Source organism: Hemitrygon akajei, chromosome 16 (assembly GCF_048418815.1).
Source record: "Hemitrygon akajei chromosome 16, sHemAka1.3, whole genome shotgun sequence".
In the NCBI taxonomy this organism is placed as follows: Eukaryota; Metazoa; Chordata; class Chondrichthyes; order Myliobatiformes; family Dasyatidae; genus Hemitrygon; species Hemitrygon akajei.
Window position 1 is genome coordinate 28,472,090 of NC_133139.1, and position 72,089 is coordinate 28,544,178.

The window sequence follows — 72,089 nt, forward strand, 5'->3', positions numbered from 1 at the left end:
TGGAAACAAGCCTCTGAGAGTCAAATAAAATAGCAAATGCCGGAAACGGGTCGGGCGAAGAGTCTTCCGTTAACCCCGTTTCTTTTTCCATACATTCAGCTCGGCCTGTTGTACGTTAGCATTTCCTAATCTTGCAACTATATCCCTTGTTTGAGATTCTCCCATAAGTGTAACCATTCTACTTCCAGTATCTGCAGTTTCTTTTTAAATTTCAGTCACTGGCAGTTAACGTGGTACGGGCAACGACTGAGGTGCTATGACTTTTATTTGATTCCAGGAGTGATGATTCTTACTGAGCCTACACGGGGTTAGGAAGGATATACCGGCAGAAGGAAGTGCTGCGCACGGTTTACTGGGATGGGGGAAGGACTGAGTCTGTACCAGGAAATGCCGAATAGCAATCTCATTGGAACAAATAAAATTCTCATGGACCTTGACCTATTAATGCGAGGATGTTTGGGATATCTAGAACCAGGCGTCGCAGTCTCAGAACAGGTGGACATCCAGACGAAATCTTCACGGTCTCAGGGGGAACATGCAAACTCCACACAGACAGCAGTGGAGGTCAGGAATGTATTGGCGATTCTGGTGCCCTACCAGTCGCCCATGTTCCTGACGCAAGTGGTGTAGCGTTGTTGTGTTCAGTCATTTTTGATTGATGTTGAAGGGCAGCGGATAGATGACAATAATTAAGGAGGCAAGCACCAACCACTGGCAGATACTCAAGTGGTGCAGATAGCTCAGGAAGATTTTGATGATAATCGCATATCACAATCATGGGGAATGTCGGTTACTTTGCTGAGAACTGCTGAGGTTCAGTGGCTGGGGTGGAAGTTAATGTCAGCAATTCAAACAAGGGATTTGGAAAGGATTAAAGATTACTTTGGTTTGTCACATTTACATTGAAACATACGGTGAAATGCATCATTTTTGTGTTCACAACCAGCACAGTCTGAGGATCCTGCTGGGGAAAGCATGCAAGTGTCACCACGCTTCCAGCACCAACATAGCGTGTCTCTAATCTGAACCATACGTCTTTGTAATGTGGGAGGAAACCTACGTGGTCACGGGAAGAGCGTTCAAATTCCTGACAGCAGTGGGAATTGATCACTGGTGCGGTAAAAGAATTGTGCTAACCGCAAAGCTATCGTGTCAATAGACTGATTAGGGAGGCTACATACATTCATGGGCCACTTTGTAGTTCTGTTAGGGTACTGTTGCAGGAGGAGCAGTGGGGTCAGACTCTGAATATCCAGAGTCTTAGGCATAAAAGAAGGTCAGAGGTCCACAGCGTGAGTGCAGAGGAGTTTTTATTTATTTATTTATTCATTTACGGGTTTTGGGCATTGCCAGCTAAGAACAAATTGCCATTTGTTGCCCATCCCTAGTTGCCCTCGAGAAGGTGGTGAAGAGCCGCCTTCTTAAACCGCAGCAGTCTCTGAGGTGTAAGTATACCCATAGTGCTGTTAGGGAGGGGATTCCATGATTTTGACCCAGCGACAATGAAGGAACGGTGATATGTTTCCAAGTCAGGATGGTGAGTGACTTGGAGGGGGATTTCCAAGTGGTGGTGTTCCCAGGTATCTGCTGTTCTTGTCCTTCTAGAAGATAGTGGTCGTGGGTCAGGAAGGTGCATTCCTCATTGTTCATGGAATAGGTATAGGTGAACCACCTTCCCAAACCTCCAGAGACCATGTGCCAAACAAGAGGAAAATTTGCTGATGCTGGAAATCTAAGCAATGCACACAGAATGCTGGAGAAACTCAGCAGGCCAGGCAGCATCCATGGAAAAGAGTACAATCGACGTTTCATGCTGAGATGCTTCATCAGGATTGGAAAAAGAACTGGAGTTCATGTGATGTAGGTGCCCCACTCTTCCAGTATTTTTGAGGGAGGTGTTCCAGGATTTTGAGCTGGTGAAATCCCAGTGCAAACTGGTAACTGGGATGAAGGATGAAGTCAGGGGTATCTGCAGATGATAGAAATCCAGAGCAATACACGAAAATCGCTCAAGGAACTTAGCAGGTCAGACATCATTCTTGGAAATGAATAAATAGTTGATGTTTCAGGCCGAGACCCTTCTTCAGAGCTGGAAAGCAAGGGGGAAAACACCAGGATAAAAAGGTGGGGTGAGGAGGATTAACTAAAGGTGACTGGTGGAGCTAGGTGGGTGGGAAAGGTGAAGGGCTGGAGAAGAAGGAATCTGTTAGGAGAGGAGAGTGGTTGAAGGATGAAGAAGTTGGAGACATGGCTGACTCTTGGTGAATAGTTCCTGTCAGCCACTCCCTTATCCTCCTGAACAAAATATTGGCTTGTGATTGTGGGTTAGGCAGCCCATTGTTTTGCCTGCGGTGAAAGACATCCCTTGCTCCTAGCTGTAGCTCGAGAAGGGAAGCGTGGTTGGGAGCTGTGTCTGACCCCCCCCCCCCCCACAAAGTCTCTCAGACCAGCTGACTGAGGGCTGTGAAATCCATGGGAAGTGAGCAGCTCCTTGTGTCCTCACTGGGCGCCTCTGGAATCCACCTGGATTGGTTCATTCCCAAAGTAGGATTAACACATTCACCTCTGGCCAACTACGAGGCTCAGCTTGGATCTGACCACTGGTGTGCATCTTTGGAACCCATACCGTGATGTCTCTAGCTGTCTGCTCCAGATGTTCATGGGCCCATGACCTCTCCAAGGTCCTCTCATTCCACAGATTGCTCACATCATTGAAGTGCATCAAAGCACTGGACGGAGATGTTTCCAGCATGGTCTCTGCTGGTGATATCTCTCAAATTACCAGCAAGGTAAATGAACCAGTATCACCGTCCTCCCCAACACCAAAATCCTCAGCACGAAGGCTCAATTTAATACTCAGCCTGCTTGGATTGGCATGTTATGTTGCTCACAGACTCCCTAAAGTACTCTACTCCAGGCTCTGTTATGGAAAGAAATTAACAGGCAGGCAGAAGGAAACAAATCCACGATCTTCTCAAAACCTCCTTGAACAAATGAAACATGGAACTCAAAAATAGGAGCTGGGGTAGGCCACCCAGCCCTTTAAGCCTACCCATCATTAAATATGATCATGGCTGACTTGGCCCAGGTCTCATCTGTCTTTCCCCCCATTGCTCTCAATTCCCCGATCTTTCAAAAAAAAAATTGCCTTTTTCCTCTTCAAATACATCCAAAGATGCAGCCACCTGCACTGTGGAAGCTGTTCGCTACCTCACAGCCCGCACCATCTGCAGAAAATTTGTATGAGGCCTATACTGACCATGTAGGACGGAGAACCGGACTGGAAGCCAAAGGGAGCTTTGACAGGAGGGGAGTTATCCATCTTTGGGAGAGTTGGGTTGATGCTGTCATTCTCTCACTGCCACTGTGGTTTAACAGGACAGAGTTTTGATAACCAGGTAAGCTTAGAGTGGATTACATGCCTCAGGACACATTCATCCTTTGACCCCATGTATAGAATCTCCACAGGAGACAAACACTCCCGGGGCTGAACATTAACAGAGGGCCGTCAATTTACTTCATTTTACACTGAATCCCCTCCCTCTCCCCCCAATACCCTCAAGTTAAATCTGGGCTTGTAATACTGTGGTTTCCAGGGGACAGGTTACTACTGAAAGGAAATGCCTGCTCACACAGGAGAGATGCATCAGCAGAAGAGGGGTGGGTGGAGTCCACATTTAATGTTAGTGCGTAATGTCCTTGCCTTTTATAAAAACTGTATTTGTTTATTTGTTTGTGCTGGCCTGCGTTCACGGTGTATGATTCAAACTAAATTCACTCTTTATTCTGGTCTGTATTGTAGCGTCATTCCTGAAGGGGCAGTATGTCTTGCATCAAGGTCTGATTTTCAATATTTATAACAATGCTGTATTATATGTAATATATGCACATATCACTCTATATAAAGTTTTCAATATTTCCAATGTACTCATGTTGTTTCTCTATTTTCACTTTTTCTGAAGTTCTAACACTGCACTTATTCCCACGTTTTACAATGCTTAAAAGTTTTCTCATCCTTGTTTTCCAATCTCTCCACATCTCTAGCCTCCCGTCCTCTGCAATTTTTCCCTGGCCCCATAAACATTTAAGATTGCTTTGATCCTCCATTTCTGACCTCCTGCACATCTCCTGATATTGGCCACCTTGGGAACATTTTGCAAGGTGCTGGAGACTGGAATCTCTAGTTCTCTCTCCCCTGTACGATATTCCTTAAAATCTATCTCTTTTAAGTATTTCTTGGTCATATAGCATCTTAAATAACCTTCTAAAGGAAATATGGAGGTATTGAAATACATTTGCAACAGATACCAATGAATGTGTTCAGGTTAGAAGGTGGTGAACATCGAAAACATTAGATGTCTGGGAATAAGCTATTGGCTAGAACGCAGTCCAGTCACTGGAGTCAATGTGACAGAATCAGCAGTGAAAAATAACAGAAATTTTAAAAAGTGAGGTAGTGTTGATGGGTTTAATGTCCATTTAAGAATCAGATGGCAGAGGGGAAGAAGCTGTTCTTAAATCGCTGAGTGTGTGTCTTCAGGCTTCAGTACCTCCTACCTGATGGTAACAGTGTGAAGAGGGGATGTTCTGGGTGGTGGGGATCCTGAATACTGCCTTCCCAAGGTCCTTGAGGATGCCTTGGATACTACGGAGGCTGGTACCTATGATGGAGCCGACTAATGTTATGAGTTTCAGCAATTTACTTCCATCTTGTGCAGTAGCCCCCCACCAACCCTCCCCATGTACCAGACGATGATGCAGCCAATCAGAATGCTCTCCATGATACATTTGTAGAAGTTTTGAGTGTTTTTGTTGACAAACCAAATCTCCTCAAACTCCAGATGAAATATAGCTGCTGTCTTGCCTTCTTCATAGCTGCGTCAATATGTTGTGTCCAGGTTAGGTCCTCAGAGATAATGACAAACAGGAACTTGAAACTGCTCACTCTCTCCACTTCCGATCTCTTTATGAGGATTGGTTTGTGTTCCCTTGCTTTGACCTTCCTGAAGTCCACAATCGGCTCCTTGGTTTTGCTGACATTGAGTGCCAGGTTGTTGCTGTGACACCACTCAATTAACTCATACATCTCGCTCCTGTACACCCTTTCATTACCATCTGAAATTCTACCAACAATGGCTGTATCATCAGCAAATTTATAGATGCCATTTGAGCTATGCCTAGCCACACTGTCCTGGGTGTAGAGGGAGTAGAGCAGTGGGCTAAGCACCAGCATCGATCATCAGCGAGGAAGAGATGTTGTTTGCAATCCGCACAAACTGAGGTCTTCCGGTTAGGAAGTTGTGGATCCAGTTGCAGAGGGAGGTACAGAGGCCCACATTCTGTAGCTTTTCGATCAGGACTGTAGGAATGATGGTGTTAAATGCTAGGCCATCATCAATAAACAGCATCCTGACATAGGTATTTACATTGTCCAGGTGACCCAAGGCTGCGTGGAGAGCCAATGAGATCGCATCTGCTGTAGGCCTATTGTGGTGATAGGCAAGTTGCAGTGGGTCCAGGTCCTTCCTAAGGCCATGATCCTAGCCATGACCAAACTCTCAAAGCATTTCATTACCATAGATGTGAGTGCTACTGGACAATAGTCATTAAGGCAGCTCACACTGCTCATCTTGGACACTGGTATAATTGTCCTTTCGAAGCAGGTGGGAACTTCCGACTGTAGCAATGAGATATTGGGGTGGCAAGGTAGTGTATTGCTTTACTACACCAATATTTTACTGTACCAGCAACCCGACCGCTGCCTGTTAGGAGTTAGCACATTCTCCCCATGACCACGTGAGTTTCCTTTGGGTGCTCCTGTTTCCTCCCACAGTCCAAAGATGTACTGATTGGTAGGTTAATTGGTCATTGTAAAAGTTGTCCAGTGATTAGCGGCTCGCAGGGCCTATTCTGCGCTGTATCTCAATAGATAATTTGAATACTCCCTTTGGTTGGCACGGGGGGGTCAGAGCCTTTCCAGGTACTCCAGACAGACAGACATACTTTATTGATCCCGAGGGAAATTGGGTTTCGTTACAGTCGCACCAACCAAGAATGGTGTAGAAATATAGCAATATGAAACCATAAATAATTAAATAATAATAGGTAAATTATGCCAAGTGGAAATAAGTCCAGGACCAGCCTTTTGGCTGAGGATGTCTGACACTCCGAGGGAGGACTTGTAAAGTTTGATGGCCACAGGTCTTCAATCCATCGTGATCATCCAGGTGATGATTCCAGCGGGTCATGTTGACTACGAATCACAATCCGAATCTATAGTGAAGAATTCCACGGCTCCATTTTCCGAGCGCCGCATCTCTGTATCTCGGATGTACTGGGCTCCCGATTACCATACGCGGAATTGAACCACGTCCTCGTGTGGAGACCGTGTCATCTCCCAACTCTAGGTGGCACTACCTCCGGAGAAATCGACCGAACGTAACTGGCGATAAATTATACATAAACATCATTTACGTCATTAATTATGCAGAACGGTGCAGAAAGTCTGCTCTCTTTCCATTGCATTCTATAGCATAACTCATTCTTGTGAATCCAGGAAGCCAGCTTTGACTCTAAATTCTGCTGAAAATAGAGAAGATTTGCACGTGAGCACGTTAGAACCGAACACGTAATAAATAATTAATATATAGATAATTCATTATTCATAAGGTTCAATTTACTTCTAAATAAATTTCATGTTTTAGCTCAGTGTCTAATTAAGTCTATATTCATGGCTACGCGTTTTAACTTTTTGAATATATAAATAACAAAACAAAAATCTTAACTGATCAGGTATGGGTTGTAGACTCAAATTATTGTGAATTATTCATGCTTTTGAATAAACTAAAATTTTCCCAATTGTGCCAAGGAGTTCAATCATTAAATTTTATTTAATTATTTGAATGTTGCTCGATGTAAGTAAAACTAATAAATGGGTAATAAAACACATATTGGACAAGTGATTGTAGATGTTCTAGCGTTTTATTGGTTCCTTGCGATGTCAATCACCATCCAGGGCACCTTGCCCTTCCCTCTCAGCTGTATCCTGGGTGTGACGTCAGTCGGCGCTGTCAATCAGCCGCGGTGCTGCTGCAGGACTTGCAGTGTTTGTGGAGACGGAGACTGAGGCAAACGCTTTAAAGGTAAGGGTTAAGTCGGGCTGGAGCTGAAATCCACTGAGCATTAGATTGCATGGGGCGTGTTGTTATATTTAATTTAATTATTCATTTTAACAATTGCAACATTTTTTGCAGAAGAAAAATTATAACCTTCATTTGACATAGGATGTCATGGAGTTGGGGCAGATGAAGGGGGCGGGGTGGGGCGGAACGAGCACTCTGAAATATTAAAGCTTACATCCATTCAGTGATTCCGCTACAATGTCCGAGGTCTTTTTTTTTTCACTAATGGCGGTGACAACAGCTCCAGGAACTGGTGCTGATCTTTGGTTCATTCATTCTTGAGCTGTTGACATTCCTGCAGTTATGCCTGTCATCGCGGCCGCTGTAAACGAAGGCTTGACCAACCTGACAGCAAATATCTCCCCGTGTCCATACGCATCGAAAAGCTGCACCTATTGGTGCTGAGGCTATAACTGATCCTGACTATCCTTCTGTGCCTCTTCGCTGCAGTAAGGCTAGGTGGGTTGATGGAGGAAACCGAGTCATTTCTCGTTAACATATTCATCGATAAATTCCTGTAAATGTTAATAGTAAAATACCGTACAAGTTGTCTAATGGGCGGCATATGATTTGTATCCCGAACGCTATATATATATATAAAATACAGCAATATGTATATAAAACATTGCGTGTAGTAAATACAGCGTACCTTCACTAGAATCAAACCACGAGTATGGTTAGAAAATGGTTACGAGTTTGCATTTTTTCTTTCCGTTAGAGGGCAAGCGCCCTCCAGTTGGAGTGCAGCGCTGTCTGCTGGAGGAGCTGGTTTCTCGGTTTATTTATAAACTGCCCAATAGAGGGCACAAGGCTGGCAGGTAGTGTGGAGGGGCTTGTGTTCTGCGGATCCACTGGGACAAGTCATTGGCCGTTAGGGGGCACCCAGCTGTCAAAAACAAAACTGAGGCAAATACTCAATGCCATTTTGTACACATAAGAGATCGTGGATGATTCGCTGTTCCTAATGCATTAATTGTCATGGCTGTATTAGATCATTGTACTTGTGAGAAACCATACCGTCAAGTCTTCACCATGGTGTATTATAGCTTTGGACTTTGTCCCCATCACCATACACCAATGCCCGGGGATGGAGGAGCCTACAGACGGTGTTGGGTACAGCCCATCCCATCACAGGCAAAGCCCACCCTACCACCCTACCGCTGAGCACGTTTACAAGGTCTGCTGTTGCAGGAGAGTGGCATCCCTCAAGACCCCCACCCTCAGCCCATGCTCTCTTCTTGCCGCTACCATTGGGCAGGAGGTACAAGAGCCTTGGGTCCCACACTACCAGGTTCAGGAACAGTTATTACCCTACAGCCATCAGGCTCCTGAACCAGCGTGGGTAACTTCACTCATCTCAACTCTGAAGTGGTTCCACAACCAACAGACAAACTTTCAACGACTTACCACTTATGTTCTCAGTATTATTTTATTTGCACAATTTGTCTTCTTTTACACTTTGGTTGCTTGTCACTTTGTTTTAATAGATCCTGTAGAATTTATTTATTTTCCTGTAAGTGCCCACAAGAAAATGGATCTAAGATAGCCTATGGTGATACTTACACACTTTGATAATAAATTTACTTTGACTATACAGTGATAAACCTTCCGGTATTGTATCCTAGTGTCTTAATAGCAACACATCTGTACTAAACCAGTGTTGTTCAATACCCCAGCCAGCACTACGCTCCAATTTTGTATGGTGACAAATCCACTCAGCTCCGGGAGTACTTCTCCATCTTGGCCTTGGGCAAGCACAGAGACATTGGTTCAGTTATCCTGCCAGATTTGGAGGATTTTGTTAAGGCAGCATCAGTGGTACCTCATTGATGCATCGAGGGACCCACTCGATCTCTGAGGCTGCCGAGCCTGGCTCACGTGTTTGAAGTTTTGTTTGGTCAAAGGGTGCATTGATGTACTGGGGGGGGGGGGGCGGTGAATTTTATCAGTGACACCTGCCTTTGCTGAGGGATGCCCCCTCAAGTATGGAAAGTATTTCCAAGGGCCTCATCATGGAATTCTTTTGTCAGTGGGTGATGATGTGCAGCAGGGACAAGATGGTAGAGGCCCTTGACTTTGAGGATACTTGGGTCAGGGTCTGTTTTCTTGCATGCTGTTGCAAATGGAAGTCAAGGTGGAAAAACCTGGCAGGGTAACTGAACCCGATGTCACTGTGCTCTCCTAGGGCAACATGCTAGGGTCAAGATGGAAGAGGGCCCCCCACCCCCACCCCAGCTGAGTGGATTTGTCACCATGCAAAATTGGAGCACAGGGCTTGCTGGTGTAGGTTGGTCACTGTACAACTGGTTTGGTATAGATGTGACACTGAAATACAATACTGTAAAGTTTGTCACTGTATCTTCAAAGTCAAAGCAAATTTATTATCAAAGTATGTACCACAGCTACAGCTGATGGTAAGCAGGCTCACTGACTCTCTCCAGTTTGCTTATAGGCTGAAAAGAGGCATGAATGATGCAGTTACTGCACCAAACCTATACACAGCTGGAGAGGCCCAGATCATTTGTTAGGATGTTGTTTGTGGACTTCTCTAGTGCACTTAATACCGTGCAACACCATCTCATGGGACACAAACTCCAGCAAATGAATGCAAACCTCCACCTCATACTCCTCATCCCCTCCTTTCTCACAGAGAGACATCAAAAAGAAAGTGGTTATATGTAAAAATCTAGCGGTTATATGAGCACAAGGCAAGCATCAAGTGGAGCACCACGGGGCTCGGTTATCTCACCAGTCTTGTTCACACTGTACACAGACGACTGCAGAAGATCACACCCAGGCATGCAGTACACCAAGTACTCAGATGACACATTGCTGCTACCATTTCTGACCGCGTCACTGTTGGAAATCAATCACTTGGATGGTGCACAAACAACTATCGGGACCTGAACCCCAGTAAAACTAAGGAAATGTTTAGAAAACAAGTCCCAAGCCGAGAAATAAGTGACCAGTCGATAGAGCGTGTTAGAGAATACAAATACCTTGGTACAACTATAGCTAACAAAATCACCTTTAAGATCAATGGTGAGTCGATACTCTCCAAGTTCCAACAATGACTATTTTTCCTTAGCAAGATACGGAAACTTCAGGTCCAGTCATCGATTCTTCAGACATTTTATAAATGCTTCATTGAGTCAATATGAACCTACAACATCACGGCACGGTTCAGAACAATGAGCACCGTCAACCTCAGCCCACTCGACAGAGTAGTCAGAATCAGTAGTAAAATCATTGGCCAGGAACAAGAATCACTCTGCAGCATCCATAAGAGATGGACAATAAAGGTGGCCCAGCAAAGAGTAGAGGGCATTACACACACACTACACTCTCTTGCCATCTGGACACCGCTACAGGTCCCTGTCCACCAGCAGCAGACACCCTCATCCAGTTTGTGCCTTCCTCCATTTGCCTCCTCAACACCCAAATTTGAATCTATAGTCTGTATAGCACCTTTGACAGTAAAAAGAGTCAGTTTTATTGTGTGTATTTGTATTTTAAATCACGTGCATTAATTTTAGTATTTATTATCTATTGTGAGTGTTTTCTAATGCGTTTTACTATATGTTGTGTGGTTTTGCATACCTAAGTTCTGTGACATTGTTCTTGCCACTGCACGAATGAAGTTGCTCACAGGAAATAAAGTGAGTTGAGATTGAAATGAGTAAACTATGACTTTGAGCTTGACCTCAGAAACGCTGGTGTCACCTGCTTGCAGCAGTTTATCGAGGCTGTTCTGGAGTGAAGCTGACACAATTTGAATAGTTTCTCTTTATCCCGCAGATCAGCCACAGGCTTGTTGGAGGTGAGATGCAATTATTCAGTGAGGAAAATTTGAGAAAAGTGTTAAGAGTGCTGACGCAGCCTTGCCTGACAGCTGATGTAGGGCCTGCCCTATGTGGACTTGTGGCAGGCATGTAATCATGTGGAGGGTGTGGAGCGGAGATGAACAATCTCAGTCCCTCTCTGATGCCAGAGGCGTACTTCAAAAAAGTCAAGGAGCAGGGTGGAGATGTTCCATTCATTTTTTCCTGGTGTTGTCCAGCAGTGAGGATCTTATCCATTCTGTCTCCCCCATACTCGATTCAGGGAACAGCTGTATGGTCTTTCAAGGGAGATGGTTGGAGAGAACCCTCACAATGACTTCCCCCGTGGCAAACAACAGAAAGCTGTCTCTGTAATTAACGTAATTGGATTTGTCTCCTAACTTGAAGATGTCCATGACTACAGATCTGAGAAGCCTGACCTACTGTCCGTCGTCCACATGTGAGCTGATGAGGGTGTGGATTTGCAACTGCAGTTCCTCTCTGCCAAGTTTTACAACTTCAGCGTCCACCATCGGCTCTTGAGATCTTGTCGTGCAGCTAGCATATAGCCTTTCCAATTTCGCTTTGACCAAGTGTGATATCTAAAATGCACCAGATAGTTGGCAGTGTATGGAGTAAAGGACAGAGTGTCAGAATGCTTCTTTTAGTTAGCACTGACAATGGTGTTCTTGGTCTGCTCTCCCTCCTTGGCCATCAGTGGGGTGTGTCTGCAGATACTTGTCATAGATAAAGCAAAAACAAGCTCTGCAGGAAAAACCCAACAGCTCAGGGAAGAAAAATAATCAATATTTTGGGTCTGTGACCCTTTGTCAGAACTGATACAGATAGCTTGGGTAGGGTCAAAGAATCTGTCAAGGCCTTCAAGCAGAGCCTATTAAGATGTGGTAGTGTTTCCAATCCACCAACATGCATTTGCAGTTAACTAAAATCTGTATTGTCTGATTATTCTTATCAAACTGGTGTCAGTGAAGCCAAAAGTCATTTCACAGGGCAGTCCAAGCAGAGTTCTGTACATAAGAACAGGAAGAGACCATATAGCGTATCAAACCTGCTTGATATTTAGACTACCAATTCTGTGTTGTTCCTCGTCTGACCTTGTATATCCTTTAAAATCGTTACCTAATAAAACTGAATTTGATCCTGGGTTTGACCATTTTAATTCTCATCCGCTTTTGGGAGAGGTCTTTGCGGATTTTTTTCTGCAAGTTTTTGTGAAGACATTCCACTTCCAACCAGATTTTGCAGAGACGAGCCACTCCAGAAACAACTCCAGGGCACTGTGCCATCTGAGGTGTTGGCCTGACCAAAGTGTCCATCTGCTCCCTTGGTGGGGAGTGGGGCAGGTGCGGACAATGTGGTACCACTCTATTGTGGAGAAGACCGGGAGAGTTCTTCCTGGTGTACTGGAACATATTTAAAATTCCTCATCCAAAACTGCATTAAAAAATCAAATTATCTGGAAATTATCACAGTACTATTTTTGGGATCTTGTGCATAAGTTATCTGTCCATTTGCCCACTTGGAGTACTGTGTCCAGTTCTGGTCCCCTCACTATAGGAAGGATGTGGAAGCATTGGAAAGGGTACAGAGGAGATTTACCAGGATGCTGCCTGGTTTAGAGAGTATGGATTATGATCAGAGATTAAGGGAACTAGGGCTTTACTCTTTGGAGAGAAGGAGGATGAGAGGAGACATGATAGAGGTATACAAGATATTAAGAGGAGTAGATAGAGTGGACAGCCAGCACCTCTTCCCCAGGGCACCATTGCTCAGTACAAGAGGATATGGCTTTAAGGTAAGGGGTGGGAAGTTCAAGGGGGATATTAGAGGAAGGTTTTTCACTCAGAGAGTGGTTGGTGCGTGGAATGCACTGCCTGAGTCAGTGGTGGAGGCAGACACACTAGTGAAGTTTAAGAGACTACTAGACAGGTATATGGAGGAATTTAAGGTGGGGGGATATATGGGAGGCAGGGTTTAAGGCCATTCTCCTTTCCTTATGCCTCATATAATATCTCAAGTGGCTTGATGGGGCTTTTGATACCAATCATGGGGGGGGGGGGGGGCTGGTAACAATGGTAGGGGTCAACCTCAAATGGGCCTCCCAATCCTTGTGAAAGATGTCCGACCCTTCCTGGTGCTACAGTAAGCTCCTTGATCTGGCATCCATCTTCATCCCACATGAATTCTGCCTTTCCATTCCAGTTTTCTTGTGTGCCCCCCCCCCCCCCACCTTACATCACTTGCACTAAGCAGCGTTCTTCGCCTGCGAACCTAATTCACTTTGAGGGAAATTTCCTGCCCCAGTGTTGTGCTCCATGTTGTCAGTGTGTCTCCCGCTGTGATCACAGGGTCATGGGCAGCCAGTGGGACTTCTGGTTGTCTGCCTGCTTCTTCATCTATTAACATCTGGTCAGATTCACCACAGGCTGGGTTGTCTTGCCCGGAGCTCATTTAGACCCATCAGGTCAGTTTTCTCTTGCCTGGTTAAATCAGCACTGATGCAGACATCGAAGAGCAGAATCCTCACTCTCTCCTTGCTCACTCCTGTTGTATACAATCCTAGTGATTGTGGTGAAAGATATTGATGATAGCCAGCCATGGGTACCCATGGTAACCTCGTATGACACAACCCAACAGAACATGCTGATTTGTGCTGTAGCATATCCATGAACTGCACTGGCTCCTTTGGTTCTGATAGGCTGTCCCGGTATCCATGGTGAAATTTCATTCTCATGCTTAGCTGTGAAGTCAATTGGCTGCCTGGATCCTGCTGTCAAACCACCCATGGTGCTGCTGTTAATTCAGTGTAGATTTGACTCGTGGTTTGGTTCTACCTTGTATCAACAATGACTCTCAACCTTATTTGTAGGAACAGTGGGGTGGGGAGATCATGGGCATTTTTAAACGATGGAGGAAGATGACTGACCTTCTTCATCCTAAAGGAACCAGTGTGCATTTCACAACATCGGTACCCACGTCCATGTAATGTGGAGGCATCGGGTTGATTATAGGGGCAAGCAGGTCATTCAGAGGTCAGCTTTCTTTGTACAATCAAAACATTATACCTGTCCTGCCAAAGGGTTTTGGCCCAAAACGTCAACTGTACTTTTCCTAGATGCTGCCTAGTCTGCTGAGTTCCTCCAGCATTTTGTGTGTGTTATACTGTGAAATAAGTAGTTTGCATCACAACAAATAGGAATGGAAAGGGAGAATTCATTTTAATTGAGATACAGAGAGGAATAAGCCTTTCCAGCCCTTTGAGCTACCCCAGCCAGCAATCCGCCAACTTAACCCCAGCCTAATCACGGGACTATTTACAATGGCCAGTTAACCTACCAACTGGAGCACCCGGAGGAGCCCCACATGGTTATGGGGAGAACGTACAAGCCCCTTAACGGCAGCGATGGGAATTGAACCCGGGTCGCCTGTACTGTAGAGCGTTGTGCTGACCAATACGCCACCGTACTGCCCCATCTGGTGGGGGGCGGAGGATGGATACCAGATTGAGGAGCTTACTGTAGCACAAGGAAGGATCGGACACCTTTCACCAGGATTGGGAGACCCATTCGAGGTTGGTCGCTACCATTGATTGGTATCTAGTCTTTGGAAACCAGAGCACTGGAGGGAAGCCCATGCGGTCAAGGGGAGAATGTACAGACTCCATACAGACAGCAGTGGGAATTGAACCCTCTTCGGTGACCGGTGGCACGGTAAAGCACTGCACTACCGTGTGGATTCTTCGAAGAGAGCTTAAATAAAATTGGCCCATGTTTAGAAGGTAATCTTATTCTGTTGTGGAATAATTCTGAGAAGCATAGACATTGTGGATTCTGAGAGTCTATCTTCTCTGCCTGGTGAATCTGGAATCCTGTACCTGGAGGAAGGACGTCTTTGCAAAATGTTTGCTGTTTTGGATGGAGACAAAGAGGAATTTGGGGTCATGAATCCTTGGAATTCACTATGTCACATGGTGGAGCTCAGTCATTGAAAGGTTCAAGGCTGATATTGATGAAATAATTGGGCACTAAGGAAATGGGGCCACATAGTGATTGGGCAGGAAATTCATAGGGTCATAGAGCAATATGGCATAGAAGTGGGTCCCACAGCCCAGCAACTACCCACTTATACTAGCCCTGCAGTAGGATAATTTCTTACTCTCTCTACACACTCATCCACTCCTACCAGATTCTACCTCTCACCTGTACACTCGGGGAAATCTACAGTGGTCAGATAATCTTCCGTGCAGTCAGAGGGAAAGCATGAGAGCTCAGTATTGAACACGGATCTCCTGGCCCTGTGAGGTAGCAGCTCTTCCAACCGTGTGGCTAAAACTGTTGAGGCGAGCGGTCAGCCACAACCGTATGGAATGCTGGAACAGGTTTGGAGAGATGAGTCAGTTACTCAAGTGTTGTTACGGCTTTTGGATGCTCTAGCTAAGTAATACCGAAAGGCTTTCACGTTAATTTACGTAGACTTTTCCTGCGTAGAAACGGAGCATAAGACCCAATATAAGCCCTGCGAGAGCCTCCTCCCTTATTTCATCTCACTCGTCCCTATAGATTTTGAATCTCATCTCCCAATAAATTAATTCAGATTAAGCTAAATTTCACAAAGGGAGTTGTGTTTACTACTGTGTGTGGGAACGTATTGGCTCATCCTTACCTGATTTTGGTTTAAGCTGTAGTTGCTCTTCCCTTTGGATCAGTAGTAACTCTTGTAGGTCACCAATGTATCAGTGGGTTGAGCACAAGGTTGAGGGTTCAAGTCCTGATTCAAAGACCAGCACAAAAGCACAACTTGGAGATGCCACTTTTAAAAAATATATATGATGGAACATGGAGCCCCTACCAGGTGGACAGACAAATTATTTTACTATTTTGAAGCTGATTCAGGAGGTCAGGCATTAATAAACCCTAACTTTACAAATACATAGTTCTATGCAAAAGTATTGTGCACCCTAGATATTTATATAAAATTTGTTTTTAGATGTTTATTTTTGTCTTCTGGATTAGTGTGCCAAAAGAAAGAGCAATCTTTAGAGTTATGAACATACATTTTTCAAAAAATTATATGTTAGAGAGTTGTTCGTATCAAAGTAACAAAAGTAATAGCCCACTTTTCAAGTTAAAGCTTTGTAGGTATATAGCCCAGTGCATGATGAAACAAACAGGATGCTAATGATCAATGACAGAATGAGTTGAATGAACTAAACTGATTAACTGAAGCAGGAACGGATGTAGAAGAAATCAAACTGGGTGAAGGACAGCCAAACTGAAAGGTGAGACTGTGGCAGATGTGACAGTTTAACCTTCAAATCATCAATTCCGTAGATGAGAAGCAAAATCATCTAGTCTTCCAAGGAGTGCTTGGAAGTAGATTGTGTGTCTTCGTCACATCTGGGTCAAAATCCACAAACGTCCTCCCCAGTGGCTCTGTCCGAATTGCTTGAGGGTGAGATATTGTCCAGGGTACTGAGAGAGAGTAAGCAATGAGGGTGGAGTCTGAGGCCTACAGTGCAAGGTCTGGTGCCAAGCCTGAGAAAATATGAGGGAAGTTTTAGGGATGGAAGAATGCAGTTCATGGAAGGAAGGGATGACGCAGGAGGGGGTGATGGATTGTTGGTGGGGAAGGGGTTAACACGTGGTCAGACTAGAGTTCCCTGCTGTCACAGCCAGGGTACCGTCAGCAACACTAGCTTGATTGCAGCACAACTAGAATATTGGGATATATCATTTTCCAATTGGACAACACACCAGCTTCCATGTTGAGTTTCATCACTTGAGCATTGGGTGGTGGGCTTTAATCGCTGGACATTTTAGAAGTCTACCAAGCTCCTTTCATTCACTCTCCTTGTGAGATGTGGCTCAGTGACTGTCGGTGCAACCTCTGACTTGGAGGTGTTACGTTCAAATCCCATCCCTCAGTCACCGAAGTCTGGACTGTCAGTTCACTGTAGTGGCAAGGCAGAGAGAACTCCACTATCAGAGGTGGCAGCTTCCACGTTTAACTGAGTCACAGGTTGACGCCCTCTGCTGGTCAGGGCCAGCCATGGATGTTGCGTCCTAGCTGTACAGAAACCAGTATGCAGGCCAGGGCAGTACGATGTGGAGAGCAAGCTCCCCCTCTCCACGCAGCTGATGAATCCAAAGGAGTGCCAGAGTCTGATACAGTTTGACACCAGGAGTTGCCAGTCAGCATTGAACTCAATGCAAGTCTGCCTTGGGGACTCCAGCTCCGTATTTTTCCTTGGGGGCTTACTCCCAAAGCCTTCCTGATGATTGGGTAGAGCCACAAGGCAGTGGAGGTTTGAGATCAGAGTTTTCCTTCTCCTAGATGAGCTGCCAACCATGGCTGATAAACCCCATCTGCCCGAAGTGACTAAGGCACCAGAAACCTGCCTTTGCCCCGTCTCTTGTCAGTAGAAGTGGTTCAGCCAGGCTAAGTAGTTCAGCCTCATGAAAAGGTCAGGAGCTGGACTTGGTTGTCAGAGGCTATTTGAGACGCACACCGCTGGGAGCATTTAAGAAGTAGTGGGAGCTTATCTCTACCACCCTATGCCGGCCCCCCCCCCCTTACAGTCTTACAGAACCACTCACAGGTAGCTGCAAATGCTTCATGACGACCGTTTAAAGAAGATCAAGAGAAGTTACCTCTCTGTCCTACTTACTGGCCCCCTACCTACATCATCAAGGGAGATAATCTAGTCGTAATCACAATGCTGATTGTGGGTACTTGCCAAGCACAAACTGGCTGCTGTGTTCCCAATCTTCCAGATGATCCTGTTTCTTAGATTGCAGTTGTACAGCGAGGAAACAAATCCTTTGGTCAATGGTGTTCATGCTGGTTATCGTATCCGTCTGGGCTACTCCCATTTTCCAGCACTTGGCCCACGGCCTTCACTGCCTCGGTGCTTCAGGTGCTCATCTAAATGCTTCCCAAAGGTTGTGGGATGTAGCGTCCCTTGTCTGTGAGGTGCTTTAGGATGTCCTAATGTTGAAATATGGATTAGATACCGATATTTGGTTTTTCTTCCTGACAATTGCTTCAATCTCTTCAATAATTCATCCAATTGTTTTCCACCCTGAGTTGTTGTAGCAGATTCCACACATTTAATCAACTTTCTAGCCAAAAACTTCACCTCAGCTGCTCCTTTTGAATGTGTTTTGTATTATACGCCATGGATTTTCTGCTTCTAGGTTGACAATTCCAGTTCTGCCTCGTCGGCCAGCCTGTCGTATCCGGCTTATCAAGAACGATATTTCCTGTGTTCTAATTTTCTCCCAGCACTTCTGCGTCCAGTTACCAACACTGCTCCCAGTCCAAAGCAACACACAAGAAATGCTGGAGGAACTCAGCGGATCTGGCAGCATCTGTGGAAATGAATGAACAGTTCACGTTTCAGGTCGAGACTCTCCTTCAGGTCTGAAAAGGAAGGGGGAAGGCACAGTGTAAAAAGGTGGGGGGGGGGGGGAAGGAGGCTAGGATTGTATATTAATTTCCATAGTTATTGCCTGACCTGCTGAGTTCCTCCAGCATTCTGTGTGTGTTGCTTTGGATTTCCAGCATCTGCACACTCTCTCATGTTTATGATTTGCTGCTCCCAGTCCAGTTATGCCGGTAATTTTTTAAATCCTCTCTTCCAGCGAGCCTTCCCAAAATCTCTCCATACTTCCCGCTTGCACGTCCCTGATTTAAGTCACTCAGCTGTCAGTGACTGTGCCCACACTCTGGGATTTTGTCACTAAAATGTTCCTGCCCTGCCATTCTCTTTTCAAATTCTCTTTAAAACCCAGCGGTTTAGTCACATCGTAATTGATACTCTTAACAGTTCTCTGAAGGGCCATGAACAGTTTTCCTTGTTAAAGCTGCTACATTAAATGTAGACTACACAGTATGTTCTGAGTTTTGATCTCTGCAGTGATGAAGCCCATTTATTTTTATGTTGATGTTGACATGGTCGGCAGAGCAGGTATTTATCGTCCCTCCCCAATCGTCCCTGCACTGAGAAGGGAGTTCAGAGCCAATCACCCGATTTTGACACCTAAAACCATCTGGAGCAGAAGGGGCAGAGAGCTGAGAGTTCCTTACCCTTCGGGATTACACTGGCACTTCCTGTAATCAAGGAAGAGTTCCAAGCAACACCCAGGAGAAAGGTCATGGAGCTGAGACGGATGGCAGTTGTTGAGAAGCTGAGGCTTGGTACCTCTACCTCTGTCTGAAGGTTATGGGTTTAAATCCCACTCCAAAGAATGGAGTTGAAACATCCACATTGATTCTCCGGTGCAGTGTTGAGGGAACAGCTGCTCTGTTGGAAAGACAGTATTGTTGGAATGCTGTTATCCAAGGGGAACTATTAAGGATCCCCACACTGGGTGAAACACAGTTCTGATTGAGTGCTACACTGCAGTATTTGAGGGAATACTGCAGTCCCAGAGGCAGTGTTGTGTAAAGACAATACCAAGAGAATGCTGGCATTTGAATACATTGTCATGCGGAAATCCTGTCAACTCTCTCAGCTGGATGTAAAAGATCATCACGGAGCAGAGAGCTGTTTCAAATGGGATAGAACTGAATTGTGATTAAATTGCTTGATTGGATTACAGAATAAGGAGCTTCTCTTGGTGAAGGTGGACGTGGAATTACCCATCTAGTTCACTGAGATCCTTCAGGTAAGCAGTCGGCCGCCCATACCCAGTACACGGTTCCACATCCATCAATACTGAGGAGTTCAAGAGGATTGGACTATAGATGTTAATCTCAGCAACAATGTACATTTCCTGTAAACCAATAACTAAACATTTCCCAAAAAAAACTTCAAAAAATCAGATTTTTTTGTAGCGTCAATGATGGTTTTCAGGCAGGGTAAATATCGAAGGAGAAAAATTTGTGTGTGGACTGGGGGGACATTGGAATGGCAGGTATGGATGGTGGGACTACGCAGATCCCTTTGAAAGATACTCAGGTACTCAACTTGTAGATAGTTGCTTTTTTGACAGCCAAGGATCATCCAACTGGATAACAAATTGGCTGTCTGTTATTTAGCAGTCATCACAGGATGAGTCAATAGCTCAGGAACCATGGGAGGACCCTAGTTGAATCAAGTGTCCTAAGTTGGAATCTGTCTAGAAATTCTACTGAGGAAGCCTGCAGCAGAAAGAGAGGAAAATGAAAGGGAGAATGTGAATTGAGAGTTTGCAACAAGTTATGTAGGTTGCTTTATTTTTGTTGGGACAATGAGAGAGTAGCTTCATGTAAGAACATAAGAACATAAGAAATAGGAGCAGGAGTAGGCCATCCGGCCCATCAAGCCTATCCCACCATTCAGTAAGATCATGGCTGATCTGTCCGTAAACTTGTAAACTCAGCTCCATCTACCTGCCTTTTCCCCATAACCCTTAATTCCCCTAGTAAGTAAAAATCTATTTAACTGTATCTTAAATATATTTAGTGAAGAAGCCTCAACTGCTTCCCTGGGTAGAGAATTCCACAGATTCACCACTCTCTGGGAAAAACAGTTTCTCCTCATCTCCGTCCTAAATCTTCTCCCCTGAATCTTGAGGCAATGTCCCTTAGTTCTAGTCTCACCTACCAATGGAAACAACTTTTCTACTTCTATCTTACCTATCCCTTTCAAAATGTTGTATATTTCTATAAGATCCCCTCACATTCTTCTGAATTCCAGAGAGAAGAGTTCCAGGCAACTCAATCTCTCCTCATCCCTTCATCTCTGGAATCAACCTGGTGAACCTTGCACAAAGTGCACGAAGTTATCCTTGCAGTGTCCTAGCTTCTGCCAAGCAATCGCATCTCTCCAAGAAAGAGAAAAGGACAGGAGGGAAATTGGCTCCAAACTAGTGCCCATCAATGAGTTCTTTTCTGCATTTCATACTCCTTACACTCAGTTACCACTTTATTAGGTATACTTGTACACCTGCTGGATAATGCAACTATCTAATTAGTCAATTGTGTGGCATCAACCCAATGCTTAAAAGCATGCAGACATGCTCAAGAGGTTCAGAAATGTGATTTAAGTAACTTTGACTGTGGAATGATTGTTGGTGCCAGACAGGGTGGTTCGAGTATCTCAGAAACTGCTGATCTGAGATTTTTACACACAACAGTCTCTAGCGTTTTCAGAGAATGGTGTGAGAAACAAACAAATCCAGTGAGCAACAGTTCTGTGTGTGAAAATGCCTTGTGAATGAGAGAGGTCAGAGGAGAATGGCCAGACAGGTTCAAGCTGTCAGGAAGGCGACAGTAACTCAAATAACCACCCCGTTACAACAATGGTGGGCAGAAGAACATCTCTGAATGCACAGTACGTTGATCCTTGAAGTGGATGGGCTACAGCAGCAGAAGACAGTGGGCATATGTTTAGTGCCCACTTTTTAGGTACTCAGTGTATGATACTGTTTTCATTATCTTTCTGGGTACAATTAGACATTTAGTTCCATGATGCCAATTGGCACATAAAGGTCTGGAAAAATTTGGAAAGGTTTGCAAAGCTACATGATGGAAGTTGTTCCATTAATGTTTTCCTGTGATCTTCAGCATTAATTCTGCTTTTTGTAGATGGCTTCAGCTACAGACCCACGTTTTGGGCAGAAGGAGTCCTCGGATCAGAATTTTGATTACATGTTCAAGATTCTGATCATCGGCAACAGCAGTGTTGGGAAAACATCGTTCTTATTCCGATATGCTGACGATTCTTTTACTCCAGCATTCGTCAGTACGGTTGGGATCGACTTCAAAGTGAAGACAATTTATAGGAATGAAAAGCGGATCAAGCTGCAGATCTGGGTAGGTCAAGTGACTCCTGTTCTGTTCCTGTTGTGAATATGTGTGGCCCAGATCATACCTGTGGGATAAAGGGAGAATGGGTCCCCAAACTACCGATGTAGAGGAGCCTGCACCAGAAGAACTTGATACAGAATGGGATACTTAAAGATAGCAGATTCAAGGGATACGGGGAGAAGGCAGGAACGGGGTACTGATTGTGAATGATCAGCCATGATCACAGTGAATGGCAGTGCTGGCTCGAAGGGCCAAATGGGCCTACTCCTGCACCTATTGTCTATCGTCATACATCGGTAGTTTGGGGACTGCCTTGTTGAGCACATTTACTCCATCCCCCACAAAACGCAGGATTTCCTGGTGGCCACCCATTTCAGTTTGATTTCCCATTGCCATTCTGACATGTCAGTCCATGGCCTCTTCTCCTGCTACAATAAGGCCAAACTCAGATCAGAGGAGCAATACCTCATATTCCATCTGGGTAACTTCCAATCTGATGGCAGGAACATTGATTTCTCTAACTTCTAGTAATTTAAACACCCCTCCCCTTTCTCTCTTTTTTCCCGTGTCAATACTGGTTCTCTTCTTACCCCTCCTCTTCTCCTCACCACCTTAATTCCTCCCTCTGAGCCCCTTTCTTCCATGGTCCACTGTCCACTCCTATCAAATTCCTTCTTCTCTACTCCTTTACCTATCACCTCCCGGCTTCTTACTTCACTCCCCCCCACCCCACCCACCCACTTCCCCCTCACCTGATTTCACCTATCACCTACCAGCTTGTACTCCTTCCCCTCCCCTCCGCCACCTTATTCTGCCTTCCTTTCCAATCCTGAAGGGTCTCGGCTTGAAGGATCCAACTGTTTATTTCTCTGCTGAGTCCCTGCAGCACTTTGTGTGTGTGTTCTGCACAAGTACTCCTTTGAAAGGGATGTGAATGTAAATCTCCATTCAGAGGTGGCAGGAAAATACAGGTGTCCGTGGGTGGCTGTAAAATGGGCATGACGTTGACATGTATCAATGGAAAAGTGTAGCAGCAGTTTTTACATGGAGCGATGCCCTACTTGAATTTGACCTAACTACTGCTGACACTGCAAGATCAAACATTGGTGGAGCATTTCATTCTCCAGACGTCCTGTATCACAGCTCTCAGCTGAAAAGACAATGAGCTGAGTAGCTGCTTGGGGTTTGGGGCTTAGGAGATGTTCAACCATTTCCAGGTATTGTGGCATGTACCTTGAGGAGTACCCTCTCATCGGAGGACATGTGGGCAGGGGAGATCAACCAAGACCCTCCAGGGCCTCTCTCCTCCCTTTTGCCTCACCACCCTGCAACTCTCGATATCTTGGCACACCTTCAATTCTATACATGGGCATTCTCCAGTTCCCGTATCCTACCATCAATGGCCTTTCACAATTTCTGGAATTCCGTACCTTGCTCCTCATCCCCCTCTTTCCTATTCTAAGATTCTCTTTCAATCTTGCCTCTTTGATCAGAGTTTCATTCCCTGTCCAACAACCTTCTTACGCATAGGGCTCAGTCAGATTCTCTTGAATAGGACCTGCTGTGAAGAATCTTCATGTTTCACTCAAATACTGGTGATAAGAACATGCAGCATTTGAATCAGAAGTGATCTTTAAAATGTATAAGATTACAATGAGACTTGACCAAGTAGGTCCTGAGAAACTCTTGCCCCGGTACTAAAATAAGGGATCAAATGGGAGATTGATCTTGGAGGAGGTTAAGAGGGCGGCTCAATATCTTGGGCCAAAGGGCCTGTATTGTGCTGCAAGGTTCTATGTGTAGAGAGCTGAGGAGCTGTTCCTTCTCTCAGACAGTCATAAATCTTCAGAATTTTCTGCTGCATAGATTGAATCATTAAATATATTCAAGCTGAGATCAAGAGAGTTTTGATCCTCTGGGGTTATGAGAACCGGTAATAAAGTTGAGCTGAGGCCAAGCTCACAACATTTACTATGCTGCGGAGTCATTTTCCTTAAGGTGTTACAATTCCATGGTGTGTTTAGCAAATGTTTTTGTTTACTGCAGGACACAGCCGGTCAGGAGCGGTATCGAACCATCACCACAGCTTACTACCGTGGCGCCATGGGCTTCATCTTGATGTATGACATCACCAACGAAGAATCCTTTAATGCTGTCCAGGACTGGTAAGTTATCTGTCGGTGTCTGGAACGGAGGGGCTCTGACTCCTAGAATGACGCCGTGCACAACTCTGCTCGCTCTTTAAGCAAGTTCTCCCCTTCGTTTCACCTTCTCCCACCACTTCACTGCCATTGATTTTTTTCCTTTTAGAATTCATCCAGCTTCCTTTTGAAATCGATAAATCAAAAATCCACAGAGGCTTAGGATGTGAAATAAATCAGACAGTGCTGGAAACACTCAGTAGGTCAGGCAGCATCTGCGGAGAGAGGAACGGCTAATAATTTGGGTTGGTGATCTCACGTCGTAGTGTTCCCATTGAATCTCTTCCAGCAAAGTTAGAACTCACTGAGTAAAACATATTTCCTCCTCTCTCCTCTGGGTCTCCAGTGTTTGATGCCTCTGGGCCTGTACTTGCTGGAGTTTAAAAGACTGAGGAGGGTTCTCATTGAAACATTTTGAAAATGAATGGTCATGGCTTACTTGGAAAATGAATGAGTCTTCGGAGTGGATGTGGAGAGGATGTTTCCTATAGGAGGGGCGTCTAGGACCTGGGGGCACAGCCTCAGAGCACAAGGATGTCCCTTTAGAACAGAGATGAAGACGAATTTCTTTAGCCAGAGGCTGGAGAACCTGTGGAATGCATTGCCATAAATGGCTGTGGAGGCCAAAACATTGGGAACATTTTAAGCGGAGGTTGATAGGGTCTTGATTAGTAAGGATGTCAAAGGATATGGGGAGAGGGCAGATGAATGGTGTTGAGAGATAATAAATCAGCCACAATGGAATGGTGGAGCAGACTCGATGGGCTGAATGGCCTAATTCTGCTCCATTGTCTTATGGGTCTTTTGCTGAACCTCTTCATTTGTAAGACCACAAGACTATAAGATACAGGAACAGAATTAGGCCATTTGGCCCATCCATTCTGGTCTGCCATTTCATCGTGGGTGATCGAATTTTCCTCTCAGAACCAATCTCCTGCCTTCTCCCCATGTCCCTTCATGCCCTGACCAATCAAAAATCTATCAACCTCTGCCTTAAGTATAGATAAAGACTTGGCTTCCACAGCTGCCTGTGGCAAAGAATTCCACAGACTCACCACTCTCTGGCTAAAGAAATTCCTCCTCATTATCTCAGTTCTAACTCCCTATATTCTGAGACAGTGTCCTCTGGTCTTAGACTCTCCCACCATAGGAACCATCCTCTCCACATCCACTCTATCAAGGCCTTTCACCATTCAATAGGTTTCAATTCAGTCACCCCTCATTCTTCTGAATTCCAGTGAATACAGCGCCAGAGCCATCAAACACCCTTCATAAAACAAGCCTGGAATCATATTCATGGATCTCTTTTGAACCCTCTCCAGTTTCAGCACATTATTTCTAAGATGAAGGGCCCAAAACTGCTCACAATATTCCGAGTGAGGTTTCACCAGTGTTGTATAAAGTCTCAACATTACAGCCTTGCTTTTTTATTCTAGTCCTCTAGAAATGAATGCTAGCATTGCATTCACCTTCCTCACCACTGACTCAAATCTGTAAATTAACCTTTAGGGAATCCTGCACAAGGACTCCCAAGTCCCCTTGCACTTCAGTTTTTTGTATTTTTTCTCCATTTAGAAAATAGTCAACCCTTCCATTTCCATACACTTTCTGACACTGTATTCCATTTGCCATTTCTTTGCCCATTCTCCTAATCTGTCAAAGTCCTTCTGTAGCCTCTATACTTCTTCAAAACTACCTGCCTTCATATTGTCTGCAAACTTTGCAACAAAGCCAGCAATTACAGCATCCAAATCATTGACATATAATGTAAACAGAACTGGTCCCAACACAGACCCCTGTATTCCCACACTTTGCCTCCTGCTACTCAGCTACTGCTCTATCCATGCTAGAATTGTTCCTGTAATGCCATGGGCTCACAGCTTGTTAAGCAGCTTCATGTGTGGCAGCTTGTCAAAGGTCTTCTGAAAATCCAAGTACACAACATCAACTGATTCTCTTTTGCCTATCCTGCTTGTTATTTCTTCAAAGAATTCCAATAGATTTGTTAGGCAAGATATTCCCTTGAGGAAACCATGCTGACTGTGGCCTATTTTATCATGTGCCTTCAAGTTCCCTGAGACCTAATCCTTAATTATTGACTCCTACAACTTCCTAATCATTGAAATCAGACTTAACTGGCTTATAGTCTCCGTTCTTCTGCCTCTCTCCCTTCTTGAAGAGTGGAGCGACATCTGCAATTTTCCATTCTTCCGTAACTGTTCCAGGATCTAGTGATTCTTGAAAGATCATCACTAATGCCTCCACATTCTCTTCAGCCACCTCTTTCAGAACTCTAGAGTGTATATCATCTGGTCCCGGTGACTTATCCACCTTCAGACCTTTCGGTTTCCCCAAGAACGTCCTCTCTAGTTATGGTAACTTCACACATCATGCTCCCTGACACCTGGAACGTCCACCATATTGCTGGTGTCTTCCACGGTGAAGACTGATGCAAAATGTAATCACTCTGGTTGATGGCTGTTAGCGTCATTCATTTCATGATTTTCAACATCTCAGTGGATGATGGATTAAGTTGCTTGGTCATGGGTAGGTGGTGGGTTACCCTTTTTCAAATAGAAGAAATTGAACACATTGATATCCATTCTGTAACTGAACAACAACACACACAAAATGCTGGTGGAACGCAGCAGGCCAGGCAGCATCTATAGGGAGAAGCACTGCTGACGTTTTGGGCCGAGACCCTTCATCAGAACTAACTGAAAGGAGAGATAGTAAGAGATTTGAAAGTGGGAGGGGGAGATCCGAAATGATAGAAGACCGGAGGGGGTGGGATAAAGCTAAGAGCTGGAAAGGTGATTGGTGAAAGTGATACAGAGCTGGAGAAGGGAAAGGATCATGGGACGGGAGGCCTCGGGAGAAAGAAAGTGGGAGGGGAGCACCAGAAGAAGATGGAGAGCAGGCAAGGAGTGGTTGTGAGAGGGGCAGAGAGAAAAAAAGGGGGAAAAATAATAAATAAATAAATAAATAAATGAAGGATGGAGTAAGAAGGGGAGGAGGGGCATTAACAGAAGTTAGAGAAATCAGTGTTCATGCCATCAGCTTGGAGGCTACCCAGACGGAATATAAGGTGTTGTTCCTCCAACCTGAGTGTTGCTTCATTGTGACAGTAGAGAAGGCCATGGATTGATATATCAGAATGGGAATGGGATGTGGAATTGAAATGTGTGGCCACTGGGAGTTCCTGCTTTCTCTGGCGGGCAGAGCATAGGTGTTCAGCGAAACGGTCTCCCAGTCTGCGTAGGGTCTCACCAATATTTAGAAGGCCGCACCGGGAGCACTGGACACAGTATATCACACCAGCTGACTCACAGGTGAAGCTGTAACCGAACATCCTCATTGGGATGTTGCTGTCATTAGAGAGTTTACTTCGGTCGTCTGTTTTTTAATTTATGCTCTCATGGGATGTGAGGGTTGTTCCAAAGCCAGTGTTAATTGCTCTTGAGAAGGTACACAGCCTTCTTGATCTGCCGCACTCTGTGTTCTCACAGAACATAGACAAATATAACCAGGAGTAGGCTATTTCCCCCTTGTGTCTACTCTGCCATTCATTAAGATCATAGGGGATCTGTCACCCCAACATCACATCTGTTTCTCCCTTGAATCTACTCAGTGGCTGAGTCCCTGAAGTCCTGTTCATTCAGAAGTTCCAAGCAACAATGAAGAGACCAGGTTATATTTCCAAGCCAGCATGATGTGTGCTCTGAAGAAGAGCCTGCAGGTGGTGGTGTTCTCTGGTTCCTCGTTGAGACTGCATGTTTGGGAGCTGCTGTTGAAGTCTTGGTAAGGTGTTACATTGCATTTCTGTTGAATGCACACGTTGAAACTCTGCTGTGCCAGTTGGTGGGACGTGTGAATGGTTAAGGTGGCTTTACTTCTCCGTAAAGCAGTCGGCATAATCGAAGACCCTTCCCATCCCAGGCGTTCCTTCTTCTCCCCTCTCCCATCAGGCCCAAGAAACAAAAGTCTGAAAGCACACACCCCCAGGCTCAAGGACAGCTGCTACCCCTGCTGTTATTGGATTCTCTTGACGACAAGATCGACTCTTGTCCTCGTTATGATCTTGCACTTTATTGTTCATCTGCTCTGTGCCTTTTCAGTAGCTTTTATGCTTTATTCTGTAGTTTTATTGTTTGACCTTGTTCTAGCTCAATGCACTGTGTAATGATTTGATCTGCGTGAGCAGTATTCAAGACGAGTTTCTCACTGTATCTTGGTACATGTGACATCATAAACCAGCACCAATACCAAGTCAGCTACTTTGCCCCGGACCGCACTGACCTTGGTTGTTATTGGCAAATGGAGAGTATTCTATGAAGCTTCTGAATTGTGCCTCGTCAATGGTGGAAGTATTTAACAGGTCAGGAGAGGAATCACTCACGACAGGATACCCAGCCACTGCCCTGATTTCATGGCACAGTATGTATGAAGGTAGCCCAGCAGGTTGCAAGTAAGTAAAGAAAGATTAGCTTTATTTGTCACACGCACATTGAATCATACAGTGCAGTGCATCATTTGTGTCAAAGCACATCAGCGAGGTTTGGGCTGGGGGCAGCCCGCGGGTGTCACCACATTTCCGGGGCCAACATAGCATGCCCCCACTTACTAACCCTAAACCTTTTGGAATGTGGGAAGAAACTGGAGCACCTGGAGGAAACCCACACGGTGATGGGGAGAACGTAAAAACTACTTATAGGTGGTGGCAGGAATCAAGCCCTGATCCATTACCGCTGCCACTGAAGAGCAATTGTGTTAACTGCTATGCTACCACGTGCCCCATTATCACATCCCCATTTGTGAGATCTTCCTGACTACAATTTATCAGTTGAATGCTGATGGCAGTGATAACACTGCTGAAGAGACATTTCCTACAGGACTCTTGCCATTTTTATTCCTTTAGTATATCAAATGCACCCGTTTCTGTTCCTCACAGGTCAACACAGATTAAGACTTACTCATGGGACAATGCTCAGGTCTTGCTGGTTGGGAACAAATGTGACATGGAAGACGAACGTGTGGTACTAGCAGAAGGAGGAAAACAGTTGGCTGATCATCTAGGTAAGGTTGCCAGTACTAATCTAAAGCTTTCGTTACTGAGAATAGTTCTGATCTCATTCTTACCGAGACCACCTACAACTATGGTTCACAGAAAATAGAGCTTTCAAGTGTCCTGAAGAACTTCAGAGCTGTGATTAAGCAGAGCCGAACACCAGGCAACTAAAGCAAATGAGGAAAGATAACCAAATGTTTGGTCAAGGGGTAGTTTTAATGTTTTTGTCTGAGGTGGGAGTTCCAGAGTTTAGGATCCATATAGGAGTGGAGTGGTTCAAGATGGCTGCTGATGCTAGAGTGTTGGATCTAGATGTGCCGAAGAGGTCAGAGAGAGCGGAACTGAGATCGGGGATGCGTGCTGGGATAGAGCAGGTTATTGAACTATGGAAGGCAGAACCTAGTGGGATTTAGAAATAAGGATGGAAAATTGAAAATCTTGGCACTGTCAGACCGAGAATAAGCATGGATCAGAGACAACAACGGTGACGAGTGATCCAAATCATGCAGTGGAATTTTGGGTAACGGAGTTTGCAGGGCCACCCAACAAGGGGAGTATTCTGTTAACTTGGTAGATGCGAGGAGTACAGGGGGCAGTGATGGGGCTGAAGTAAAGATGTCTCCAGGTTTAAGAAGTTTAAACTATGAAGAGAGTGATGAGTGAGGGAAGATTTTGAGAAAGCCTAGCTGGATTTTTAAGAACACAAAGAAAATTAACTTGGTCAAATAGTTCACTGTGTTGGATGCTACAAGATCTTTGGGTGCAAGATGTTAAATATTTGGAGTTGGGAGGTTGGTCTGAGGAAATTAAAATAAAAACCTTTATAAAGAATGTGTGAGCAGGACCAAGAGTCAATGGTAAGCTTTTCTATAAACATGTCCAACAAAAGGTCAAAGTGAGATGGAAGTAAAAGGTTAAATTGTGAGGACAGGTTTCATAAATGTGGCTTATATGCTTTGACGAGGGCAGACTAGGGAGCAGTCTCATAGGGTTTGGTAAATGATGAAAGGCTTTGTTAGGGTCAGTGGAAAGAGACTGATGGAATGGGCCCAGAGATTAAAATTAGAAAATCAAAATCAGAGCCCAATTGTTTGTGAAACATGGATTTCATCATGTTGAGTGCTGGATATCTGACATTTCTCCTCCCAAAGACTATAGATCAAAAAAAGTTTCCAAGACTCTGTGACAGATCTTTCTTTGGGCAGTGCATCAAAGTGTGTGGAGCTAAGATGGGTAAAGAAACAACTTTAATCTAATTAGTTGGGGGATAAAACTTGAGGCCCAAATCGCTTCCTTCTTTTCTCAGTTTTCCAAGGAGAGGTGAGAAATTGGTCGGGGTGTTTGTGTGATTGAGGTGGGAGGGCATGCAGTATCAGTCTTCCCTGCAGCTCACGAGTCCGCACCCTCTGCTGAGCACGGGATGGAGTGAGGAGCAGAGTACACTGAACTGGAACACCTTCGATCACTGCTGTTGGTTATTGAGCTTTCAATCCCGGGGAGCGTTGAACTGCACATAACTGGGCAAGGTTTGAATGATGCACCTGTGCAAGTTCTACAGTGTCCTGTGGTGACACCAGATCCTCTCATGTGTCATTCAAGTGGCAATGTAGCCAGTCAAACCTGACCGCCATATCCAAACCACAGCCGCTTTTAGCATTTTCTGGGAAGTGATTACAACGGAAGCAGCCTCTCTGTACCAAGTCTGAATCTCTGAATCCAGTTGGAGCACCCCTGAAAGTTGTGGGTTCAAGCCCCACACCAGGCACTTAAGCACACAAATTCACGAGTCCAACTTTCAGATGAATCATTAAACTGTTTTTTAAGATGGATGTAAATGAAATTCGATTGCACTATTGCAAGAAGCAACAATTATCCCCCAATTAATGCCTCTAAGAACAGATTATTTGGATATCACATCCCCACTTTTCATGACTGCAAATTATCAATTGTATTTCCTACATTACTACTCTTGCTCATGCCTGACACTGGGACATGCTACGATGACACGGGAGCTCAAGAACATTGTATATTTGTCATTCTCTGTTTCTTATCCAAAAGGAGTAACTTTTGATCCTTTGCCTTTAGTCACTGGATAAATCTTCACTTTTGTTACACCCTTTGCTTACAGGATTTGAGTTTTTCGAAGCCAGCGCAAAAGACAACATCAACGTCAAGCAAACATTTGAGCGCCTGGTGGACATCATCTGCGAGAAGATGTCGGAGAGCTTGGACGCGGCTGACACTGCAGTCACCGGGGTGAAGCAAGGTACACAGCTGAATGAGCAGCCTGCTCCCCCACACCAGGACTGCGGCTGCTAAATACCTCCCAGGAAACAGTCCCAACACCTCCTTTATTTATTTTTCCTTCTCTCTCTCTTTCTCACTCTTTCTCTCCCCTCCCTCCTTCATGTCCTGCCCTCCTACTACTCCCTTCAAATACAAGGCAGACAAGCCGGCTCCCCTGTGGACAAAGCTGCCAGCAGGCCTGAGAATGCCTCCCTCCCAAAGCAATGCCTGGGGTAGGGTGCTGTGTGGTCAGGATATGCAGGTTATGGAGGGTATAAAACAAAATTAGACCATTGACACATTACTCACTCCCAACTTCCCAGTTCCCCATAATGGTGACGCCCAGTATGGCATTTGTGACAATCATCCTTTGGTTGACATGCAGTTGGTCTGACAGCCCTCTGCTTCCCCAGCCGTCCCTGGGTTAGTTCCTGTAATTATTTCCACCTGAGCAGGGAGGTTCGGTACTTTTGCGGTGAAAACTTGACCTTTAGGTTTATATGTGAATCATTCCCATGTGACAATATTAGTTCTTGTGCCATCTCTGATACAACTTACAAGAGTGAGTGAGTGTGTGTGTGTGTGTGTGTGTGTGTGTGTGTGTGTGTGTGTGTGTGTGTGTGTGTGTGTGTGTGTGTGTGTGTGTGTGTGTGTGTGCGCGCGCGCGCGCGTGCGCGTGCAGGTATATCTCTCTCTCTTTCTCTCACTTATTTTCAGATGTGCACACACACGCACATGGAAATATTCCAATTATCCACTCTGGTTGTGAGGGTCTACAAGGTACTGAGGGAGTGGGGTCTGCACTGTTGACTCTGCAGTGATCGCACAGGCCTTTGTACAGCAGTATCGCGAGGCTCACTCTGACCGTTCCCTCAGTTTACATGCACCCTGACTGTTATCCTTTGAATTAGCAAACCTAGGTGTCACTTTTGCCAGCCAAAGCCACACTGCAGTTCCCCATGTGTCTGCACGGGCCTCCCCATGTATTATCGACAAGGCCCAGTAAGATGCAGCAAGCAAGCTCTGGGGCTCATTTCCAGATGAATAGAGAGGAAAGAGATGTTGTATTAAACTGATTAAACCATACTCAAAGCAGCAAACAATACCAGACTCCGTAACACACACAAGTTCTGGAGGAGCTACGAAAAGAATCGTCAGGGTATACGGAAAGAAGTTGTGCAAGATGCAACTTCATTCTCTGGTAAGGAGGTGAATGTATGACAGGTATTTAGGATGAACAAAAGGCGTTGGCACGTAGAAATGTTGCTTCTCCATGTTAGATGATGGAGCCAGGATCCTTTCATCTAAGATGGTTGTTAGGAATTTCTTTGCTCGGAGAATAAGGACAATGTGGAGCTCGCCCTGACGGAGAAGAGTTCAAGTGAACACCAGGGAAGGGTTTAAGGGGAAGCTGGTAGAACACATATGGGAGAGAGGAATTGAAGGGAATGGTATGAAGAAGTGAGCCTTGAGATATATAACTGTTCCCTCACTCAGAAGGTAATGAAGCTATGAAATTTGCTATACCCCAGAATTATGGAGGTTAGATCATTAGAGCTATTTTATACGGAGGTAGATAGCTCAGGGGTTTGAGAGTCATGGGGAGCTGGTGCAAAGGAGAAGGCGAGGCTTGGGGTAGATCAGCCCTGATCATATAGAATGGAGGGGCTAGCTTGAGGGGGCCAGGCTGATTTAAGATGGCCTCTGTATTCTATTGCCTTTTGTGACTTAAAGGTGAAGTGACCGCCAGGCTGATGCTTGGCCTTCATCCTCTTGTCCTTGGAAAGCGCAGAGTGGTTTCAGAATCTGGGCTTCACTGGTAAAAGCAAATCGTTAAAAGTTGCCACCTGTAAAAGGGACGATGGAGTCAGACTGGCTTAAAAACCCTGGAGAGAATGGATGTGACAGGATAATCAAGGATCAATGGGCAGAGCTTCAGAATTAAGGGACTTCCCTTTAGAACTGAGATGAGGAATTTCTTCAGCCAGAGGGTGGTGAATTTGTGGAATTTGTTGCCACACGAGGCTCTGGAGGCCAAGACATTGGCTGTACTTAAGGAAAGATACCAGCCATGATTGAATGGTGGTGCAGATGTGATAGTCTGGTTCTGCTCCTATATCTTATGGTCTTATCTTAAACCAGCTGATTATTGTCCTCTGGGTAAGCAAACCGCACAGGGTCTATACGCAACTACAGTCGCTCGCGAACAGTGATTGCATCGAACTGCCCTCGAATGTGACTAAGCAAGTACTTGTTATATCAAACTACCTCATAGCCAGGTGGGAGGACAGACTGCAGCAGCTTAAGAATGGCATGGCTCACCAGAGCCTTCTCAGGGTAACGGGGCACGGGCAACAAAAAGCCACTCCTGCTGGTGGGCAGCCACCGCGTTCTGAGCAGGTCGAATCACTTCGCAATTTACTGCTGATTAGCGCCCTCATGTCGCCGAGAGGTCCAGAAATAGCCCGCTCCACTACCAGAACTGTTGATATTTGTTCCGATATAATTAATCAATAAATCACGGAAGTAGCTGTCCCAGCAAAAAGGTCCTTAAGGTCATGTTTGTAGCACACACCTAGGATCTGTGCCGCAGGAATTTGCCAGGGTAGTTGGACAGCACCTGTCAAACCTGTAATCCTGCTGTCTGGAGGGACAAGGACGGCGGGCGAATGGAACATCAGCACTTGCACGTTCTCTGCAAGTCGTAGGGCATCCTGACTTAGAAATTTATCGCTGCTCCTGCAGTCTTGCTAAGTCTAAGTCTTGGAACTCTTTATTAATAACCCTGGGAATGCATTGATCAGAAGAACTGCTGCAGCCCACGAAGGTGGCTCACCGCCGCCTTGATGGGAGCATTTAGCGAGGTTCAGTGACTGCTGGACTTCACCAGCGTCACATCACTGAAGTAAAAAAAAGCCTCAGGCCTCCAATAGCTAGAGACAATTAAAAAAAAAGTATAAGGAGATCATTTTCATTTATTTAATAATAAATGAGGACCACAGTGAAACAGAAAATGTTAGAGATATTCAATTGGGCAGAAAGTCATCTGTGGAGTGGGCAAAATAGTTAAAGCTCTTCCATCAGAACCGTGCTGACTGAATGAGTACTGCTGTGATAGTGTCGTGGTTACATTATTGGATGAATCCGTCTCCATGGGTGTAATAATTACTTGTCACAATCTCAGCTTTGTTTTTGCCGGTAATGCCCTGTGCATCCCTCACGGTACACGGCTGTGGTTTCGGATGTGGGTGATGATGTTGAAGCTGATGGAGTCGATCTCGCCTTTGCTTTGACTCCATAGCTCGGAAGCCAAGATGGCATTGTCGAGCAGTCAAGTTTCTCCCTGGCACTGGTGATATCCAGATCTTCAGCCCCTCCTACCATCCACTTCTCAGTTCCTCTGTTCTCTTTTGTTCTAAATTCCTCTTTTTGTTCTGTGGCTGTGAATGCTAGAGTCAATTTTTCACCATTCTGAGGGCAGTATCAACCCTAACCGGACCCTACCTGTACCCGCCCAGATCTCACGGCTATCGCCTCTCACTTTGCCACCCTCTCCATCTCAGCCCTCATCTGACTGAAGGCCTGGGCATGGGTCTAGATCCTGGAAATGCCTACTGGGCAGCACTATGGGAGCAAATTCATCTCATGGGGAGCGGCCGTTCAAGAAAACAGCTCACAATCACCTTACAGGCAGTAAGGGATGGAGCCAAAAAGCTCCAACAATGGTCGCCTCCACTGAAGTGGCAAAATCATCCAGTTTATTCACACCATCTGGGGAAAGACCTCGAGACTGACCTTGCCTGGTTTAGACCCTTGTGTCTTACACTGATAGGGGGATGAGTTCAGAAAGGAGGAGGTTTCCTGCCACTTGAGGGTGACCAAGCATTAAATGGTGGCCTGTAGCTGTTATCCACCTCCTGAGAGTGAGCCTTCTAACAAGGAATTGTTAGGAATGGTGCCCTCTCGCCTGGCAGTCTATGATTGACCAATTTTTACCTGTGGTTGTGGGGGAGGGATGCAAGGAGGTGTCTAGCATGCCACACCTTGCAAAAAAAGATTAGGGAAAATAGACCTAAAACCCAGTATACACTATATGTGGTAATCCTTCTTGTATATAAGTGTAAATAGCCAGGATATTGGTTCGTGTGAACTTGTGTAGTTATTGTCTTAATGTCTCCGAAAAATGTTGCAGAGTTCTAACAGCTTGTTGTAGCTTCCTCTTTTAAGGTATTTTTACCTCTCTCTGTACTTCTCATTTCTTAATAAACCACTCCCCTCAACTTTATTGAAGAGCAATATAGACATTTTGAAATGGACTTTATGTAAAAGTGTGCCTGTGTGTATGTTGAAAAAAAAAATCAATCTTCCAGCAACCCCAAATGAATATTTTTGTTCCTGCTCCATAGAGATAGGATTTGTATTGTTGTTAATACACCTAACATTTTCATACTCATAGGAGGCCTCCACACTTCTTTTTAATTTAAAACGTTGTCTATGAAAGCATTTCTAGGTCAAGTTCATAAATTCAGAATTGCTTATGCACAGAAAGGCGGGGTGTCCAGTCCTAGTGGACAGTATCAAGGCCTGATTTCGTGGTACAAGACAAGTGATCTCACAGCAATGAGGAGTTAGGCTATGATGATATTGTGATGTGACGTGAAGCCCTTTGCAATGCGCTGGCACAGGGAGGGAAGTGTGAATGTTGAATGGGAGAAAGAAGCTGGTTGCTTCTCATTAATTTTCAATTCTCTATTTTGGATTTCTGCTTATGTCCAGGAGTTGGATTGGAGGTCTTTCACTCCAAAGATTGTTAAATAATTAGTCTGTATCTAACCTCTGCTCTCACTGTCCTACCAGTGTTTGGTGGGACAGTGTAGAGAGGGACTTAGTTCTGTATCTAACCAGTGCTGTGCCTGCTATACATGGGTTGTCTATTCACATAGTCAACACCACTGATACACTGAAAATGTACTACCTTGACAATTGCCCTGGGCATATTTAACAGCTCACTGGTTATGTGTTTGGCACTGACTGTGACCGAAATCACTCTCCATCAGTGCGGGTCAGCTATGTCAGTGCAGCCTGTGATCCCAAACTCTTTCAGCCTTTGTCCCTAAGAACATGGTTCCAATTCAGTATCAACATGAGAAATCTCCTTGCAGCTTTAGCTGGCTGAATTGCAGATGGCAAATAATCCTGGAACCAGCTCCTCCCAACATACTTCCAACAATTCATTGCTGCTGTGCAGGCCCAATAACATTTGTTAATTGAGTATGACCTGAAGGGCAGTGTTGCTGATTAACATATCTGCAAATTACATCTGGTGAAGGGGAAAATGGGCAAATTGGAGCAAGTTGTGCCAATATGTCTATGTTATTATCAACTTCTTAATCGCCGTCCCCTCCAACTTCGACCATTGTGGATTTTATGCCTCATTTGAGGAGAGAATGGTTTAGATGGACAGAAGATAATTGGCTTCATGGGACAAGGCACTTCTAGTGTAGGATGGGAAGTGAGTGGTCACATTTAGTAATGGAGGGGTGAGGAGTTTTCTTTGGTCCATGTTTGGGATTGGGAAGTGTTGCTATTATTCTTTCTATTGGTAGATTTAAGGAAGGGAGAGAATATATGATAGGTAAGAATGTCCATGGGCTGTGGGAGGAGGATGGGACAGTCCATGATGGAGATGATGTCCATGGGCTGTGGGAGGAGGATGGGACAGTCCATGATGGAGATGATGTCCATGGGTTTTGGGAGGAGAATGGAACAGTCCATGATGGAGATGATGTCCATGGGTTTTGGGAGGAGAATGGGACAGTCCATGATGGAGATGATGTCCATGGGTTTTGGGAGGAGAATGGGACAGTCCATGATGGAGATGATGTCCATGGGTTTTGGGAGGAGAATGGGACAGTCCATGATGGAGATGATGTCCATGGGTTTTGGGAGGAGGATGGGACAGTCCATGATGGAGATGATGTCCATGGGTTTTGGGAGGAGAATGGGACAGTCCATGATGGAGATGATGTCCATGGGTTTTGGGAGGAGAATGGGACAGTCCATGATGGAGATGATGTCCATGGGTTTTGGGAGGAGAATGGGACAGTCCATGATGGAGATGATGTCCATGGGCTGTGGGAGGAGGATGGGACAGTCCATGATGGAGATGATGTCCATGGTTTTTGGGAGGAGAATGGGACAGTCCATGATGGAGATGATGTCCATGGGCTGTGGGAGGAGGATGGGACAGTCCATGATGGAGATGATGTCCATGGTTTTTGGGAGAAGAATGGGACAGTCCATGATGGAGATGATGTCCATGGGTTTTGGGAGGAGAATGGGACAGTCCATGATGGAGATGATGTCCATGGGTTTTGGGAGGAGAATGGGACAGTCCATGATGGAGATGATGTCCATAGGCTGTGGAAGAAGAATGAGTGGACAGGTACAGTCCATGATAGGGACAATGACCATGGGTTTTGGGTGGCTAAGGTCTCTGATGGGGCTGAGTCTCCATAGGCTAAAGCAGATGTAGAGATTGAATTGTTTCTGATGAGCTCATGATTGGCTCTGCTCGTACCCATCCACCCCACCACAACCCAACTCTCATCTAATATTAAACATGGAATAAAGGAGACAATTTTGCAGAAAACATCCATGTATCTATCTGGATTTTTGAGAAGAGAGGAGAGCAGTATGTTTGGTGGGCTGTGAGCATTCAGGATTTAGGTCTGTTGCCATGGTATGATGGAAGGAATTCTGTTTCTTTCCTACTTGGTCTAGAGCTGCTTGAGATCTTTGATGTGTGTAAAGTACAAATTGCTCCCTTTTGCTGGTCAACTCTCAAACCTGGTTCAGGGAACAATCCTGATCACAAAAACACCTTGACAAACTTAAAGCTCTCAACACAGATACAGCCAGTTGTGACTGTTTCTTCTCAATCACCTGATCTTTTCTTGAAATCATATTTCTGCTTAGTGAGAAAAAACATCGCTGTAGAAATCTGCAGACCGTCTCCCTCCCCGTTCTCAGTTGTGAAATGTGCTAGTTCTCCAAAATATGGACGTTCTGTGGGTGTTGGTCAATATCAAAGATTTACTTCAAAGAAACAAAAAGTCAAGAAATTATATTTAAAGTGTCAAAAACCTAGGCTATGAATGATTCTCAGTTTATGTATTAAGAACTTCTGTTGTGTAAAATATTAAAAATTCACTAAAATTATCTTAAACTAATGTGTCTTGTCTTGTGTTCCAAAAAGAATCTTTGATCATTTAACGTTAGAGAGAAATCATCTTCTGAGGGAAGGAGATAAGGTTTTGAGTTTCGGAATCAAGAGTCAGGTTTTGTGCTTTGATGTTGGTAGTATCAAGTGGGACCATTCTCAATGGGATGGTAGAATATCAGATTCTACATCTGTTCCTACATATCAGAGGAGGCTGCTACAAATATTTTGAATGCTACAAGGGATGTCAGCTGAAATTTCCTCCATCGGGGAAAGCTAGAGGAGTGCGAGGCCAGCAGTAGGTTCTGAGTTGTGGGGATGTGAACTCTGGACACAAGAGTCCTCAATCTCCTTGTGAGGCCCTGAGGAACATCTTTGTTTTGCATTGTGCTGTCTACAGCTTGAAACTCAGCTCACCACGTTAGATCCGTTAGATGGGGGTAAAGAGGTGTGTTGATGCCAGGTGATGTGGGCATGGGATAAAATGGCACAGAAGCACTGGCTGAGGTGGGCAAGGAGTGGGGAGCTGAGGTTGTATCAGAAGGAACAGCATTGGATGAAGAAGTGGGGGTCAGCACTGGATGAGATGGTGTCAAAGGTAACAGGAAATACATTTTTCCAAATAACAAGCGCTTGAAGACAACCAGAGTGTAAGATCATTCAGCTGATTGGGCCTGGCCTACCATTCAATCTTTCTTCCTCTACCATAAATCCAGAGATCATTGTGTTGCCTTGGGCCCCAGCGGTCTGTCAGTGTTTGCATTGAATGCATTCAACAATTAAGAACTCGTATTCCTTCAAAGATTCATGGGCCCTGGCAGAATTCCTTCTCATCTCTTCCTTGACTGTCCAAGAACCTCTGGTTTCAGACTCTCCAGACCGAGGGAAGGGAGAGCCTTTCATCATCACATTCATGTTTAGATGTGTGTCTCAATGACATCAGAACGTGCGCCGAAACAAAACGGAAATAAACCAAGAACCCGAGTTCAGAAACCAAATTCATCATCAAACACAAAGCCAAAACGTCAGCCAGTCGGCGTTGGAGAAGGGTGACTGTCAAAGGAAAGCAGATTACAATAGGGGCTGATGACATCAGGGTTGATGGATCTGGTATTTAGCAGGAGGAGATTTCTCCACAGGGGTTCAGTTCACTCAAGCTCCCATCATAGGATCCATTCCAGAAATCAAGCAAGGGCAAGCTTGTGTTTAAACAGGCCAGCACAGCACACAATTGAAATTAAGGCAATATTTATTAATGATTCATACTTGTCAGACTTATAATCACAATCAATAAAATTCTTCCAATGTAGAGATGGAAGAATTGCCCCTCACAACCCAGGGTTGGTCAGAATTCATTTTTGTACCTCAGGGTATTCAGATCATCTCCACCTCCCGCTAACAATAAGATGAGAGTGATTCTCAGTACCAGTGTCCCACCTCTGTCTAATTGCCCTCTCAATAAGCCGGCATTACTAGGCAGCATTTCAAACTCCTACAGCATATCCCACAGTTCTTTTCTACCCCCTTTGGAAATGAGTTCACTGGTGGTGAAAATGTAACAAACTATTTGTATAAGAAAATTCCTAATTTCAGCAGCGTGGTTAGGAGCATATAACTGCCTGGCAATTCAGCCCCTCCCCCTATCAATTGCACTAAATATACCTTGATATTTCTCATGCTTTCTATGATTTGGAAGGAGGGCATTCAGGCCATTGAGTCTATGCCAGCTGCCAGTGCCATCTCATCAACTTCATTCACTCCACCTGTTCCCACATAACCTATCCTCCCTTAAGTACCCACCAGCTCGACCCTGGTTCTCCTCTCCCACCACATGCCGACACTAATGGTGACTGACCTGAGAGACATGGATGGAAATTAGAGTATCATGGGGGAAGAATCCCATGCAGTCAGGGGGCACGTGGAAAACCCACGTAGATAGAATCTGACCAGAAATCAGGATCAAAGCCAGCTCCCTGGAGCACCAACGGATGCACTATCACGGGGTGGCGCAGAAATTAGTGCAATCATTTTACAGAACACTGACGCCAGTTCAATTTGTCTGTAAACAGCTTGTACATTCTCCCTGTGACTGTATGGGTTTCCTCAGGATGTTCTAGAGATGTACGGTTTAGGGTTGGTGAGTAGTAGTGTGCTGTGTTGGCATTGGAAGCACAGTGACACTTACGGGCTATCTCCCAGCAGAATCCTTGCTGATCTGACTTGACACAAATGATGCATTTCATTGCTTGCTTCAATGTTGATGTGACAAATGCAGCAAATCTTTCCTATTTCTATCATACCACCCACTGACTAAAATTCAGGAGCAGAATAGAATATGCATTTTCTGCCATGTTTAGCACTACCAACCAAGGATTAATTTCTAAATGAAGTTGACTGAGGGATAAATATGGGCCAGCGTACCGGGGGTGGGGGGAAGCTCCCCTGATTTTCTTCAGTAGCTTCTGCCTGGGAGGGAAAGCAGAATATTGGTTCGGTATCTCATCTGAAAATCAGCACCTTCAACAGGATATGGCTCTCCAGAATGGGATTTGAACCCATAACCTTCAAAGTTAGGGATCAGTGTGCTCTGTATCGAATCACTGCCACCATCGCGACAGTCACCTTGGGGAGATCTCCTGAGAGTGGCACACTGAAGTCCAGTGTGACAAGACCAGATCTGGGATTCTACATTTTGATCATTATGACACCTAAAGTTAAGGGGATGTACAAGGTTGGGAGGTTGGATGGTGTACAGAGAATCTGTTGTGGATACTGATACTGGAAGCAATACTGGCTCATTCAATACAATTCCTGCCTTTTCTAATGTATTTCTGGTCATTCACATACCAATGGATGACCTCACCCACCCTAAAACTCAGTGGAATTCCAGATGCTATGGACTCACTTTCAAGGACTCTACAACTCTGTTCTCAATATTTTATTTACTATTACTATTTTCTTTTTCTTTCTGTATTTGCACAGTTTGCTGTATTTTGCACATTGGTTGTTTCCTGGTCTTTGTGTGTAGTTTTTCATCAATTCTATTGTTTTTTTGAATATGCTGTGGATACCGGCAAGAAAATGAATCTCAGGGTAGTCACCACATATGTAGTGACATATATGTACTTAGATAATAAACTTACTTTGAACTTTAATGCACACCAGTTCTACTTCATCTTTCAACCCATATCTCACTGACTCTCAATCTGGCAAACACAATGTTTATAAAATTCTCCTTGATTTCGTATCCCTCCATGTTCCCCATCCCTATCTCCATAAACCCTGAGATCATTTTTCTCTTCTATTTCTCTGGCAACATGATCATCCTTGAACTTAATTCTGTATGGGCAGCTATGCTTTCTACAATTAAGATCGCAGGCTCCAGAATTCCCTCCCTAAATATTCCTATCCTCCCGCCCCTTCCTACATAAGAGTACTGAAGATCAATTCCCTTTGTCTGAACTTCCTTGTGTCTCAAAATTCCTTTGTCTAGAGATACTCCTGGTTTGCCTTGCTGTTGTAGATTCAGCCAAAAAAGACTACAGTTGATTGTAGAGAGAGTGATCTTTATTTCGATCCTGCCCTTTTCCCCTGGAGCTTATGCTATGCCATCACTAGACCGCAAACTGACTGGGTCATTAACCTCATCGAAATTGGTGGCAATTAGATATTATTGTTTTGCTTTTTGTAAACAGTGTTATACTTCCTTCAAAATGACCTAGCAACGCCCCACCCACTGCTAAGCTTTTTTTGGCTCCACTCATTGGGGTGGGGGGAAATGGAGAGAAAAGTTCATAACTTATTGCAAACCCTTATCTGAATCACCAACATGTTATCAGGACAGTGACAAAATCAAATGAACTGCTACAGAGGTAGAAATCCCATAAAAATATACAGTCAGTTCAAAGAGAAAAGATTTAGTTTCAAACCTTAACCTATTATGGCTCAGGACCCAAATTCCTTTTGCAACATCAAACACTGGGTGAAAAATGGATACCTGTGAATAGTGTTGAGTTCGCACAGCGGTGGTGATCTTGCATTCAAAATTAGAAGCCTCATATTATAATTTCCATTGTAGTGTGCCAAAACCAAAAGCAGAGCAAGCTTTATGACAAAGGTTACTTTAGATAGGTTAAGTCTCCGTGTTAAATAGTTACTAAGCAATAATGGTTCAAATGGGAAGAGAATGAGGGAGAGAGCAACAGGAGAAAGAGATGGTGAGTAAGTGTCAGTCGAGCTTTGTGTCATTTCCAAACATTTTCAGGCAGCACAGACGGGTTTCAGGATTATTTGGGTGGATACTGAGCGAAAGGCACTTCTTCATTTAAGCTATTCTGGAATAAAAACAAAATGAAAAAGAGTGTAAGTCTTTCATTTTACCCAGCATTCCTTTCATGTCTTGCCATGAACAAGGAGAGTTAAGATATTTCTTCTCTGTTGTCATTGAGAAACCCAGTGAAAAGGACCAAGGTACACAGGGCAGAATAACACCATTGAATGGCAGCAGGAGTTTCCAGCAGGGGAAGTTGGATGTATCCATCTTGGCTTCCTAGAATGGCAAGAAAGACTAAGACACAACGCCAGAGCAACAGGTTGCTGGAAATACTCAGCAGATCAGTCAGCATCAGTGGAGAGAGAAACAAGGTCAATGACCTTCCATCTAAGTTCAAAAATATGACATCATCACCCCTTCATCAGATCCGGATATTATTAAAACTAAACAAGTTCAGAAGAAGTGATGGCAACAGGGAAAAGAGAGAGGAGGAAGTTACTAAAGATAAGAACTATTACACTGAACAACAGAGAGTTAGCTTCCTGAATACTTTTGGGTGTATCTTAAGGATTTTGGGCTGCTGATCATGAAAATTACCATGAAATTTCCCTATCATGCACCAGGTTTTCAAATCGGAATAACTGATGCCAAGATTACGGTAGGCATTTTTGCTGGTACACAAATCAAACAGGGGTCATCAAAGGCAGGTAATTTGAAGAACCTCTAGTGGGACCAGGGAAAATTGCATGGAAGGCATTCAATCATGTTGTTAAAAATTTTCTTTGCAACTACAGAGCACCAAACTATGTGAAGCTGGTTGACAACATGCTTCAATCATACAAAACCATGACCTTCCATGTCACTAAATATTCATTTTTTACATTCCCATTTGGACTTCTCCCATGCAAATCTTTGCGCTGTCAGTGATGAGCATAATGAAAGGTTTCACCAAGACATTACGGTCATGGAAAAATGGTATCAGGGCAATTGGAAGTCCTCAATGCTGGCAGATTATTCTTGGACACTTAAAACGAGAAGTCTCAGACATGGGAGTACAGACAAAAATCATCAACGTAACTATTTTAGCTTAGTTGAACTACTGCAAAGCATCAACACTGTTATGCAATTAAATGCATTATTTTCTACAAAATTATTTCCCTGTTTCCCCAAATTCCTACGTGATACAAGTACAGTAGTCAGAAATTATAGTTCAGCTTCAAGTGGTCTGTCATAAACAAAAAAAATTCTGAGGAAGCAACACTTTCAAAAAAGCTTGTTGACTAGTGTCATAAGGTGGAAGGGGGGAGACATTGGAACAAATGGGACAAAGTGCTGGGTGATTGGGGAGGGTGAGGGTCTGGGAAGGGTCATTCATGAAGAATGGAGAAGCAAGATCATTTCATGCCAAACTCTACACTAAGCCTGAAAGTCTGCCATAGTTCAATGTTAAAACTGAGCTAGGAACTCCTAATTTCAACGGTGGGGAAAAAGTGTTGATTAAGGCCTCTGGAACTTAGGAGAAGATAGAAAGACTCAGTGCAGCAGAGGCTGGAGACCAGAGCTATAAGGGTTACAACTGGATGATACAGGAATTCTTGTAGTCAAGAAACTTGACCTAACCTGTGGGTCATAAGTCCTAAACTGTCACTAACAAATTCAGCAGATATTTTGTCCCCCAAGTGGGCAGTGAAAATGTGGAAAACTCATTCCCAAGAAGATCGGTCAAATCAAAAGCAAAAACATTTAAAGGGGGGAAAAGATGAGAATATGGTAGAAAGGAATGGAAAGATGAAGTGATGGGGAGTTGAACTAGAAGATGGTAAGATGGAATTAAGGATCAGAAAAGTAGTCAGATAGCCTTGATAAATTTTTTGGAAGCCTATATGAGAGGACAGGACCTGTGTAAGAAATCAACTTCCTCGGAGCTAAATGGGGCTGCCTGTTGAGTAAATGCACACACGATACTGGCAGCTGTGGACTGGGCCGTCAGGAACAAGTCAAAAATAAAAGCATTAAAATGTTGGTTGTGGATCTGTCAGCAGTGCATTGAGGTATTTTATATTGTGAATACATTGTATTGGACAAGTCAGGAGGTTATTAGGACAGTGAAGCAATGGTCCTAATGGGTCATCGACGACTTCTACAAGAGAGCACCTGTGAAGACTGACAAAAACAACTGAAGTTAGGCTGGTCCAATAGACTGTCCCAATATTATGATGACAGAATCACCATGACTAAATACAAGGAAAAATATTTCCACCCGTGAGTGAGACCAGGAGCAGGAATCAATGGTATGATGCTGTCTCTAATTTTCCAGTGTGGTGGCATTTTTAGTGTCTAAGCTAGACTTCAGACAGAGACCCCATAAGAAAAATAGTGCCTCTGATAATGCTATTTTCCCACAAAATTTCACTAGAGGGTCAATCCAGCCTGGAGCGAGACTTGAGCAAACATCTGACCATCAGCCACTGCAGAGATACACGGACCATCCCTCCCTGACAGTTCGGGTCTCAGCGCTTCACTTAATTCCTTCCCCGTCCGTCGGCCCCTGGCAGCGATGTTGGGAGTCAGCTGCTCAAGCAGTCCGATGCTGAGTCAAGCTAACACAATAAACAGAGCCAAGGAAAGAAAGGCAGCAATTTCAACTTGTTGCCAGAGACGCCCCAATTCTCCTGGCCCAGAGCCAGGATCACAGGGTGTGGCTTCTGTTTGAATTGGGTGAGGGGACTGCCCACTGTTCCTTCTCCATAGGAGTGCCACGTTGCTCACCTAAGCATAACTTTTCAAGTTTTAAATATGAAAGTACAATTAAAAAAGAATCTATGGAAGGGGTGCGACAGGAGGATTTTAAGTCCAGTCAAGAATATGATGGCTTTTTAATTTGCTTAATTTCATGATTTAGTTGTTATTAAAAGTGCCACATACCTACAGTACATGAAGACAAGTCCAGTGCAGTCACATGCACACACAATGCATAAACAGATGACGCAATGCAGGCTGAACAAGTGATCCAGCCCATGGATACATTGCAGAACTGGAGATACATACAGTAAAACAGCTGCAGGCTTCTGAAACATGGCTATATAGGTCCATTTAATATATACAATACCTATAGAAACTTAGAACACTTGATGGATCTGGGCCTGTATTCACAGGAGTTTAGAATAATGGGGGGGGGGAGGGGGAATCTCACAGAAACTTATTGAATATAGGAAGGCATACAGTAAATTGGATGTTTCCTACAGGTGGGAGAGTCTAGGACCAGAGGGCACAGTCCTGGAATAGAAGACACAAAGTGCACTGCAGATGCTGTGGTCCAATCAAGACGTACAAACAAGCTGGATGAACTCAGCAGGTCGGGCAGCATCCGTTGACTGCTCATTTCAACGGATGCTGCCCAACCTGCTGAGTTCATCCAGCTTTTTTGTATGTCTGGAATAGAAGGATGTCCACAGAAATGAGGAGGAATTTCTTTAGCCAAGAACCCGGGCAGTTCATTGCCATAGATGGCTGTGGAGGCTAAATCATTGGGTATACTTAAACTGGAGATTGGTAAGTTCTTAGTAAGAAGGGGGTCAAAGGTTATGGGGACAAAGCAGGAGAATGGGGTTGAGATGGAAAATAAATCAGTCACGATCGAATGGCAGAGCAGAATCAATGGCCTAATTCTGTTCCTATGTCTTGAGGTCTTATGGTCTTACAGACACAAATATAGCTTCATAAATACATGCAGAACAACATCTGGCCCCAGACAGATGTAATTTACATACCATTGGCATTTCTTGGAGACGTTTAAATCCGGGCTTTCCATTTTGTGAATATTTCACAGCAGCGATGATGACCGCAACAAGTAAAATTAACACCAGAATTACAATAATAATAATCAGCCCCATGTCTAGTTGTTGCCTTTTTGGAGTCAAAACTGAAAAAGAGATAGAAAATATTACACAGCTGCAACACAATATACAGTACGTCGTATTGTTCATGTAGATGAATTTGCAGTTTACACAAGCCAACAGTACACAGAGCCCGAGGGAATGCAAATGGCGACTACAAGCAGTGTAATACAACACAGAACGCTGGGGATACTTAACAGCTCAGGCAGAATCTGCAGAGATAAGTACGTCCACTGACATCCCACAGACAACCCTGCCAAGCTCTCCGTGTGTGTTGAATGTCTCCAGCAGACCATTTCTTCAAGACCTCCATCAGCCAGAAGGACACATGAGCAACTGTTTGCAGTCGAACACGTTTGATGTCAGGATCTGGCCCCTTTCTCCAGGAAGTGGTGGAGCTTTAAAACCGGCAGCCCTCTCATGGGCTGAGGGCAGATTCAGTGAAGTTTTTCATACAAGTACAGGCATTTTTGAGTTTGAGTTTAGGGTACAAGAGCGAGGAGCTGAATAAAACAAAGGAGAGCAGGGGCAACAAGCAAAGAATAAGTGATTGGCAAAGCAAATAAAGTTCCCCAATTTACCGACTGCTGTTACTTCAACAAAGATCAGAGCAGAAGCTGAATGTAGAAGACATGAACATGATTCAAAGGTCATAGTTCTGCACTTTCATTCACAACATCTGTATGAGAAGTGGGAAGTTAAAAGTCCAGGATGATCTACACAGCCCCCACTTCATCCTGCCCCGTGAGGGAGAGCAGCTAACTACATTTGTAGAGCACCATCACAAGTCCCAAAGAACTTCACGGTAAGCATAAAACCACAATAGAAAGTTTGGGGCAATTATCAGAAGCAGACATTTAGTGATTTTAAGGAGTATTTTGAAGAAAGAGGCAGGGAAGTTGAGGAAGGAAATCCCTGCTGAAGGTATGGCCACCCACGGACGGGACACAGGGAATGAGAAATAGGCATGGTGGAGGACTGCAGAAAGCACAGAGGCCTGCTGGGTTATAGTCATAGAGTAATAGAAAAGTACAGCACAGAAACAGCCCTTTGGCCCATCTAGTCCGTACTATTTAAACTGCCTACTCCCAGTGACCTGCACTAAGATCATATCCCTCCATACCCTTACCATCCATGTACTTATCCAAACTTCTCTTAAACTTGAGCTTACATGCACCACTTGCACTGGCAGTTTGTTCCAAATACTCACAGCCTTCTGAGTGAAGAGGTTTCCCCTCATGTTCCCCTTAAACTTTTCAACTTTCACCCTTGCCCTTAGTTGTAGTCCCACCGTGGAAAAAGCCTGCATGCATTTACCCTATCCACACCTCTCATAATTTTGTATACCTCTAACAAATCTCCTCTCAACCTTCTACATTCCAAGGAATGAAGTACTAACCTATTCAATCTTTCCTTTTTACTCAGGTCCTCTAAACCCAGCAACAACCTTATAAATTTTCTCTGTACTCTTTCAACCTTATTTATATCTTTCCTGTAGGTAGGTGGCCAAAACTGTACATAACACTCCAAATTAGGCTTCACCAATGTCTTATACAACTTCAACATAACATCCGATACTCAATACATTAATTAATGAAGGCCAATGTGCCAAAAACTTTCTTTACGACCCTATATACCTGTGACGCTGCTTTCAGGGCATTTATGGGCTCACCTGCCCATAATTTCCTGATTTACATTTAGAGCCTTTCTTAAACAGTGGAAAAGCATTGGCTGTGCTCCAATCCTCTGGTACCTCTCCTGTCGATAAGGGTAATTTAATTACCTCTGCTAGGACCCTGGCAATTTCTGCCCACCTCCTGTAAGGTCTCAGGGAGCACCTTGTCAGGCCCTGGGATTTTTTCCACCCTAACCTGCTTTAAGACAGCAAGCACCCCACCCTCCATAATCTGTACAGAGTCCATGGAGCTGATACCATTTTGCCTTGTTTCTATAGAATCTGTGTCTGTCTCTGAGTAAATATAGATGCAAAAAAAATTGCATGTAAGATCTCCCCCATCTCTTTTAGCTCATGGATTACCATTCTGATCTTCCAGAGGACCAATTTTGTCCCTTGAAATCCTTTTGCTCTTAATATATCTGTAGAATCCCTTGGGATTCTCCTTCACCTTGTCTGTTAGAATGCCAAGTCCTCTTTCAGCCCTCCTAATTTCTTTCTTAGGTGTTCTCTTGCATTTCCTATACTCCACAAGCACTTCATTTGTTCCTACCTATCTATAACTGCTATGCACTTCCCTTTTTTTCTTAACCAGGTCCTCAATATTTCATGAAAACCAAATAGTCCTGCCAAAGGTTTTCGGCCCGAAACATCAACTGTACTTTTCTCCATAGATGCTGCCTGGCCTGCTGAGTTCCTCCAGCGTTTTGTGTGTGTTGCTCAGATTTCCAGCATCTGCAGATTTTCTCGTTTCCCTACACCTGTTACCTTTTATTCTGGCACTTACACTTTTTCACTCCCACTTACCATGCGTACCTTTGCCAGAAAACAGCCTGTCCCATTCCACACTTGCCAGCTCCCTTCGCATACCATCAAAATTGGCCTTTCTCCAATTTACAAGCTCAAGCTGTGAAATAGACCTTTCTTTTTGCATACTTCCTTGAAGCAAATGGCATTGTGATCACTGAATGCAAAGTGTTTCCCTACAAACACTTCTGTCACCTGCCCTGTCTTGTTCCCTAACAGCAGATCAAGTATCGCACACTGTCTCGCTGAGTCTTCTATGTGCGGAACATATTTGACAAACTCTATCCCATCGAGTCCTTTTACAGTATGGGAGACCCAGTCAATATGTGGAAAGTTAAAATCACAGCCTTATTTTTTTACAGCAGTCTGTGACCTTTCTACAAAACTGTACCTCTAAATCCCTCAGACATTGGGTGGTCTGTAATATAGCCCCATTAACATGGTCAGTCCTTTCTTATTTCTTAGTTCCACCCATAACGCCTCACTGGTAGATTTCTCCAGCCTATCCTGACAGAGCACTACCATGATATTTTCCCTGACTAGTAACACCACCAATCCTCCTTTAATCCCTCCCACTCTGTCACGTCTAAAACAACAGAACCTCAGAATATCGAGCTGCCAGTCCTACCCCTCCTGCAACCATTCTCACTAATGGCTACAATACCATAATTTCAGATGTTGGTCCATGCCCTGAGCTCATCTGCCTTTCCTACAATACTTCTTGCATTGAAATATACACAGCTCAGGACTTTAGTCACACCATGCTCGAACTTTTGATGCCTGACTTTGTCTGAGCTCTTACCAACATCTGCCTCCACAACCTCTCCACTATCTGTTCTGGCACTCTGGTTCCCATCCCCCTGCAACTCTAGTCTAATCCCCCCTCCCCCATGTAGCACTAGCAAACCTTTCTGCTAGGATATTAGCCCCCTCCAGGTGCAAACCGTCCTTTTCTACAGGTCCCACCTTCCCTGGAAAATAGCCCAATGATCCAAAAATCTTATGCACTCCCTCCTACACCAACTTCTTAGCCAAATATTAAGCTGTATTATCTGCCTAGGTCTGGCCTCACTAGCATGTGACACAGGTAGTAATCTTGAGATTACAACTCTGAAGGTCCTGCCCTTTAACTTAGCACCCAACTCCCTGAACTCAGTTTGCAGAACTTTGTCACTCTCCCTACCTACATCATTGGTACCTACATGGACCCCGCCCTCAGCCAGTTCACTTAAGAATGTTCAGGACTCGATCTGAGATGTCCCAGACCCTGGCACCTGGCACCATCTGGGAATCTTGTTCTCGTCCACAGAACCTCTTGACCGTTCCCCAAACTACTGAATCCTCTGTCACCACAGCTCACCTCTTCTCCCTCCTTCCCTTCTGAGTCACAGAGCCAGACTCAAGTGCCAGCAACCCGATCACTGTGGCTTTCCTCTGCTAGGTCATCCTTACCCAACAGTATCCAAAGTGGTGCACCTGTTGTTGAGAGGGACGGCCACAGGGGCACTTTGCACTGGCAGTGTGAGCCCTTTCCCCTTCCTGGCTGTCAAAACCAGTTTCCTGTGCCCTGTAGCTTGGGTGTAGCTAGCTCTCTATACGTCCTATTCAACACCACCAAATGATTCAAAGTTTATCCTTTTCCAGCTCCAACTCCCTAACACAGAGTGTTAGAAGCTGCAGCTGGATGCACTTCTCACAGGAGTCCAACAGACAAGAGGGAGAAGTGAGAGGATGCCAAAGTTTACAATTGATTTCAAGAATGTTAAAATCAAGCTTTTTTTTTGGTTCAGTAGCAGGCACAGACCAGTGATGGATGAAAGGAGTTTTACTTCAGATGCCTGAGCTGGGAGTTAATCTTTAACCCAGACCCACTCAGATTAGAAGGCTGTTCATTACAGCCACAGCATTACTTGGAAGAGCCTGCACAAATATGAAAATGTCTTTGCAATGTGAGAAATTAAAAATGGAATTGAAATAAAACCATTGCCTCTCACTTCCTGTAAGGGGCAGTTATCTCCCTGCCATCTCATTCACAGCTGATATTTCTTCTTGAAGACTACACATCCGGTGCAGAACAGACTGTCATCTTAAGCAGGATCTGACAGTATTCTCAGACCTCAAGTGACCTTGTACTTTTCTTAAAGGGGCACCGGCCACATCGGGTGGACTTCTTTCCCCAGAGCGTGGGGAGAGTGGAACTTATTTCCACAGGGACTGGTTGAGACAAACATCAGAAGTGGATTTAAGGGAAAGCCGGATAAACTCCCAATGGAGAGTGGGATCAGGGAGATGGTGATGATGAGATAGAGACAGGTGATTCAGAAAAGCCTTTGTCAGTCGGAGCTCCTGAAAGGGCCAGTTAGGGTGAAAGATCTAGAAATAACTATTTAATGATATTCATGATCAGGATATTTTTCCAATTTCTTCTACATTATTGACACTTAAATAGCGACAATGAGGAACCTTCTATCTTAAGAGTTTTATGGACCTTTTGAATTCTTTATCCACGCAGTTGTAGGCACCAAATCATCACGTACAAGGATGTGATTAAGTTAGAAAAGGTATAAAATTATTCTCAGGAATGTTGCTTGGATTGCATGAACATAAAGGTTTTGACTGGCTGAGATGTCAAGATTTATAAGGTGAACTAATTAAACTTTGAACTATATTAAAACCTTCAAATATTTCTCATGTAGTATTAAGTGGAACTGATATGGAATATTGTAATTGTGCAAATAATTTTTGCCTAGATAAATTCCTAGAAAGGCCTAGATAGAGTGGCATGGAGAAGATGTTTCCTATAGTGGGAAAGCCTAGGACCAGAGGGTATTCCTCAGCATACAAGGAGATCCCTTTAGAAGAGAGATGAGGAAGAATTTATTTAGCCAGAGAATTGTGAATCAGTAGATTCATTGCCACATATGGCTGTGGATGCCAAGTCATTGGGTATATTTAAAGGAGAGGTTGATAGGTTCTTAATTAGTAAGGGCATCAAAGGTTACGGTGAGAAGGCAGGAGAATGGGGTTGAGAGGGATAATAAATCAGCCATGATGGAATGGCAGAGCAGACTCAATGGGCTGAATGGCCTAATTCTGCTCCTATGTCTTATGGGTTGAAACAAACTTGATGCAGTCTTTGGATTTGGACCTTGCAGGAAAGGCTGCTATTAACTGCCCACTTAGCACTACATGGAGAATTTCCTGCTGCACTTCCCAGCATCACAACAGTGGCTATATTTCAAAATAACACTTTGGAAAGAGGCTATAGAAATCCTTTCTTCCTGTCATCCTTTCCATACTTTTCCCTGTAACTGACCATTTAAAGTCAAGTGTTTTAACCCCGAGTTTGAAAGAGATCAGTTGCAGACCTGTGCCATTCATTACTGTGGTTGCAGAGTTCTCCGTCAAAAACACAGCTGTCAATACTGTGATTGTATTTTCTGGTGCACTGGAAACAGATGTTGAATTGGCCGCCTGTGTTACATTGCTTGTTGATCTCTCCACCGTCGTTTCTGTCGAGTTGGATGTTGACGAGACTGTGGTTGCTGCTGTTGAGTTGGCTGTTGGCAGGATTGTGGTTGCTACTGTTGAGTTGGCTGTTGGCAGGATTGTGGTTGCTACTGTTGAGTTGGCTGTTGGCAGGATTGTGGTTGCTACTGTTGAGTTGGCTGTTGGCAGGATTGTGGTTGCTGCTGTTGAGTTGGCTGTTGGCAGGATTGTGGTTGCTGCTGTTGGGTTGGCTGTTGGCGGGATTGTGGTTGCTACTGTTGAGTTGGCTGTTGGCGGGACAGTGGTTGTTGCCCTTGAGCCTGTTGTTGACAGGACTGTAGTCGTTTCTGTTGAGCTGGTTGTTGGCGTCTGTGTGGTGGCGAATGTTGTTGCTTCTGTCACCTCAATCGTAGTAGTCACTGATGCTGTGGTCACTTCCTTGGTAGCTGCGTTGGAAGTCAAAACTGAACCTGGGTGAATAAAATTAACTAAAGAATCAGCAAGCAACTCGTTCATAAAGGGACTATTATTAGAATGGCCTCTGTCATAGGAGCCACAAGCAGGGCTACAACTTCAGCAACTTGTCTTTATATAGCACCTTTGACATAGCAAGGCCCCAAAAGGGGCTTCACAGGTAAAACGAGGAAATGAAAATCTAACTCCGGTTTACACAGGGGGATATCAGGGCAAACAAATAAATTTTCAGTCAGTGAGATAGATTTTAAGGAACACTTCGAAGGAGGAAAGTGATGGGGGAGTGTGTGATTAGGAAGTGCAGCCATCAATCTGCACACTGAAATCGCTGACTAGCAACTTGAAGCTCAACTAAAGCGTGAAGGCCTTTAACATTTGGGGTGATGTTAAACTGAGATACTGTTAGTTTTGTCCCTTCCTGTCAGAAAACAGCCCAAAGAATTTTCCCCCACCTCCACATGGATACAGTTCTACCTTTACTGATTTCCTTCACTCTAGCTGTGGTGGCTGAGCATTCACTTGGCTGGGCCCTCAGTTCTGGAACCCCTCCCTAAACCTCTGCATCTCTCTCTCCTTTAAGATCTGGTCCCTTGACTGAGCTTTGCTCCCCGGCCCTAATATGTACCCGGTGAGCTGTGGTCAAATAATGTCCAACAATTATCTTTGAGCTTTGGGTGCTATATAATTGACGCTTGCTTTATCATTTCTTCCCGCAATTTTCCTCTTTCCAAAAATATCTTCATTCTAGGAAATTGTCATGAAAGTCCAGAAGCATTGGAAACCCGCTCCTTCATCTTTAAGGCCTGCAGCCATTCCCCTCAATAATAAGTACACCACTTTTGATACTATGAAGGGTGTTGAGGGGGATGACCAACCCAGGGGCGGGAGTAGTGACCGGGTCTCTGGCACTGTGGCTGGTGCTGTGGCTCAGAAAAGAGGGATGACGAGGAATGCAGAGGTGATAGGAGATCCAATAGTCAAGAGAAACAGAGTCAAGATTCTGTGGACATAATAGAGACACCCAGATGGTACGTTGCCTCCCAGGTGCCAGGGTCAGAGATGTCTCAGATCGGGTCCACGATATTTCTAAAGTGGGAAGGTAAACAGCCAGAAGTCTTGATGGCACTAATGACATAGGCAGGAAAGGTGAGAAAGGAGATTTTATGGAGCTAGGTAGAAAGCTTGAAAGACAGGACCTCTAGTGAGGATGGGAATACGATGGTTTGGTAGGTGAATATGTGACTGTGGATCTGGTGCAGGGGGCAGAGGTTCAGATTTATGGATCATTGGGATCTCATCTGGAGAAGGTACAACCTGTACAAAAGGCATGGGTTACCTATGAACCTGAGGGGGTCCAATATCCCTGTGGGCAGGTTTGCTACAGCGGACCAGGAGGGTTTAAGCTAATTTGTCATGGGAATGGGAACTGGAATAATAGTGCTGAGGCTGGGGTAGTTGGTTTACAAATAGAGGCAATGTGTAGTGAGACTGCTAGCAAGGAGAGGCTGATGATAGGGCATAACTGCAGTCAACGGAGTGAGTTGCAATGTAAAAGGCAGACAAAATCAAAACGGGTGAATACACGACTGAAGGTGTTATATCTGAATGCACACTGTATATAAAATAAGATAGAAGAACTTGTAGCACAGTTACAGATTGGCATGTAGGATGTTGTGAGCTTCACAGAATCTTGGCTGAAAGATTATAGCCGGGAGCTTAAAGTCCAAGGACTTAATTGTATTGAAAAATTGTATTGAAAAGTATTGAAAGGAAAGGTAGGTAGAGGGGGTGGCATGGCTCTGTTGGAAAAATATCAAATCATTAGAAAGAGGTGACATAGAATTGGAAAGTGTTAAGATGTTGTGGATAGAGCTATGGAACTGCAAGGGTAAAAAGACCCTGATGGGAGTTAAATATAGACGCCCAAACAGTAGTAAAGAATTTGTCTGCAAATTGCATTGGGTACTAGAAAATGGATGACAAAAGGGCAATGTTACAATAGTCATGGGGGATTTCAGTATACAGGTAGATTGGGAAAACTAGGTTGGTGCAAAGAGAGGGATTTTTTAGAGCAGCTCATTGTTGAGCCCACTCTAGGGAAAAGGCAACTTTGATTGGGGTGTTGAGCAATGAACCCTCAGTGGTCAGAGATCAAATTATGATAGAATTTCCCCTGCAATTTGAGAAGGAGAAGGAAATTCAGATGCATCAGTACTACAGTGGAGTAATGGGAATTACAGAGGCATGAGCGAGCAGCTGTCCAAAACTGGAAAGGAACAATAGCAGTGATGATGGCAGAGCAGGAATGGCTGGAATTTCTGGGAGAAATGTGTTAGGTGCAGAATATATATATATCCCAAAGAGGAAGAGCATTCTAAAGGCAGGATGACTCAACCATGGCTGACAAGAGAAGTCAAAGCCAACATAAAAGCCAAAGAGAGGGCATATAGGAGAGCAAAAATTAGTGGGAAGTTAGAGGATTGGGAAGCTTTTAAAAACCAACAAAAGACAACTAAAAAAGTAATTAAGAAGGAAAAGTTGAAATACAAAGGTAAGCTAGCCAATAGTATTAAAGAGGATACCAAAAGCTTTTTCAAATACATAAAATGTAAAAAGAGAGACGAGAGTAGATATTGGACTGCCGCAAAATGATGCTGGAGAGGTAGTAATGGGGGATAAGTAAATGCAGTTGAAATGAATAAGTATTTTGCATCAGTCTTCACTATGGAAGACACTAGCAGTACGCCAGAGGTTTGAGAGAGTCGGGGGCAGAAGTGTGTGAAGTTGCCATTACTCAGGAGAAGGTTCTTGGGAAACTGAAAGGTCTGAAGGTAGATAAGTCACCTGGACCAGATGGTGTACACATGGTTCTAAAAGAGGTGGCTGAAGAGATTGTGGAGGCATTAGTAATGATCTTTGAAGAATCACTAGATTCTGGAATGGTTAAAGAAGACTGGAAAATTGCAAATGTCACTACACTCGAAAGAAGGAAAACAGGCAGAAGAAAGAAAATTATGGACCAGTTAGTTTGACCTCAATGGTTTGGAGAATGTTGGAGTCGATTGTTAAGGATGTGATTTCTCCATACTTGGAGGCACATGATAAAAAAGGCCATAGTCAGCATGGTTTCCTCAAGTGAAAATCTTGCCTGATAAATCTGTTGGAATGTTTTGAAGAAATAACAAGCAGGATAGCCAAAGGAGAATCAATGAATGTTGTGTACTTGGATTTTCAGAAGGGCTTTGACAAGTTGCCACACAAGGCTGCTTAACAAATTAAGATCTATTGTATTACAGGAAAGATACTAGCATTGATAGAGCATTGACTGCTTCGCAGGAGGCAAAGAGTGGGAATAAAGGGAGCCTTTTCTGGTTGGCTGCTGGTGACTTGCAGTGTTCTTCGGGGTTCTGTGTCGGGACTGCTTCTTTTTACATTAAATGTCATTGACTTGGATAACAGAACTGATGGCTTTGTGGCCAAGTTTGCAGGTGATACGAAGATAGGTGAAGGGACAGCTTGTTTTGAGGAAGTATTGAGGCTACAGAAGGACTTAGACAGATTAGGAGAATGGACAAAGAAGTGGCAGATGGAATATAGTTTTGGGAAGTGTATGGCTATGCTCTTTGGTAGAAGAAATAAAAGCATAGACTATTTTCTAGATGGAGAGAAAATTCAAGAATCTGAGATTCAAAGAGACTTGGGAGTCCTTGTGCAGGATTCTCTAAAAAGGTTAATTTGCAGTTTCAGTCTGTGATGAGGAAGTCAAATGCAATGTTGGCATTCATTTTGAGTGGACTAGAATATAAAAGCAAGGATGTAATGTTGAGGCTTTATAAAGCCCCAGTGAGGCCTCACATGGAGAATTGTGAGCAGTTTTCAGCCCCTTATCTAAGAAAAGATGTGCTGATATGGAAAGGATTCAAAGGACGTTTACAGAAATGATTCTGGGATGGAAAGGCTTGTCATATGAGGAGTGTTTGATGGCTCTAGGCCTCTACTCACAGGAATTCAGAACAATGAGGGGTGACATCATTAAAACCTATCGAATGTTGAATGACCTCGATAGTGTGGATGCGGAGATGTTCCCTACGGTATGGGAGCCTATGACCAGAGGACACAGCCTCAGAATAGAGGGGTGTCCTTTTAGAATGGAGATGAGAAGGAAGTTCTTTCGTCAGTGAGTGGTGAATTTGTGGAATTTGTTGTCACATGTGGCTGTGGAGGCCAAGTAATTTGATATATTTAAGGCAGAGGTTGACAGATCCTTGATTAGTCAGGACGTGAAAGGATACAGGGAGATGACAGGAGATTGGGGCTGAGAGGGACAATGGATTGGCCATGATGAAGCAGCGGAGCAGACTTGATGGACCGAATGGCCTATCTGTTCCTACACCTTATGGTCCTATGGTCTTTGAGACAAACAGACCTTGCAGGAGCAAATGACTGCTTGGTCAATGACTCTTCCCGAACCAGCAGACCACGGACTGGCTTTCTTCACCCTTAAAACTAAAATGGACATGAGTCTCAGCTGGTCACTGTCAGAAAGTCGGGCAGAAATAAAGCTGGCATGTCTATGGAACCTTTCACACAGTCAGGGCACCCAAAACACATTACAGCCAATGAAGAACATTTCTCTCGTCATGATCTGAGTGCAATTTGCAGATGGAGGGCTCCCTCAAAACTGACGTGAGAGGGATGACCAGCTCATCTCCTTTCATGATGTTGGTGAATGGGTTACTCTGCAACTCCACAATGGAGTTACATCACTTAATGGCTTTTTCCCACCACCTCAAAAAGCTGGAAGAGGCATAATATCTAAAAGTAACATCTCCAATGAGGCACTGACAGTGTCATTATAGATTATAGGTTTAAGCCTCGGGGGTGTGGCTTGTAACCATTCTAATAGATCTGAAGGCCCAAGGAGGTTAGAATCTGGACTAACAAACAAAATGGTGGAGGAACTCAGTGGGACAGGCAGCACTTGTGGAGAGAAATGGACAATCAACTTTTTGCGTCCCACTGTCCACTTCCTTCTACAGATGCCTCCTGATTTACTGAGTTCCAACTTCATCTTGATCCAGCTTTATTAGGCCCCAATCTGTAACTTAATCCCAATGTCTGTTATACTGTCCATAAACCCCCATTAGATTCCAACTTGTAACTTACTATCTAGTATCTTTTATCCTCTCTACAAACTCCAACCAATCTGTAACACAAACATCCTGAAAGCCTTGATTGGGTGCTAACATTATTTACTCCTTGCTATCTGGTATATTCTTCAAAAACAACCCTAACCCCCTTCATTGGATTCGGGCCTGTGCCTCAGTCCCGGTTCTAGGTGTAAACCCCCTAACCCCCTTCGTTAGATTCCAGCCTAGCCTCACTCCGGGCATCTAGATGTAAACTCCCCAAACCCCTGTTAGATTCTAATCTGCACCTCACTCCGGGGATCTCGATTACACCCCCGAACCCCTCTGTTAGATTCTAGCCCGTGCCTCACTTTCAGATCTCATTCAGTTCCAGCGCAGAGATTTGAGGAGTCAACGACGATAAAATTACGAAGATGCAGAGGAATCTGCCTTCAATATTAATCTGGCGAATACTGTGTTTCAAATAATTTATTTCCAGCCCCACACACCGTCTGGGGAAACGCCCGAGAAAGATAGACGAATGTTTATTATAGGGAAAGATACACGAATATGTATTACGTGAAATATTTAATATGGTCTAGTAGCAATAATAACTGAAAATACCGTGTTTGAGTACAAAATAAAATCTACCATGCTTCTTAAACCAAATCTCTTTGTGCACTTACAACCTGCGCAAAAGTTGGCAAAAAAAAATCGTTCTTCCTCAGCCTCCTGACACGTCAACAGTGTCCAGCCTTCCTTAAACCCTGCACCAATTTTTACATGCGTTTAGGTAAGTGCGTGAGAAACAAGTGCATTAAACTGTACTGGAGAAACGCGCCCAAGAAGTACTGATTACTCACTCTGTGCCGAAGCCAGGGCAATGCAGAGGCAAGCACAAACGATTCCTGTCACTTCCCGTGCCATTATTTCGCAGCCGAGATCTGGTCTTGAGCATTTAGGGATGTTGAACCAGTACCGCCGCCTCTCACGCTTCACAGTGCCTCCCTGCGCTCCGGTGTTGGCAGTCAGCGCGACGCCGCGCCCCCTCCGGTCCAGACCGCCTCTGCAGCACAGGCGCGCTCGACCGAAAGCCCCGCTCCTGTACTGGTACACCAGTCGCCTGCCAAATCTGCATATTTCCTGCATGTTAAAGACTGACTTCCCGGAGGTTTCCAGAATATAATTGGGTTCAAAGGGCACCTTTACTGAACATCATACTAGACGCTTCCCTTCATGAGGAAGAAGTAAACTTTCACCCCATAGGAGTTCAAAATTCAAGATGTTTAATGCCACTTGCAGGGCACCAGTGTAACGGGGAACGAAATAATTGTTACTCCGGATCAGATGCAGCACAAGAAAAAACACCATAGGGTAAAAGCATAATAATAAAACACAATAAATATTAATACATAAGATGGTTTATATACATTGATTGTACGCCCATAAAGTGACGCTAGTCTCAGGAGTCTGTACATACGCTCACTAACAGGAGATAATGCTGGTGAGCGTGTGGAGGGGTGGGTTGGTGGGTCGAGATTTTGATCAGCCTCACTGCTTGGAGAAAGCAAGTGGTTTTGAGTCTGGTGGTCTTGGCGTACATAGCCATAGCCATTTCCCTGACTGGAGTGAGACAAATCGTCCATGAGCAGGGTGGGTGGGATCTTTCATGATGTTACTGGTCCTTTTCTGGCACCTTACTGTGTAAATGTCTTATATATATATGTAACTAGGGTGCCTAGGACTTTTGCACAAGCCTGTAGTAATTTTATGTATTGCGCTGTACTCCTACTGAAAAGAAAAAAAACCCAAACTTCATGATGTATGTGAGTGATGATAAACCTGACTCTGCTCTGGGATAAACCTGACTCTGACCTCACTTTTCCATGGATGCTGACTTCCTCCGTTATTTTGTGTGTTTTCCCTGGATTTCCAGCATCCGCAGATTTTCTCGCCTTTCTGGTATGGGTCTCTTTTGTGGACTGGGAGTGAGAGGGGGGTCAGGGAGAGGGGAATCATGGTTGGGGAAAGGGGAAGGGAGAGGAGAGGAAGGGGGCAGCTCCAGAGAGACTTTCTGTAAAGATCTGTAAACCAATAGTTTGGAATCAAATGAACTAGCTTGGTGTCTCTGGCTGGGTGTGTTTGCACCATGACACCCCCCACCCCTGGTACTTCTCTTCTGCCTCCTGAGGAGGCTAAAGACCTTTGGCGTGTGCAGGCTTCTTCTTCACATCTTCCACCAGTCAGTTGTCACCACTGTGATAACTATGTGGTGGTGTGCTGGGGCAATGGCATCAACATGGGTGATGCCAACAGCCTCAATAAACTGATTAGAAAGCCTGGCTCTGTTATAGGGATTAAACTGGACACACTGGAGGCTGTGGTAGAACAAAGGACCCTACGGAAAATCCTGGCAATTCTAGACAATGTTTCTCACCCTCTGCATGCCACCTTGGCTAAACAAAACTGCACACAATACTCCAGGTGGGGTCTCACCAGGGCCCTGTACAGCTGCAGAAGGACCACTTTACTCCTATACTCAATTCCTCTTGTTATAAAGGCCAGCATGCCATTAGCTTTCTTCACTGCCTGCTGTACCTGCATGCTTGCTTTCATTGACTGATGTATAAGAACACCTAGATCTCGTTGTACTTCCCCTTTTCCTAACTTGACTCCATTTAGATAGTAATCTGCCTTCCTGTTCTTGCCACCAAAGTGGATAACCTCACATTTATCCACATTAAACTGCATCTGCCATACATTCGCCCACTTACCTAGCCTGTCCAAGTCACCCTGCATTCTCCTGACATTTCACACTGTGATTTCAGTCTCTGAGGCCAATGAGTGAGCATACATCAGGAGGGTGAACCCATGGAAAGCCTCTGGCCCAGATGGGGTAACTGGCCAAGTGCTAAAGACCTGTGCTGATCAACTGGCTGGAGTATTCACTGAGATCTTTAACCTTCGACAGTCTGAGGTCCCCATTTGCTTCAAGCAGGCTTCATTTGTACTGGTGCCTATGGAGAACGTGGTAACCTGCCTGGACTATCATCCAGTAGCACTTGTAACCACAGTGATGAAGCGTTTTGAGAGGTCAGTGATGAAACATTTCAACTCCTGGCCGAGAAGACTTGGATCCGCTCCAATCTGCCTACTGGCATAACAGGTCCAAAGCAGATGCCATCTCATTGGCTCTTCAACCAACCCTGGAACATCTGAACAGAAGAGGTGCATTTGTCAAGATGCTCTTTATCAGCACTAGCTCAGCATTCAATACTATCATCCCCCCTCAAAACTAATCAATGAGCTTCAAGATCTCCGGCCCTTGTTTTCCTCACTTGCAGACCCCAGCCAGTTTGGATTGACAACAGCGTCTTCTCCACAATATCCATCCACTTAGGTGCACCACAAGGCTGTGTGTTTAGCCCCCTGCTCTACTCACTTTACACTTATGACTGTGGATAAGCACTGATCCAATGCCATTTTCAAGTTTGCTGATGACACCACTGCCAAATCAAAGATGGTGATGAATCAGCATATATGAGAAAGATGGGAAATCTGGCTGAGTGGTTCCACAACAACAACATCTTACTCAATGTCAGCAAGACCAAGATTGGGAAACCAGAGGTCCATAAGCCAGACCTCACTGGAGGATAAGTGCTGGAAAGAGTCAGCAACTTTTAAATTCCTCAGTGTTATCATTTCAGAGGACCTGTCCTGGGCCCAGCATGTAAATGCAATTATGAAGAATGCACGGCAGTGCCTCTACTTCCTTAGGAGTTTGCAAAGATTCAGCATGACATCAAAACTGTGACAAACTTCTGTAGATGTGTGGTGGAGAGTATATTGACTGGCTGCATCATATAGAAACACCAATGCCCTTGAACAGAAAATCCTACAGTCCATCATGAGTAAAGCCCTCCCCACCATTGAGCATACGTACGCAGAGAGTTGTCACAGGAAAATGCCATCCATTATCAGTGATCCCCACCACTCTTCTAACTGCTACCATCAGGAAGAAGGCACAGAAGCCTCAGGACCCACACCAGCAGGTTCAGGAACAGGTTTACCCCTCAATCATTAGGCTTTTGAACCAAAGAGGATAACTTCTCTCAACTTCACTTGACCCATCACGGAAATGTTCCCACAACCTATGGACTCACTTTCAAGGACTCTTCATCTCATATTCTTGATATTTATTGTTTATTTATTTATTATTATTTCTTTCTATTTGTAGTTGCACAATTTGTTGTCTTTTGCATACTCGTTGAACACCCAGTTGGTTTGGTCTTTCTTTGATTATATTATGGTTATTATTCTATTATGGATTTATTGAGTATGCCTGTAAGAAAATGAATCTCAGGGTTCTATATGGTGATATAAATGTACTTTAATAATAAATTTACTTTGAACTTTTGAAGAATGAGGTATAAAATTGTGACGGGGTACATGGGCAATATTGTCAGACACAGGAGACAGCAGATGCTGGAGTCTGGGCCAGCCCACAAAATGCTGGAGGAACTCAGTGGGTGAAGCAGCATCTGTGGAGGAAACATTTCAGGTCTTGACCAGATATTCTTCTGTCCATTAGTACAAATGAAGCAACTCAACTCAGAATATCAGCTGTCTATCTCCCTCAATAGCCACTGCCTGACCTCCTTGTGTACTGTGGGGAAAATGTTGCCCCTGGCTAGGGTGGCTAGGACCATGAATCTCAAATGAAGACAGCCAGCCTGCCAGGACTGAGTTGAGAAGATACTCCGTCACCCAGAATCTTTCATGCCCTTGTCCATGAGAGCTGCAGTCTCTGAATGCGCCCATGATATTTATATCGGCAGGGGTTTGTTCAGAAAAGAAGTGATAGAGTCAGGGAGTGTATCATATTGGAAGGAGGAGCACGCTTGAGGGGCTGAATGGTCTGGCTCTGCTTCTACTTCTTCCGGTCATGTTCCACTGGTTGGAGACTTTCATGTCACGAGGCAGAGCCTGAAGTTTAGAAACAGAACACGTCAGGCAGGCTCTGTGGAAAGTGAAATAGCAGATGTTTTAAGTCTGGGATCTGCCACCAAAACGTTAGCCAACCTTGAAGGTAGGAAGCACTTCAGGCAGTGGCAGATAGTGCTGGGCATTTGATAACCAAAGTTAGCTCAGTAATTGGTGTGGAGAAATGGATTCTTGGAGATTAGTATCACCTGCCTATTGAGTCAACTGTCTAACCCTGATAATGTCACTCACTGCCCAGAATTGCACTGTGACAATCACTGCCCATTCTATCTGATCCCATCTTCCTGCCTATTCGTGTGGATAGTCAGTGGCTTTTTCCCAGGGCTGAAATTGTTGCCACAAGAGGACACACGTTTAAGGTGCTGGGGAGTAGGTACAGAGATGTCAGGGGTAAGTTTTTTACTCAGAGAGTGGTGAGTGCGTGGAATGGGCTGCCGGCAACGGTGGTGGAGGCGGATACGATAGGGTCTTTTAAGAGGCTTTTAGATAGGTACATGGAGCTTAGTGAAATAGAGGGCTATAGGTAAGCCTAGTAATTTCTAAGGTAGGGACGTATTCAGCACAACTTTGTGGGCCAAAGGGCCTGTATTGTGCTGTAGGTTTTTTATGTTTCCTGCCCACTGACCCTGACCTGCAGTCCTAGCCTCTACAGCCTCCCAAGTTTCCAGAGATGTATGGTGGACCGCATTCTGATTGGCTGCATCAGAGCCTGGTGTGGAGACCCAGTGCACACGGTCACAAGAGGCTGCAGAGGACTGTAGACCCTGCCCGCTCCATCACGGGCACAACCCTGCCCGCCATTAGAGCATCCTCAAGATACAGTCACGTAACACGCGCAAAATGTTGGTGGAACGCAGCAGGCCAGGCAGCATCTATAGGGAGAAGTACAGTCGACGTTTCGGGCCGAGACCCTTCGTCAGGACTAACTGAAAGGAAAGATAGTAAGAGATTTGAAAGTAGGAGGGGGAGGGGGAAATGTGAAATGATAGGTACCACCCCCTCCGGTCTTCTCCTATCATTTCGCATTTCCCCCTCCCCCTCCTACTTCCAAATCTCTTACTATCTTTCCTTTCAGTTAGTCCTGACGAAGGGTCTCGGCCCGAAACGTCGACAGCGCTTCTCCCTTTAGATGCTGCCTGGCCTGCTGCGTTCCACCAGCATTTTGTGCGTGTTTGCTTGAATTTCCAGCATCTGCAGATTTCTTTGTGTTTGCTCAAGATACAGTGCCTGAAGGAGGTGCAATCCATTGTTAAGGACCCTCACTATCCGAAAGATATCTTCTTTTCATTATTACTATCAAAGAGGGGGTACAGGAGCCTGAAAGCTCACACTCAATGGTTCAGAAACAGCTTCTTCCCTTCTGCCATCAGATTTCTGAATGGTATATGATCCCTCATTATTCTTTATTTTGCACTTTTAAAATTTTGTACTTTATAGATTCTTATGCACTGCAAAGCAGCAGATTTCACACCACACGTCAGAGATAATAAATCTAATTCTGATCCTCCCACATGATTTTGCCGCAGTTCCCCAGTGTACCTTCCATCTCTGCCCCACGTCCCTTCCAGCTGACTATGGAATAAATTTCCCGCACCCCTGTGTCCCTGTCCCTGCCCTAGTTCAGTGCTGGTCTGGCGACATTGGTTAGCTGCTCTCTCAGGATTAGCTGCACCTTGACAGGTTGGAGCTAAGATCAGAAACTGGATCTCCTGCTCCGGGGCCTGTCAATCAGGTCCAGCCACATTTTCATTACCGAACCCGTCCGTGTGCATTTTAACTTCTGTACAAGATGGCTCGGCTGGTTCACTCAGGGGAGTAGTCTACTTGTGTAACACGTTACTGGGAGCTGCAATACAATCAGGTATCTCTGCAAAGGTAGTGACATTTGATTGGTAATTTGTCCCTTGTCCACCATGACTCCCTGACATTCCTCCCACCCTCACATCTACCCTAAGCACCAGCACTAGACTTGAGACATCCCTCATTCCAAATCTAAACACCTTCCTCTTGCCATTCATTCCTCCTCTCCTCCTCCTCTTTCCCTAGTCATCCCCTTCTCCAGCCTGATACACAAAACCCTCCTCTCCAAAAAACAGGGCCCTCCCTTCCACTGGGACACCTCTCCCTGTGAAACCCTAACCCTCCACAACAAACTCCCCAGTCCCACTCTTGCCATTTCCTTACAGACTCAGGACTGAGATGTGGCGCTGTTGTGGCAATGAAGCTTTCTTGTTCGGGAATGCGATTCATGGGCCTACCGTAAATTGGTTGTGTTGGCCATGAATCGCGCTCCCAGATGACTGTGGTCTTTAGACATAAACTGCTCCGAACAGAGGAGAGGTTTGGGTGGCAACAATGTCACATACCTTCACAGCTCCTCTAAGGCAAGTTAATAACCCAAGGCATTTTTTGAAAAGGTTTATTTTGGCCGTGAGTCACACTGTTTTAATGTACATGTGACAAAGAAAGCTAACCTTTATCTCACCTTCAGGAAAAATTATTTGACTTCTTGGAAATGCATACAATGGGAAAGTGCTTTCTTCATTGAGACCTCTGAGTAACTGGGGTTAAGACAGAACTAACTCTCGATGGCCCATCTGAAGTGTGGACTTGGGTGATGTTGGGACAGGTCACCAGGAGTTTGACCAAAGCAATGGGATTAAACGGAGGAGTGAAATGAAAAATATTGTGGTGTGCAAATAACTAGATCACTGAATCAGACAGAGGAAAGCCATTTATTTGGTGAAATGCTTTGAAATGTTCCCATCACTAAGACCGTATAGATTCTATGTAGAAAGGAACTGCTCACTGCAGGGATTTGGAGAATTCGACGAGCCAGGCATAGAACCATTGGCTCTCGAGCTTGTCTTGTTGGTATCCTGTCAGTCTCGGCAGGGTCTGGTGATCCATGAAATATTAATGGGTGTAATTCAGCATGAAGCTGGGTTACCATTCAGTGAAGTGTTTTAATTATACATAGGTGTAACTGAACCAACGCAAGGTGTGTAACCCACTGATGATGCAGAGCTAATCATTTATTTAGGACCTTGCTTGGAATGACAAAATCAGATCAACGCAAGTCCACGCTTCAGATTAACACTGAGTTCCACCTCACTCCATTGCCCAGCAGTCTCAGTAAAGAAAGCACATTCCCATTGCATGCACTCCCAACAGGTCAATTCGTTTCTCAAACAGATTAGCTTTATCTGTCACGTGTACATCAAACCGTAGGCCGCCAACGCTTCCAGCACCGACATTATTTATTACTTAGGGATACGGCACGGAAAGGCCCTTCAGCACCAGTGAGCCTCGCTGCCCAGCGACTGACCTAATTAACACTCACCTATTTACAATGACCAGATAACCTACCGACCGGCACGTCTTTGGACTGTCGGAGGACACCCGCACGGTCACGGGGAGAATGTACAAACTCTTTACAGGGGCTGCTGGAACTCCCTAAGCTGTAACAGCGACCCGCTAACCGCTACGCTACAGTGGCTGGTGCCCATAGCATGCCCACACCTCACTATCCCTAACCGTACGCCTTTGGGATGTGGGAGGAAACTGGAGCACCCGGAGGAAACCCACACGGTTACAGGGAGAACGTATAAGCTCCCTATAGGTGGCAACAGGAATTGAACTGTAAACAGTGATTAGCAGTAGGCAGCCGTTGGTCCCAGGGGATGATGGGTTTGTGTCTCTGCTGGACTGTGCCCTCTCCAGGGTGCAAGCCTGGGCAGGAAGATTTGAAGAACCGGCTGTTGCCCATGAAGCGGGCTCCCCCTCTCCACGTCACTGATGTAGTCCGAGGGAAGGGCAAGTGCCGATACAGCTCGGCACCAGTGTCGTCGCAGAGGTTGCCAGAGTGAAGTTATAAACAACATCAAACTGCCTTAGGGACCCCGGCTCCGGATTTCTTCCTCGGGATTTACTCCCGAAGCCTTTCCCATGGGTGGGTATGGCCACAAGGCAGCGGAGGTTTAAAATCAGAGTTTTCCTTCTCCCAGGCGGGCTGCCGTCCAAGGCCGACGAGCCTCACCTGCCCGAAGCAACTGGTTTTGAGGCGCCAGTGGTCCATCTTTGCCCCTTCTCGTGTCAGTAGAAACAGTTCTGTGGGGCCTAGTAGCTAAGCCACACGTGAAGGCAAGACTTGGACGTGGTTGTCAGAGTCTGTTAGAGACACACGCCATTTAGAGCACGTTATAGGTAGTGGGAGTTTATCCTCACTACCACCCCCGGCTACAACCTTAGGAACCAATCAGTGATTACTACTGCTGTAAAGTGCTCGCAGTTCTGCTATCCTACCATTATATAGAATCCAAGCATCCATTCTCTTCCCATTCACTCTCTTTGGAGGACATCCTAAAGGAACACATTCCTTCCTCTTCATATTTAACAGAATCCAAGGATCAAACCCACCTCTCTTCAGTCCGACTGAATATATTTGAATGGAGCTACCTCCTCCTACTTTGCTTCCATTATAGACAATTCCAATGGAAATAATTCCCACTATTCAGTCCTCCTGTGCAAAATTCTAATCGTGTCTTGGAGAAATGCTAAATCTTCAGCAGAGAAGAGAACCAGCCGCGAACCCACAGCTTCACCAGCAAGTCTAGAAAAAGGTGGATATTCTAGCGCTCTTTAGAGATGCCACACTTGAAGAAAGGAGACGTCCATATTTGGTAACCGGTCAGGGGGTCTCCCTGCTGTCTGACACAGGGAAAGTCATCACCAGGCTCCTATTCACACTTCCTGAAGATCTGCTCTCTGGTCTATTCAAAAAACAGTTACTACCCGCAAGCCATCAGGCTGATTAATGCCTCCACCCATTAACCGACCCCACCACACCCCCTATCACCACTACTTTATCATTTCTGGTCAGAGTCACATTGCATGCAGCTACTCTTGTATTTGCACTCACTTTATGTACATACAGTCGATCGATATCAGCTAATCTCATGTGTTTATAGTATTGTGTTCTTTATAGTTAATTGTTTTTTTACACTGCATCAGATCCGGAGTGAGAATCACTTCATTCTCCTTTACGCTCGGGTGCTGAAGAATGACAATAAGCTATCTTGAGTTGCAGTGAGGACTTTGTCCCCCCTAGGGGGACAGTGAAGGTGATCTCTGTGCAGCAACTTCAAGAGCAACACAGGGGGCAGCACCAGCCGCTGTTGTACACGGCCTTTTTCCGAAGCCTTTTGTGATCTTACTACGCACCCCCACCCCCGGTCAGGTGAGGGGAGATGTCCGGCACTGAGGTCCAAGTTAATCAGTCAACCAAACATGGAGAGGATGCGTTGTTTGCATTGCCAAAACTGGACTCCTAAAGCAGAAACTCTCTTCCGAACTTTTGGGAAGCTGGTCAGAGAGATCCACAATGTTAACAAAGCCTCCCTGAAGAAATGGGGCATCCCCATTGAATCCTAGGAACATCGGTCCTGTGACTGTTCAAAGTGGGGAAGGAGGGTATTGAGTCCAAGCACGTGAAATTCACAGAAACCTGGTGGAAGTAACAGAAGGGGTACCCCACCTTCCTGGCCGAACTAGCTGCCACCCTCTGCCCCTTTAGCGCCTGAGAACCCACCAAGCCAAGAGTGAACAGAAGGCATCCTGAATCCTGAGGCTGTCCCTAGGAAGAAGAATATTTTGCACCAGTTGTTTCAAGTACTGGGCAGAAATGACACGTACAAAGTGTGCTCATGATAATTAGCAGGTTATTACTCGTGTAATATTTTATATTTGTTAACCATTGAAATCAAATAAGCCATAGTCCAAATACAACATGTTTAAGTCCACCAAGAAAGGGAGAGGGCAATTTGAAGGTAAACAGCTGTTCCTCCACAGACAGTCAACCCGGACTCTGATGTGCCTAAAGTAAACTTTCCCCTGAAGTTAAATGGGTAATATTTTTCTAATGAATTAGTCATCAGCAATATGCGGATGCACACGTAAAACTAATTTAGACAATGGTTTCAAAGCAGAAGGAATCACATGATAAATGTCCTTTCCCACGTTATGTTACCTTGGACATGTGTAGCTATTGTTCAAAGCAGACCTCAACTACCTAGTTGATAGGGTACATTTGAAGTACCTTTGTGCTCACCAGGTTACTGGGGCCTACTCATACATCTTGTGAGCTGGTTACTGCTTATGTAAGATCCTCAGTTTCGTGAGCCTGCAATAAGATCATGGCTGATCTCACCTTGGCCCAGGGTCCATTCTCCTGACTGTTCCAATAAACTATCAGTGCCCTAAAGAAAACAAACCTGGGCCTTGAATAATGGGGAACGCTACAGTAACTCACAACCAGTACATTCGCAGTCTCTACATCCATGAATTTCATCGGGTTCAGGGGATTTGTCATTCTATTAGTTTGCCTGGTAATTTTTTTCCTGTGGTATATTCCTCCCTCCTTTTTGCCCCTTTATATATTTTAATAATATTGAGAGGCTCTTATTGATTTCTACCATGAAGACTGATGCAAAATATTTGTTCATCTGTCATTTCCTTCACTCTCATTATTAATTCCCCAGTCTCATCCTCTAAGGGACCAATGTTTACGACTTCCTGCATATAAACAGGAAGCTTCCTGCAGAAGCTTCCACTATCTGTTTTATTATTAATAGCTTCCTATCAAAGTATGTTCTCCCTCTTTTATCAATTTTTCCCTCATCTTCTGATAGTTTCTGAAATATCCCGATGTGGCTCACTTCTAATATTTGCAAGTGTTTTGTCTTGTATTTTCAATTCATGCCGTCTTCAGGGAGGGATGGGTCCTTCTCGTGAAAGCTTTATTTCCTAATGGAAAATATGTTTGCTGAAAATGATGAAATGTTTCCTAAAATAAATGCCAGTAATTAATCATTGCTTTACAAAATATTAAGAGGAATAGATAGAGTGGACAGCCAGCGCCTCGTCCCCAGGGCACCACTGCTCAGTACAAGAGGACATGGCTTTAAGGTTAAGGGGAAGGAAGTTCAAGGGGGATATTAGAGGAAGGTTTTTCACTCAGAGAGTGGTTGGTGCATGGAATGCACTGCCTGAGTCAGTGGTGGAGGCAGATACACTAGTGAAATTTAAGAGACTACTAGACAGGTATATGGAAGAATTTAAGGTGGGGGGGGGTTATATGGGAGGCAGGGCTTAAGGGTCAGCACAACATTGTGAGCTGAAGGGCCTGTACTGTGCTGTACTATTCTGTGTTCTATATTCTATATTACCTTTTAATCCTTTTAAATCTCTATTTTCTAAACTCTACAAAAGACAAATGTCTGAACTTCATATCCTTCAATATCTGAAGGTCTGGGCATTCCTGTACTTGGGTGGATTCAGCATCTTGCAGTTCACAGCTCTCTGGGACAGAGAACACCAACAAAACACAACCCTCTCGGTCGTTCCTCCTGATTTCAATCCTGGGGGGGGGGGGAGGCTTGGGGAGAGTTTAAATAGAATTGCTGGGGGGTGGGAACCAAACTGAAGAGACGGAGGAAGAGGCGGTTGGCTCACAAATAGAGAAAGTTTGGAGGCAACGTGAGAGGGAGGATAGGCAGGTGATAGAGAAGGGACGCGCTCAGACCGATGGTTTGAGATGTGTCTATTTTAATGCAAGGAGTATTATGAACAAAGCGGATGAGCTTAAAGCGTGGTTCAGTACTTGGAGCTATGATGTTGTGCCCATTACAGAGACTTGGATGGTGCAGGGGCAGGAATGGTTACTTCCAGTGCCAGGCTTTAGATGTTTCAGAAAGGACAGGGAGGGAGGCAAAAGAGGTGGGGGCGTAGCACTGTTGACCAGAGATAGTGTCACGGCTGCAGAAAAGGTGGATGCCATGGAGGGATTGTCTACTGAGTCTCTGTGGGTGGAGGTTAGGAACAGGAAGGGGTCAATAACTCTACTGGGTGTTATTTATAGACCACCCAATAGTAATAGGGACATCAAGGAGCAGATAGAGAGACAGATTCTGAAAAGGTGTAATAATAACAGGGCTGTCGAGGTGGGAAATTTTAATTTCCCAAATATTGATTGGCATGTCCCTAGAGCAAGGAGTTTAGATGGGGTGGAGTTTGTTAGGTGTGTTCAGGAAGGTTTCTTTACACAATATGTAGATAAGCCTACAAGAGGAGAGGCTGTACTTGATCTGGTATTGGGAAATGAACCTGGTCAGGTGTCAGATCTCTCAGTGGGAGAGCATTTTGGAGATAGTGATCATAATTCTATCTCCTTTACAATAGCATTGGAGAGGGATAGGAACAGACAAGTTAGGAAAGCGTTTAATTGGAGTAAGGGGAAATATGAGGTTATCAGGCAGGAAATTGGAAGCTTAAATTGGGATCAGATGTTCTCAGGGAAATGTACGGAAGAAACGTGGCAAATATTCAGGGGATATTTGTGTAGTGCTCTGCATAGTGACATTTCAATGAGACAGGGAAAGGATGGTAGGGTGCAGGAACCGTGATGTACAAACGCTGTTGTAAGTCTAGTCAAGAAGAAAAGAAAAGCTTACGAAAGGTTCAAAAAACTAGGTAATGATAGAGATCTAGAAGATTATAAGGCTAGCAGGAAGGAGCTTAAGAATTAAATTAGGAGAGCCAGAAGGAGCCAAGAGAAGGCCTTGGCAAGTAGAATTAACGAAAACCCCAAGGCATTCTACAAGTACGCGAAGAGCAAGAGGATAAGACCAATCAAGTGTGACAGTAGAAAAGTATGTATGGAACCAAGGGAGATAGCAGAGGTATGTAATG

General features: G+C 44.7%; 2 protein-coding genes across 3 annotated transcripts; one reads left to right on the plus strand and one right to left on the minus strand.

Moving 5' to 3' along the window:
• Positions 1-7,061: 7,061 nt before the first annotated feature.
• Positions 7,062-38,600, plus strand: LOC140739898 (ras-related protein Rab-3A). 2 transcript variants are annotated; one of them, XM_073068555.1, is made up of 6 exons: positions 7,076-7,142; positions 19,627-19,692; positions 21,596-21,823; positions 23,864-23,982; positions 28,970-29,094; positions 31,215-38,600. In XM_073068555.1, exons 3-6 carry the CDS (start codon positions 21,596-21,598, stop codon positions 31,403-31,405), a joined length of 663 nt encoding a protein of 220 aa, XP_072924656.1. In that variant the 5' UTR covers positions 7,076-7,142; positions 19,627-19,692; the 3' UTR covers positions 31,406-38,600. The 2 variants fall into 2 exon arrangements, with proteins under 2 accessions (XP_072924655.1, XP_072924656.1); XM_073068554.1 differs by lacking the exon at positions 19,627-19,692 and having other exon boundaries at positions 7,062-7,142.
• Positions 38,601-39,825: 1,225 nt separating this feature from the next.
• Positions 39,826-59,486, minus strand: LOC140740329 (uncharacterized). The gene is made up of 4 exons (XM_073069480.1): positions 59,201-59,486; positions 52,614-53,204; positions 46,638-46,789; positions 39,826-42,928 (listed from the first exon to the last, which is right to left on the minus strand). Exons 1-4 carry the CDS (start codon positions 59,484-59,486, stop codon positions 42,881-42,883), a joined length of 1,077 nt encoding a protein of 358 aa, XP_072925581.1. The 3' UTR covers positions 39,826-42,880.
• Positions 59,487-72,089: the final 12,603 nt, after the last annotated feature.

Excerpts from the sequence above, each read along its gene's own strand:
- LOC140740329 (XM_073069480.1), bottom strand. The coding sequence starts at position 59,486 with ATGCAGGAAATATGCAGATTTGGCAGGCGACTGGTGTACCAGTACAGG. Across the intron at positions 53,205-59,200 it reads TGCCCTGGCTTCGGCACAGA|GTTCAGTTTTGACTTCCAAC; the intron begins GTGAGTAATCAG and ends TTATTCACCCAG. Across the intron at positions 42,929-46,637 it reads GTCTCCAAGAAATGCCAATG|AATAGCTTAAATGAAGAAGT; the intron begins GTATGTAAATTA and ends TTTTTATTCCAG.
- LOC140739898 (XM_073068554.1), top strand. The coding sequence starts at position 21,596 with ATGGCTTCAGCTACAGACCCACGTTTTGGGCAGAAGGAGTCCTCGGAT. Across the intron at positions 21,824-23,863 it reads GGATCAAGCTGCAGATCTGG|GACACAGCCGGTCAGGAGCG; the intron begins GTAGGTCAAGTG and ends TGTTTACTGCAG. Across the intron at positions 29,095-31,214 it reads ACAGTTGGCTGATCATCTAG|GATTTGAGTTTTTCGAAGCC; the intron begins GTAAGGTTGCCA and ends CTTTGCTTACAG.